The sequence below is a fragment of the Juglans microcarpa x Juglans regia genome, chromosome 4D, assembly GCF_004785595.1.
Source record: "Juglans microcarpa x Juglans regia isolate MS1-56 chromosome 4D, Jm3101_v1.0, whole genome shotgun sequence".
NCBI lineage: Eukaryota > Viridiplantae > Streptophyta > Magnoliopsida > Fagales > Juglandaceae > Juglans > Juglans microcarpa x Juglans regia.
In genome coordinates, this window is record NC_054600.1 from 2,188,604 (window position 1) to 2,259,848 (window position 71,245).

At 35.5% G+C, this 71,245-nt stretch overlaps 6 protein-coding genes, 1 long non-coding RNA gene and 1 pseudogene across 12 annotated transcripts; 3 read left to right on the top strand and 5 right to left on the bottom strand.

Annotated features, from left to right (window-relative positions):
- The first annotated feature begins 1,123 nt into the window (after positions 1-1,123).
- On the top strand, positions 1,124-23,697 carry LOC121261672 (protein ALWAYS EARLY 2). Of its 3 annotated transcripts, none has more exons than XM_041164145.1 (19): positions 1,124-1,368; positions 2,671-2,792; positions 3,186-3,284; positions 3,592-3,654; positions 4,516-4,593; positions 5,280-5,448; positions 6,365-6,630; positions 6,725-7,097; positions 8,131-8,196; positions 8,350-8,633; positions 15,052-15,366; positions 15,448-15,626; positions 15,725-16,007; positions 19,112-19,318; positions 20,250-20,402; positions 20,851-20,994; positions 21,099-21,311; positions 21,849-22,139; positions 23,333-23,697. In XM_041164145.1, the coding sequence occupies exons 2-19, from the start codon at positions 2,688-2,690 to the stop codon at positions 23,495-23,497; spliced, it is 3,453 nt and encodes a 1,150-aa protein (XP_041020079.1). In that variant the 5' UTR covers positions 1,124-1,368; positions 2,671-2,687; the 3' UTR covers positions 23,498-23,697. The 3 variants fall into 3 exon arrangements, with proteins under 3 accessions (XP_041020079.1, XP_041020081.1, XP_041020080.1); XM_041164147.1 differs by having other exon boundaries at positions 20,851-20,961; XM_041164146.1 differs by having other exon boundaries at positions 3,189-3,284.
- Positions 23,698-24,769: 1,072 nt separating this feature from the next.
- Positions 24,770-35,183, bottom strand: LOC121261673 (sucrose nonfermenting 4-like protein). 2 transcript variants are annotated; one of them, XM_041164148.1, is made up of 13 exons: positions 34,272-35,178; positions 33,967-34,054; positions 29,743-29,925; positions 29,157-29,291; positions 28,970-29,029; positions 28,798-28,881; positions 27,979-28,116; positions 26,985-27,126; positions 26,748-26,915; positions 26,347-26,410; positions 26,148-26,217; positions 25,575-25,689; positions 24,770-25,453 (listed from the first exon to the last, which is right to left on the bottom strand). In XM_041164148.1, the coding sequence occupies exons 1-13, from the start codon at positions 34,394-34,396 to the stop codon at positions 25,362-25,364; spliced, it is 1,464 nt and encodes a 487-aa protein (XP_041020082.1). In that variant the 5' UTR covers positions 34,397-35,178; the 3' UTR covers positions 24,770-25,361. The 2 variants fall into 2 exon arrangements, with proteins under 2 accessions (XP_041020082.1, XP_041020084.1); XM_041164150.1 differs by lacking the exon at positions 26,148-26,217 and having other exon boundaries at positions 34,272-35,183.
- A 5,075-nt stretch (positions 35,184-40,258) lies between these two features.
- Positions 40,259-42,038, bottom strand: LOC121261674 (non-functional pseudokinase ZED1-like). Its single transcript, XM_041164151.1, has 2 exons — positions 41,741-42,038; positions 40,259-41,565 (listed from the first exon to the last, which is right to left on the bottom strand). Exon 2 carries the CDS (start codon positions 41,539-41,541, stop codon positions 40,525-40,527), a length of 1,017 nt encoding a protein of 338 aa, XP_041020085.1. The 5' UTR covers positions 41,542-41,565; positions 41,741-42,038; the 3' UTR covers positions 40,259-40,524.
- Positions 42,039-43,166: 1,128 nt separating this feature from the next.
- LOC121261676 lies at positions 43,167-43,919 on the bottom strand. The gene is made up of 2 exons (XR_005939944.1): positions 43,654-43,919; positions 43,167-43,442 (listed from the first exon to the last, which is right to left on the bottom strand). It is a non-coding gene; the product is annotated as an uncharacterized LOC121261676 (long non-coding RNA).
- Positions 43,920-50,138: 6,219 nt separating this feature from the next.
- Positions 50,139-51,891, bottom strand: LOC121261675 (non-functional pseudokinase ZED1-like). The gene is made up of 2 exons (XM_041164152.1): positions 51,873-51,891; positions 50,139-51,300 (listed from the first exon to the last, which is right to left on the bottom strand). The coding sequence occupies exon 2, from the start codon at positions 51,274-51,276 to the stop codon at positions 50,290-50,292; it is 987 nt and encodes a 328-aa protein (XP_041020086.1). The 5' UTR covers positions 51,277-51,300; positions 51,873-51,891; the 3' UTR covers positions 50,139-50,289.
- Positions 51,892-52,771: 880 nt separating this feature from the next.
- On the top strand, positions 52,772-56,298 carry LOC121261677 (annotated as a pseudogene).
- A 2,823-nt stretch (positions 56,299-59,121) lies between these two features.
- LOC121261678 lies at positions 59,122-61,895 on the top strand. Of its 3 annotated transcripts, XM_041164153.1 has the most exons (4): positions 59,384-59,723; positions 60,495-60,555; positions 61,431-61,477; positions 61,557-61,895. In XM_041164153.1, the coding sequence occupies exons 1-4, from the start codon at positions 59,521-59,523 to the stop codon at positions 61,600-61,602; spliced, it is 357 nt and encodes a 118-aa protein (XP_041020087.1). In that variant the 5' UTR covers positions 59,384-59,520; the 3' UTR covers positions 61,603-61,895. The 3 variants fall into 3 exon arrangements, with proteins under 3 accessions (XP_041020089.1, XP_041020088.1, XP_041020087.1); XM_041164155.1 differs by lacking the exon at positions 59,384-59,723 and adding an exon at positions 59,122-59,329 and having other exon boundaries at positions 61,431-61,895; XM_041164154.1 differs by lacking the exon at positions 59,384-59,723 and adding an exon at positions 59,176-59,374 and having other exon boundaries at positions 61,431-61,895.
- Positions 61,896-68,429: 6,534 nt separating this feature from the next.
- LOC121261680 (nuclear transcription factor Y subunit B-4-like) lies at positions 68,430-68,888 on the bottom strand. Its single transcript, XM_041164156.1, has one exon. The coding sequence runs from the start codon at positions 68,886-68,888 to the stop codon at positions 68,430-68,432; it is 459 nt and encodes a 152-aa protein (XP_041020090.1).
- Between the last annotated feature and the right edge of the window lie 2,357 nt (positions 68,889-71,245).

Genomic DNA, 71,245 nt, shown 5'->3' on the forward strand with positions numbered 1-71,245 from the left:
AAGTTGTAGTGTAGTGGGGTGGCACTTTTATAGATTGCTAAGATAATACAAATGTCTCACATTACTTAAGTGTGAGACTTGTATTGTGAAGATAATTTATAAAAGGGCCACCCTACTACACTACAACTTATACAAAATATGTACTAATAAATTTAAAAACTACACAATTTTTAAATTATAGTCACATTTATAAATTTAAATTTACAATTTAAAGTTTAAAAATATATTTTTGATCACTTTTAGATTCAAAAATAGTATTTAAGACTAGTAAACTATAATCCATTATTGAAGTGGGGCACCCCGGCGCATTCGGGGCGGGTCGCCCCTACATGAAAAAGAGAAAAAAATGAAGTTGGGCCAAAAGTGTAAATAAGAAAACACTGCAGGCCAAAATGATTCCCGAAACATCTCTCTCTTTTAACATCTCTATGATATGAGATTTGTCTCCTAAGCATCCTCATTGACTTGGCCAAATGAGGAGGTTGGCTAAAATTTATATAATTGATGTCAAAAACATCCTACATTGAATTGGACAAATGTAAACTAATTTAGATTTTTGCTACAGTGGTTGACCAAATATGGAGAATCACAATTGATTCACTAAACATTAAAATACTAATTTCTCACTCCAAACAAAAATACTATTTGGTTTGTAATTAAGAAATTTAGATAGAATTTTAAATGAGTTTAATCAAATATTTTTTGTTATTAGCATTAAATGAATTTTGAAAATATGATTTTTTTAATATTAATTTAATTACAATATAATTATTATTAACATTTAATTGGTAGAGATACAAAATATGATAAAAATAAATTAAATAAAAAATTTATTAAATTAATAATATTTTATTATTATATTGAGAGTAAATAGATAATTTAATATAGGGTTAAATTTAAATAAAATAGGTAAATATAAAAAAATATGATATTGACTAAATTTTAAAGATAAATTTGATCAAATTAACGAAAATGCTCTAAGAAATTTCAAATACATAATCTCTCTCACGTGCCGAATCCACGGAACACAACTCAATCCTTACCGTACAAATCCCCGGATATAGCCACGTGTACGGTGACATTCTTCTCCAAATACAAACCCCGTCCTCTCCCTCCTTGACGTCCCTTTCAATCACCTCTCTCTCGCTCTAACCAGTCAGCCACTGCCCAAAAACCCAATTGGCTCACTCTCCGCCTCCTCTTTCTTTCCTATATATAAATATATTCAAGTTTCGCGGCAACTTTGCTCTATTATTCTCTCTCTGTCTGTCTCATCCACTTTCTGATATTCTCTCTCTCTCTCTCTCTCAAATCTCTGTCTCAGTGCCTCTCTCTCTCTCTTTATGGTTGAATTTGACTTCGTGACCGGTGAGATTACAGTCTCAGACCTTTCAATTAGGATAAAGTTGATGATTTTTATGTTTTTTCGTTTGGGGTTTCTGATTTTGCGAACTCTTGTTGAAATTTTGATTTTTTTTCGAAGTGTTTTGGCTGTTTGGTAGAAGTAGTTTCGAAAAGCTGTTTCTTTTTTTTTCTTTTTTTTTTTTTTTCGGGTTGGATAGTCTTTCGGCTATTCAGAGAGAAGTTTAATTTGGGTTTTGTTTTTGGTAGTGTATGTATGGGGACGTTCTTGTGAGATTCGGTTCATTGGGTATTGTAGAGGTCAAGTTTGCAAACGTCTATGCACGGCATTGGGTTCTTGATTTTTTGTTTGGAGCATTTCGCAAAGTTAACTTTTTGGGGGGTCTGGGAGGGGGTCAATGGCGACCATTGACTAAAAAGAAAAAAGAAGAAGAAATCCGTTTTTTTTCCTTGAAGTTTTGTCCCTATGGTTTTTAGATTACTACGAAATTTGAATTGCGATTGTCACTTCAAAGTGTTGTGGTTGTTTTCTGGAAGTGATTTTGTAAAGCAGTTCCTTTGAACTGATGTCTTTGGTATATTGCGGTGAATCAGAATATGGGGTTTTATGCGTACGGTTTGGTTCATCTGGGTGAATAGATCTTGAGTATGGGAATTCAGCCACTGTGAACTGTTGCATTAGGTTTCTTATGGAGAATTGGAACTAGGTTTTTGTGCGTGCTGTTTGATTAATTTGGGTAATTGAAGCCTCAATTTGGTTGACGATTCTGAAAGTGATTCTGGAAAGCAGTTTCTTTGAGCTGATGGGTTTACTTTCTCGTAGTGAATCTCTATCTCGCATTCAGTATTGAGAAAGAAATACAATTTTTTATTGCTACATAAACATTTACAAAAATTCAAATTTCTATGGTCTAAATTTGTCTTTTGTTAACCTTTTTTTTATTCAACTGGGGATTCAATCTGAGTTTGATTAAGAAAATACTTATTTGAAACTTGGAAGAAACACCGTATAGCACAAAAGTTTTCTATAGGATTATTAAAAGCTGTAATGTAAAGTTCTTCTACGTGTGCTCCTATTGTTGATTTTACGGGGTTTTTGCATAATAGATCATTTGGGATATTTAAAAGCATGTTGGCATGATGATATATGACTGAAGTATTATTTTGTGGAAGAATTAAATTTTGGTTTAAAAAAGTGCTCTTATTTCCGCGGTTAAATGTTCTGAAAAGTGGCATGTGCTTGTTGTTGATGTGATTTAGTAGTTAAGGATATAATGCACTAATTTTGATATTGTTTGTCTCTGATAGATAACTAAGGGTTTTTAATGGCCCCGGCAAGAAAACCTAAAAGTGTGAATAAGCGATTTTCTACTATAAATGATGTCACTCCAGAGAAAGATGGTAGGAACTTGGGCAAAAGTTCTCTGCGGGTAAGTCTTGTTTAGGTTGGGAGACCATGATCGAAATTTTCTGACACCCTAGTGCTAAAATTTTTCTTTGATCTGTATCTGATTGTCTATCTCTCTTTGTTTTGGTTACATTTCTTAACAATGAAACCTTGTTTTGAAAACTAAGATAGAGATCTATTTTACTGCTTTTTTTTTTTTTTAATGGATAAGCATATATATATATATATATATCTTCTGAGAATCGTAAAAGCTTTGAGGTAACAGAGGGGGTGATTTGGATAAGATAATGGCTGAGGGGTATACATGTGGCCAACCCGTAATTAGTGTATGAGGATATATAAATGAGTTGACTTTGAAGCTTTAAGATGTGAGTTTAATTCCTTCATTTTTGTTGTTGCTCTATCTTTTGCACAGAAGAAGAAATATTCCGATAAATTAGGGCCTCAATGGAGCAAGGAGGAGCTTGGGCATTTTTATGAAGCCTATCGGAAGTATGGGAAAGACTGGAAGAAGGTATGCCTTTGTTTTATACTGTGATTCTATTTGCTCTTTTGGAATTTTCTTAATTTTCCAAGTTGTTTGTGCTTATATCACATAAATTAACTTTACTAACCAAAAATAAAGTACTTTTTGTTTATGTCGTGAAAATTGATGCCTAACTTGGGTAAGCATTAATGGGAAAAAATCTTCTTGCCTTTTACCTCATGAGTGTTTACCATCATAATATCTGTTTTAATGAGTAAATTTATAACGTGCTCCAATTTCTTTCTTTTTTTATTTTTATTTTTATTTTTTTTCATCGTCTTCTCTGCATATACAGGTGGCTGCTGTAGTGCGTAACAGATCCATCGATATGGTAGAGGCTCTCTACACTACAAACCGGGTTGGTGGTCCAGGAATGCCAGATTAATTTCTAACTAGAATTTGTTAACATCCAGATTGGTTCTTTGTCACTCTACTGTCTTTTCCTTTCGTAAGCAGTAAATATGTTTGGTTTCATGCAAGTCACTTTTTTGGATTTAAGCTCTATTTGCAGCTTTCTTGTTCACTCGGTCTCTTATTTCTTGATGTAATTGATATGGATGAATTTTGAAATAATTATCAGGTTCTATGACCCTGTTTTGATGTTTCGTTTGTTGATTTCTTAAAAATGTCACTACTTTGTTGTTGAAAGAATTCTTACAAATTTAAATTCAAAGGAGTGTTGCATTTGCTTTAATCTGTTTAATTTATTCCTTTTGAATTCTGGTTATATAGGTTGGAGCTAGTTTTTAAATTTGGTTAATGATTAGTTTGAATTTTCAACATCAGTTCTCTTAGGTCCTTGACATTATGCTAATACATTTTTAGGAATGTTGGTCATAAATTCAGAAATGACGTTGGTTGTATATACAAGTAATTTGGCCAAAAACAGCAATTTGTGCCTAAGAAGATAAGTGACGTATTAAATTTGGTTATAAATTTGAATATTTGGAAATATTTTTCCAATTGGAAATTAATTCCGTAGGTGGTGTTTTGTCCTGTCTTGATGTTTTTAATGTCTTTCTACTGCCCCCCATCCGTTACTAAATGCCATCCAGTCGAAGAGGTTTCATGATGCAAGTTTGCAACAAAAATATGGACTACATATATGGCCTTCTGCAAGTATTTTAGTTCTAATTGTGGGAATTTACTTTATGAATTCTGATGGTACGTGTCTTTAACTTATTGGCATTATTCACTTTCTTATGCTTTTGGTTTTTAGGCGTACTTATCTTTGCCAGAGGGTACGGCTTCTGTGGTTGGTCTCGTAGCTATGATGACGGATTACTATAATATCCTGGTGAGAATGGATTTAATATATCCTCTGTTCAGATGAGTTTGGCTGCTTTAATATCAATCTGGTCCTGTGATAGGTTGTCAATGATATTGTAAAAATTGAGTTCCATTTGGCTTAATTTTGGTACCGTGGTAGATAAAAGCAAATATTTGTTATTTACAAATTAAAGGTGCTGGGTGGGCATGATAAACACTGATTTGCAGGATTGGGTTGTTGTATTAGATTAAGAATGGAATTAATTAGAAGCTAGTGTGGCATGTTGGCTCCTATACAACTTAAGCACCTTAATTATTTTGAAGAAGATAAATCTATTCTCTCCTGGTAAATGCCCTTGTGTTTTAGTGACGGTAGATTGTGACTGCAATCCTTTTATGAGGTGTTATTTTACGCAAAATAGCAGTGGATGTATATTTTATTCATTGTCTCCTGCGTTTCTGGTTATTGATTACTGAACAATTCCTAGTTTAATTGCAAAATTATTCTTCCTTTTATTGGTTTGTAGCTCCTAAAGCCATCTCCCCAACTGCCACCTTGAGATTAAACACCAGTGATAAGTTTTATGCTAGTGTTTGGCCTGGGAATCACATAGTCATGAGATGAATCATCATGTGTTTTTTGTGCTATGTTAGTGCTTCTTGCAATTTTTCACTTGGTTTGTTTGAATCTTTATTTCATGGAATAAACAACAGGAAGAGAGTGATAGTGAACGGGAGAGCAATGGCGCTTCACCATCTTGGAAACCTCTGAAACACAAGCGACAGAAAGTTCAGCTTAATGACTCAAAAGATATTTTCCAGTCTCGGTCAATTGCATCAAGTGATGGATATTTATCTCTGCTGAACAGGAGAAACTATGATGGTATCATTTAGTTACGTTACTATTGAGTAAATGTGTTGGACTCTTGCCAGTGTTTTATAGCTATGTTCATATGCTCGTCATATATTTTGGCGGTGCTTGTAATTAATTCTTATTTCTCTTATATCAAGAGGAGTTTTGCTATATGGAGAATGGGTTGTTAAAAGAATATTCACAGCACACTCTTTTAAGGAAGAGGCCAACAAAGTGGTTCTTTCTGTTTTGAATTTTATTGTGGAAAAAAGCGGAATATTTATATTGAAAATGGAACTTTATCGGATAGAAGGCAAGAGGATGAAGAGCAGAATGTTAACAGCAAATGCTTTAAAGAACAGATTGAGTATGACTAACCATATCCTGGAATTAGATTGAGAGTGGAAGGATATAAGTGTCATTTCTCCTGCAGGTTTGCAGTATCATTCTGATTAATTAGAATAAAGCTAAAAACCTTTAGGGTTTTCAAACAGCAAGTCTATCATACTTTATTTTGTTTTTTCGTTTGTTGGGTATCTTTGTTGGTTTGCATTAGCATTCCCATTAATTAGAATAAGAGTAATGCTAGATACAGTCCTAGGGTTTGCAAAGTGCGCCCACTCATTTTGAAAAAAAGTGGGGCCACTATTAAAAGAATAATTTTTTTCATATGGGTCCCAAATTTACCCACATTTTTCAAATGGAGTGCATGGGATTTGCATACCCTAGGACTGCAAATATCATTTCTCTTAGAATAAAGCAAAACTCGTTATGTGTCAAGCAGCTAGACTTCTCCTGCATTGATACTTTTTTTTTTGGGTCTTTGCTGGTTGTAATTCTGTCCATTTTGAACTCTACCTTGAAATTTTGTTTTGTACAATTCTCATGACCAGAGAGAGATTTCCTTCCGAAACATTCCGCTGTTGATAAATTCAAATTACATTAGGTACCCAGCCTCGTGCAGTGAGGAAAAGGACACCTCGGTTTCCTGTTTCATTTTCACATAAGAAAGACATTGCAGAAACTTATGCTTCACCGAGTAAAAGAGGCCGGAAGTTAGAGGTTGATACCAATGAGGACAAAGTTGCACGTGTGGCAGCATTGACATTAGCTGAGGCTTCACAGAGAGGAGGCTCTCCCCAGATTTCTCAAACATCATACAGAAGAACAGAGCATATAACATCCTCACCAGCTCAGAGCTGGGAAAGAATGGTATTCACAACTCACTTACCTGTCCTGCAAATACCTTTTGCCTTCCTTCACTTGCATGTGACTTTTTTTGTTAAAATTCTTTGATTTGATTTAGCATGCACAATCTGACATGACTCATGCCAAGCTCCATGATGCTGCCATTGATGAAAACTGGGTGGTAAGTAGTATAAGAAGCAGGGGAGCCGAAAATGGAGATAATGCAAGAGATACTAGCTCCTTGATGGATATGGAAGGTGTAGGGACTGTTGAAGTTCATAAACAGGGGAGGAAGTCTTACAGAAAGGAGAAAGTTGAAGACATTGGAAATAATCAGTATGATGATGGTTGTGAAGCCTGTAGTGGTACTGAAGAAGGAATTAACTTTGGTTCCCTTCAAGGAAAAGTTGACATAGAGGTTTCAAATACAAAATCTGAGCGATTCTCTGTACATGGTCAAAGGAAGAGAAGCAAGAAACTTTTCCTTGAAGGTACTTCGTTACTAGCAATTGCCTTGTTTGTAGGTCATGGCAAGCATTTATTATTGTTCTTTTAATTCTCTGTTATGTGGATGGGGGTCTCCGTAGTATTGTTATATATATGTATATATAAAGTTTTAGAGAAGAAAGTTGAGTTCATCCAATGTCCGCTCACAATCTTCAAAATTTCTATTGTTCCTTTACCTCCAGACAGTAGACAAATGGGAGTTATTCTTTTTCTGGTCTTTCATGCTATGACTATTTGTGCACTTAACTCCCCACTAAAGCTGCCATAATGTCTTTGGAATTTAAATTCTAACTCTTTGCTTCTGTAGTAGAGTGAAATTGATGCTTATATCCGTTTCTAGTTCCTAGATGATGATAGGTGTATTATTCATAAAAAAGAAAAGAAAAGATGATGATAGGTGTATTCTTTGTTTACTTTTTGTGTACTTTGGCTTTGCCTCTTTCCAATCAATAAAACTTTATTCTTACTTTGAAAAAAAAAATTAGAGTGAAGTTGATATCACTTTCCTTTTAAAGAATATGATTTTTCCTTGTTTCTAAAGTTTTTTTTTTTTTTTTTTACCTATCTAAAAAAAAAAAAAAAGTTTTTAGATATATATATATATATATGTGTGTGTGTGTGTGTGTGTGTGTATTCTGGAATGTGGGAATAGGTTATAACTTAGGAATAAAAAATGGAGTTGTGGCTCGACATTATGGGATATATGTGTTCAGTTTCCTGATATTTGGAAAACTCCATATCAATATATCAGGAGCTATGTATGAAAAGTATCCCCACTATGTTTAAAACCGAGGGAGAGGCATTTATCTGTAAGTTTTCAAAAGAAGGTTTGTTTGGACGCCAGAAGAATTTGGGCAAGGTTTCTGGACTCTGAATCAGGAGATCCCAGTTTCGAGCAAATTGGTCTCTGATATTCAATAAGAACCAAAATTAAAATTTTTAGGCATGGTTGAATGCTTGCTCTCAACTCAGTTAGATGTATAGATGTTCTAATGTTGTGGTTTGTTCTTCTTGTAGATGAAACTACTGGCTTCCATGCCCTGCAGACATTGGCTGATTTGTCTCTATCCACAATGGAATCTGGTAAGTGTTTTATGATTATTCTATAGTTTCTTTGGAGTGTGATGCTGTGCATGTGTAAGTGCTCCTGTCTGTCTGTAATTGTTCTTTTAAATATCTTTCTGCAAAATAAATGATTTAATCTCTTGTTTCTTGTTGTTTCCTTGTTGGACCTAGAATCATCAGTTCAGTTGAAGGAAGAAAGAATAATTTTTGATATGGATTATAAGTCCAGTGCACCAGAAGCTACATCTACAAGCCACCATGAAGACAAAAATATACTCTCAAGGGCAAAAGAGAAGGCAGTAAATGCAATCTCTAGGGTTGATGGCACAACCTCCAAGATGTCAAAACTTGTGAGGGACTCATCAGTTGATGTTATTGTTACTTCTGAAGCAAAAGAACAGCTTCAGCCTGTTGACAAAACGTTGAAACGAAAGCGCAAGCCCATGATATCAAAGGTTATTGTATTTACTTAACAAAGTTTTTTCTTTGTTTACTTCTAATGCTCTTTAAAAAAAAAAAAAAATCATTCTGGAGGTTCCCTCTGCCCTGGGGAGGGGGAGGGGGAAGGTTGGGGTTGAAGGATTTTACTTTTCTAGTGTATAATCTCTCTCTGTCTCTGTCTCTGTCTCTCTCGATCAGTAAATAAGAATTTTATTAATGAGAACTAGGCATAGCTTAGGTACACTGGACATACAAGAACAACACCTAGGCTTGATTGGCAAGGATAGAAGGAATTCATGAGCATTCTGGCCATTGAAGTCTAATACAATTGACCAATGGAGTAAAGTAATAAAAAAGAAAGCTCTAAGCTTCCATTGACTGCTTGCGATCTTCAAAGCTTCTATCATTCCTCTCCCTCTAATGATGCCACAATAGGCAAATGGGAACCATCTTCCATATGGCTTTGATATGCGAGTTACAGCACAAGCCTCTTCTAGGAAATATACTACCCTTCTCAGCATTACCCAAGCTATCTCCATTCTAGCAAATAATTCATTCCATAAAGTTGTGGCCACCTCGCAATGAAGAAGTAAATGTGGAAATGATGCAGTCTTCCCACTCTTTTTGCACATGCAACACCAACCCCCTATGATGATGATCTGGTGTCTCCGTATGCTGTCTAAGCTGAGGATTGTCCCCAAAAAAGCTGTCCATATGAAGAAAGTTGCTTTTAGGGGCGTCTTAGTCTTCCAAATACTCTTCCACGGGAATGAGATAGTATTGTTCATGATAATAGACTGACTGATTGAACGAGCGAACAGAAAACTTCCCTTTCCTTGATGGATTCGAAATGAACTTATCTGCCTCTCCCATCCTTTTTTTTTTTTTTTTATAAGTAAATCTGCCTCTCCCATTCTCACTCTAATAGAATAGAAAGGGTTGTAGAATTCCGTGAATGCCTCAACTAATCTTGTGCAGCTCTGAAGAAAGTGACATTCCATTGAGGAACATCACTGGACAGCTCTAGAAGATTAGCAACTGAAGCTTCCTGCGACCTTTGAGACCATGATGTCCCGGATAAACTTCCTTGAGAACTTGATCACCATGCCAGGGGTCATGCTAGAACTTGATTCCAGATCCATTGCCCACCTTGAACTGAGTATATCTAGAGAATATATCCCATCCTCTTCTTATGTGTTTCCAAAGCCCCACCCCATATGATCCGCTCCACTAACTTGTGCACCAACCACCCTAAGCCCCACCAAATTCGGAGTCGATGACAGCCCACCATAGAGCATCCGCTTCTAGATGGTATCTCTACAACCATTTTCTCAGTAGGGCCTTATTAAAGACTAGGAGATTCTGAATTCCCAAACCTCCTTCTAAGATTGGAGTGCATACTGTGCAGTTGACCAGATGAAATTTAAACACAATCCATTCCTCCACATAAGAATCACATTCTAGCTTCTCTATACGGTAAGCCACCTTAGTGGGTAGTGGGAATAGAGACCAAGTAGGTAGGCAAGTCAGAAAGAGTGGTTTTAATCAAAGTTACCCTTTCGTCTTTAGACAAGTACATCCGCTACAAACTAGCCAACCTTCACTCCATTTTTTCAATTATCTCATCCCATATAGCTTTTGGCTTGAAGGAAATACCTAGAGGGAGACCAAGATACTTCATAGGTAAAGACAACTTTGCGCCCGAGGATCGAAGCCAATTTCTCCACATCAAGAACATTGCCCACTGGAACCATCTCTGACTTTGCTAAATTTACTTTCAAACCAGAAACAACTTAGAAGCATAGGAAGAGAGCACTCAAAACTCGGATGTGGTCTTGGTTGGCCACACAATAATTGAGGGTGTCGTATGAAAATAAAAGATGGGATATATCAAGTGTGCCAGTGCTTGTTCCTCCCAAAATCTGAGAAGGAATCCATCCTCTAAGAGGCCTGAAATCATTTTGCTAAGAGCTTCCATGGCAAACACAGAGTAATGAAGATAGCAGGTCACCTTGCCTCAATTTGGGAAATTTTGGAAAAAGCAAGCTGGTGCACCGTTCACTAAGATAGAGAAGCAGACTGAAGAGATGCAACGCTTGACCCAATAGCACCATTTTTCCCTAAAGTAACACCTTGTAAGCATGTAAAGCAAGAAGTTCCAGTTGATTTGATCATAAGCCTTTGACATGTTCAGTTTGCACAGAAGTCCAGGGATTCCTTGTTTAATTCTGCTATCCAAACATTTATTCGCAATAAGAACCGAGTCAAGAATTTGTCTCCTTTTTACGAAAGCATTTTTAGGCTTTGATATGATTTCTCCATCACCTTGCTCAATGTGTTTGCCAAGGGCTTTAAGAGAATTTTGTACATCACGCTCACAAGGCTAATGGGGCGATAGTCTTTTACCTCTATCATGCCCCCTTTTTTGGGATGAGAGCATTAAAAGTGGCATTGATGCTTTTTTCAAATCTACCCGTTTCATGGAACTCGTGAAAGACCCCCATAACGTCATCTTTGAGCACTTCCCAGCAAGATGGAAAAAAAGCCATTGTGAAACCATCGGGCCTAGGAGCTTTGCCAAAAGCTATGCCTTTTACCACCTCCCTGAAAGACTTCTCTAACCATACTACATCCCGATGATCTAATGAATAAAATGCAAGTCCATCGAGCTCTAGCTTCCAAGTTAATAATATGTTCAAAGATCGTCGGAGAATTTGAGGTAGGCACTCCATTCACCACCATCATCTCAATGACATTGTTCATCCTCTGTGAATTAGCCACACGATCAAAGAACTTGGTGCACTTATCCCCCTCCCTCAACCATAGAGCCGATTTTTGTCTCCAAGAAATTACTTCCATTAAGGAAGTCCTTTCCAAGTCTACTGTGACTTGTGATTTGCGTGCTCTCCACTTTTTAGAGGGCCCTTACCTCCTCCAAAACATCTAAACCATGAAGTTCCTCTAGAAGGGAATTATTGTGACATTCCACATTGCCAAACACACTCATTTCACGACTTCAAATCGTTCTTCAGTGATTTGAGTTTTTGTGCCAAGCTATAACTTGGGGTACCGTGGAATTGGTAGGAAGACCACCACTGTCTAATTTTATCCACAAAGCCTTCAGATTTCGGCCACATTTTCAAATTTTAAATAGCTTCCCCTTCCATTGATGCCCCCGTAATCAATTATAATAGGGAAATGATCTTTAGCACAACTTGCCACTTGGGAAGTCATTTTTGGATTAACTTGGGATAATGTGCTTCCCAATCTAGGGACACTAGGAATATATCAATTCTTGACCAAGAAGGCCGCTTCCGATTGCTAGACCAAGTGAATGTGCCACCAAGAAGTGGAAGAGTAGATTGTGCTACGAGATGGAGTTAGAGAAGTCCACCATAGTTGAATTGAGATATTTTTGCCATAATCTTTCACTTGGAAACTAAGTGACATTAAAATCTCCACTAATACATCATGGTATGTCCCATACGTTACAGAGGCATGCCAATTCATCCCACAACAGTCTTCTCAAGGTATTTTAGTTGGGGCCACAAACGCTCGCAAAGGCCCACAAGTATCCATCTGCCACATTCTTAAATGGATAGCCATCGTGAATTCCCCCACACATTCATCCATTTTTTCCACCATTCTTTTATACCACAACCAATACCCTCCTTGATGACACATTCGACGGCAATTAAGACCAACCCACATGTTGACAACTCCACAAGCTTCTTATTGTGCTAAAAGGAATATATTCCCGCTTGATCTCTATCAAGGTCGCCATTGCTTTCTATCTTGAATCCAAGGTCGCTATTGCATTCTTCCGATACTCCACTCTTTCTATGGACACCATGATGTTATTGCTTCTTGTTGGCTCCACCACCAGTGCATTGTCGTCCACTAGTCCAGCCACCTTGTCGCTATCTCCTCTCGATGAGGTTTTGTGCAAGCCGTTACTGATGATTCAATGTTGGCGCTGCCAATATTGCAGTTCCAGAGTATGAACCCGTGGCAAAGGAAGACCCGAATCCCCCACCAACTTTGGGTCATTGGGCTAGGCTTGTCTTTGACTTTCCTTTTTGGGCCTAGGAGAGGCGCAACCCACTTTTGTTTCTCATTTTGCTCCTCCATTGTCCCACAAATACCCAGGCATAGAGCTTTCGTCTGGCCAGCTTGCTCTACATTTGGGCCCAAGCCCATGTCTATGGTTTGTAATAAACTGTTGACCACCCCCTTCACTTTCAGCAGCTCTGTTCTAATACTATCGAGGGTCACCTGCTAGTTGCTTTTCTCTTGAACAGTAGGGCAGGCCTTCGGCGTCCCTCCACAATGGTCATCTCCTTGTCCTTCGAAGTCATCTTCTCTGTGCATCCCCGATACACCTCCTTGTCTCTGTTTTTGGGTTTTCAGAACAGGGCATGGTGTCAAGACTGCCTCCGCTTATGACTTGGCACCACCTTTTGCATGAGAACCCATCGTTGGCTTTGTCAGTGTGAGGGCAAGAGCCCTTTTCAAGTCCACGCTGCAACAAGCCTCATGAGCTCCTTTACCAATCTCAGACAGCCCTTTCCCTCCACTTCTGCTGGGACAATGATAATACCTCTTCTCCCCTCACCACTGTATTCCACCAAGATCAGATATCTACCATAATCATTTGAACCACTCTGGGCTATGTAAGCTTTACTGCCAACACTAGAGGTTGTAACAAACTCCTGCCTTGCATCCAGCTGAGAACAGTCCTTCAAAGTCTGTAGAACCACGTTACTATGTAGACATTCAAAACCATCTATTTCCTTACCTTCCTGCTTCGTTCTAAAATGCGAATTGACCTGCCATAATCTCGATCACTTCTGTTTCTACAAGGACCTGTTTTGAGTAACCCATCTTAAGAAAAACCACAAACTTGCTACTACCAGACTGGAAAAAGACTCGCAATGATGACGACAATCAGCGGGAATGATCATCAGGAAAAATGGAAACTCATACGGCGAGAACTGTTTAACCCTCCATTTAAAGCAGAATTCTCTCTCACTCACTCTCTCTCTATATATATACCTGTATCTCTCTCTCTCTAAGACATCCCAGCATGTACACATTAACTCTCTCTCTCTCTATATATATACTTGTATCTATCTCTCTCTAACACACCCCTGCATGTACACATTAACTCTCTCTCTCTCTCTCTATATATATATATACTTGTATCTATCTCTCTCTAACACATCCCTGCATGTACACATTAACTCTCTCTCTCTCTCTCTCTCTATATATATATATACTTGTATCTGTCTCTCTGTAACACACCCCTGCATGTACACATTAACTAAACATTTGAATCTATGTCTCTATGCTGAACATGTGAATCTCTATTTCTCTATTAATTGATTTAGTGACAAGCGAACTCTTGTCAAAGTTGCAGATATTAAATGACAAAGTTCTTGTTGATTATCTTTTAAGTGCCCTTGAAGACACGGGCACATGAGCAAGTGTTTTTTTTTTTTTTTTTTTATTACTACAAAAATGTGTATTATCTCTGAAGTTGATATTTAATCGTGAAGTTACTAACAACTCAATTGAATTGAGCTGGTCCCAAACAGTGTGTTGTCAGCTGGCCATGAGCTGATAATTTTGCAAAGAAATTTAATATCTATCAGGTGAAAATGAGAGTTGTGTAAAGGTTGCTTACCTCTATCCCACAGCAGATTTCAATTTAATTAAGATTGTCCAGAGGTGGTATTCCTTACTAACTGTAGACTTGACCATCTAAAATAATTATGGTTGGTTTTCAAGCTAAGTTCACAAGACAAGATGACACAGTTGGTAAGCATGCTGAACATGGCGAGTTGAAGCCACTTTAGCAACAAAATAAACCAAACTTGTGGAATGTGATTGTTTTTTCATGGCATCATCAGTTTAAATGCTTGTATTCTATGTTTATTAGAGCCACAGCACTTTAAGTCGACAATGGCTTTGTTTACATAGAAAGTAAAAAGTATCAAGTTATCCCAATTCATTTGACAGTATAAGTGAGAGGTGGTTGTTAGATTTTTCATATTAGAAGCAATACTTTTTATTGATAATGGTCACTGAATTAAATGGTGTTTCTTCCTTCACAAGGGATGGAGGTTAAGGTCCCAGGTTCTATCCCATGTAAGGGCACACATTATTACCTATCTGGTTATCCCAAAGTATACTTGTTTTCAGTTAATCCTCAAACACTAAAACATAGATGCACAAAAACAGAAATGAGACAAACATCTACATGTATATATGTAATATGTCTTGCTTTTGTAATCAAGAAGTCTGGTTGTATACTGGATGTTGAGTGAGGTCTACTGGGGTATATGATTGCTAACTCTCTTTTTTCTTTCTTATTGTTCTTGTTAATTGAAATTATAGTGTTTTTTCCCCATTTTATATGCATGTTTGTAGGTCTTAGCTGAAGAAGAGAATAAATCAGCGGTCAAAGCTAAACGCTCTGGTCAGAGTTTTACCTCCTCAAAACAATGGAAATTGTCAGAAGCTTCCTTGGATATTATTGATCATCGAAGAGTGGAGGCTGATTTAGCTGTATCAGCTGAACAAATTCCTGTGGCGAACCATGTTAGTTTATCAACTAAACGACAAAGGAGGCGTAAAATGAGTCTACCGAGATCATCAACCGCTAAAGAGACGAAGTCTTATGAAATTTTTTTGAAAAATAGACTTAAATACTCCACCTCATCACATGACAAAGCCCTCCTAAAAGTAAACTTTCCCTTCCTCTTAATATTTAAATCTTTGTTGAAGCTTAGATCTACATTTGTTTTTTTGCCATTTAAATTTCAGGAAAAGCTTTCATGTTACCTTTCATCTCGTATGGTCCGTAGATGGTGCACTTTTGAATGGTTTTATAGCGCAATTGAATACCCTTGGTTTGCAAAAAGGGAGTTTGTGGAGTACTTAAATCATGTTGGACTGGGGCACATCCCAAGGCTCACTCGTGTTGAATGGGGCGTCATAAGGAGGTATTTTTTAACTGCATGTACATTTCATCAGAGCTGGCTTATGGCATGGAATTATTGAAAACACTGTTGACATGTATTGTGTTTGGTTATTAATGCAGTTCTCTTGGCAAACCTCGGAGGTTCTCTGAACATTTTCTTCATGAAGAAAGGGAGAAACTTAGGCAATATCGGGAATCTGTGAGAAAACATTATAATGAACTTCGTGCTGGTATTAGGGAAGGACTTCCAACAGATTTAGCCAGACCTCTATCAGTTGGACAACGAGTAATTGCACTTCATCCCAAAACCAGAGAACTTTACGACGGAAGTGTGCTCACAGTTGATCATGACAAATGCAGAGTTCAGTTTGACAGTCCTGAGATAGGAGTTGAATTTGTCATGGTAGGGTTTTCTTTTACACAAGTTCATTCCAGTTCTTTCCTGGTTGGTCCATATTGTCAGTTTGTGGGGTGTCTTTGATGCTGTTATTTCTATATGTCATTACATGCATGCGCACTGCATGCATGTAGGGGTGAGCACCAACAATCTGAACTCCAACTCTGACTCCGACTTGGATTTGGGCTTTTAGCTTTGGGCTTCTTTTTTCAGCTTCACATTTAGCCATTTAAAAAAGAATATTTTGTGGGCTTTCAAATATCAATTTTTTCGAAAAAACTAAAAAATAAACCTAAATTATTCACTGCTAATTTACTTCTATACTAAAATCTAACTTATTTTTATACTAAATTTATGCTATAGTGTCTAATTACATGTTATCATACTATAGTATTACATATTATTTTTAGTGTCTAATTACATGTTATTATACTATAGTATTACATGTTATTATATTATATTTAGTGTTTAAATTATTTATAACTTATTTCTATACTAGACTTATTTCTAGTGTCTAATTACATGTTATAATACTTCAGTAAATTTTTATTGTGTTATTAATTTATTATACTAGACTTATTAGTTATTTCTATACTAGTGTCTAATTTATTTCTATACAAGACTTATACTATAGTGTCTAATTACATGTTATTATACTAATGTCTAACTTATTTCTAACTTAATTATATACTAGACTTTCTAGTGTCTAATTACATGTTATTATACTTTAGTAAATTAGTATATGTGTTGTCAACTTATTATACTAGACTTATTTAAATACTAGTGTCTAACTTATTGCTATACTTGATTATATATGGTAGTAATACTATAATGTTTACATATACTAAACTATCATTAGTCTATTATAGTAGAAGTATATTATTTTATAATAATTAGCTCATACTAGTATATTATTGAATTTAATTATATAAGTTCTAGTTATATGACTATTAGTATATATGATAAATATATAGATAAATACATATTTTTATAACATATGTACAATATTGGAGTCGGTTTTAGAGTCGGAGTCAGAGGGCAAAGTCGAAGTCAGAGGATAAAGTTGGAGTCGGATCAGATCGGAGTCGGTCCAATGACACCTCCGACTCCGACTGAAAAATTAAAAAGAAATCCGACTCTGACTCCGTTTTGTTGGAGTCGGATTATTGGATTTTTGCTACACCCTACATGCATGAATATGTGCGTTTGTGTATGAGAGAGAAACATAGAGATTGAAAGTATTTGTTTTTTACTAGTAATAACAATTTTATTAAAAGGGCAAATGGTGCACCAAGTACAAAGAGCTGTGTGGAAGAAAGTTATCTAGTTAAAAAGGAGAAAAAGATTAAAAAAAAAAAAAGTTGTGGAGGTTAAGCCCATTAAAGTCTATAGAAGCTGTACAAAGGAGGAGAGTGTTGAAAAGGTCTTGAGCACCTCCATTACCTGTTCCCAATCTTTATCATTCATTTCCCTCCATACACCATATGAGGCATTTAGGAACCATTTTCCACTATTGAAATTTGTGTGTTGCCACCTAATCCTCTGCAAGAGGAAAAAGGCCCACTATGCTTTTGGGCATGACCCAAGCCAGACCCAACGCCATTTAAGAAATCCATGGTAAGAATCTTTCCTAGAGAGGTTGTTATTGACTGGTGTTGCATGTGTAGAAAAAGTTGTGAATCAGGATTACAATTCATTTCCCTAGAGCATTTGGAGGACTAAAACTCCTTTAAAGGCAGCTTTCTTTGTATGGACAACTTCCATGGGGAAGATCCTAATCACGAACAATCTACAGAAATGCCGGATCATTGTTATTCAGCATGTTGTATGTCTAGAAAACTAGAGCATTTGGAAAACTAAAACGCCTTTAAAGGCAGCTTTCTTTGTATGGAAAACTTCCATAGGGAAGATCCTAATCACGAACACCTACAGAAATGCTGGATCATTGTTATTTAACGTGTTGCATGTCAAGAAAAAGAGCAATTTGATGGATCATTTGCTACTTCATTGTGAGGTTGCTAGGGCCCTATGGGTTGAGTGTTTTTGGAAGAGTTGGGTTAGCATGGGTTGTGCCTGTGAACGTGGTTGAGCTTCTTACCAACTAGAGAAAGTCTTCACAGTATTCCACAAATTGCAGCAGTCTTGAAGATGTTCCCCATATGCCTTTTGGGGTGCATTTGGAAGGAATAAAATGATTGCAGTTTTAAAGATAGGGAACATTCGTTGGAGGAGCTTTTTTTTTTTTTTTTTTTTTTTTTTTTTATCAGTAAAGATGAACTTTATTAACGAGAAAAGTAGGTATAGCCCAAGTACATGGGACATATACAAGAGCAACACCTATGCATGATTGTCACTGCTGGAGGAGCTTAGATATCGCTTTTTCAATACGTTATTTATATGGGCATTAGCTATCGATTTTAATCGGCTTGACTTTCATGATTTTTATGTATACATTTCTTCTTCCTAGCTAGGTGTTTCCTCTTGTATATGTCCTTTTGGGCAATGTCTACTCGTCTTTTAATATTAATAAGATTTTTACGTATGAAAAAAGCATTCTCCCGTCCTTCGAAAAAGCATAATAGGGGTTTGAATTCTAAGTGATTGGAAAGGTTGTAAGTTGGTTGTCTTTTATTGTTTAAGCCTTCAAAACTTATACTGAGGGTGGTAATTGGTATTTTGAGGGGATTATGGGAAGCAGAGTTTTTAACTTTTTGTTTATGTACATTTTCTTTTTTATATTTATGTTTTGAATGAAGAACACATGGTCCATGGACTATCACTATGTTGGTCAGAACATTGTGATTTTGTTTTATCAAAGTTATATTTTTCTGTTCATTTTTTATATTTGGTGGGTTTCATATATGTCCATGTGATGGTTTGCTCTTTATTTCAATCTTCTTTTCATAGCAAAGAAATTGCAGTCCCTAGTTGTTGTTAGGTGTATTCTTTGTATACTTCCTGTGTAATTGGACTATGCCATCTTTTTATTAATAAAACTTTAATTTTACCTATCTAAAAAAAGGTAATTGCAGTCATCAGTGAACTGTTTATCTGGTATAGGATGATTCACATTCTATCCTTCTCTAATGACATGAAAACATTCATTACAGGATATTGATTGCATGCCTTTAAATCCATTGGATAATATGCCAGAAGCTCTTAAGAGGCAAAATTTTGCTACTGGAAAGTTCTCTCTTTTATCAAAGGAGCCACAAATTAATGGACATCTGAGTTTTGAAGGATCTATGATGATTGCTTCAAGTGGTCATATGGAGAGGGTTTCAAGCCCCGTGAATTCTATGCTAAAGCAGGGAAAGGTCAGATTGTTTACCAAACGCAAGTATTTATTCACTTTTATTTTGATTTTTGCACGTCAATTTTTAGATTATTTTTGTCGCTTGGATTTTAGAATATTGTGGTGAGGGTTCAACTGCCAAGTTTGGTGACTAAAGTATATGCCTCTTGACTTCAGAGACTAACGGATATATGAAAATTGTAGATTGAAATTGAAATCTAAAGTAGGTAGCAGGCAACAAGTTCTTTTTTCCCCTGCTTCTGCAGTGATACATTGCACACGGCATGCCCAAACTACCTTTTACCCCTGCATAGTACAAGGTTGCTTGAAATCCTGACCTATTACTGTAAAGTCAGTGGGGATGCTCCCAAGATACCCTTAAACAGACTTAATTGTTTATCAGGGTCTTGTACAACACTATTTCTGCAACCCAGTTTTCATTTACATTGATCAAATTAGCGTAGTTTCTTCTTTTATTCTCTGTTATACTTGTAACAAGGTTAGTCAGGACAACTAAATTGACGAACTGTTCTGGGTTGGTCCCTTTTCTTGCACAGCTTAAAAGGTATCTTAATTGGTTGCACTACAACTTTGGTTCCAATGTCCTTTTCTTTTTGCAAAATAACAGCATTACAGGTAAAACTAAATATTATCTTTACTGAAGTTAATATCTAGTTTTGAATGCTTTTGTCTGTGATTGGGCTATGCCTATTCTTCCTGTGATCCCTCATCAAAGCATTATTTTAAGCTCAGGCTATGCCTATTCTTCTAAAATAACAGCATTATATTAGTTTATTATTTTGAACTTGGGCTATGCCTATTCTTCTGTTAGTATGAATAAAATCTTTTACTTATCGAAAAATTTCATTGCTTGCGTATGCAGTGCCATAGATTAAATGCTATAGTTTGAGCTTAAATTTTTATAGATCTAATTGGCTCTAATATTTTCACAGGTGGCTGCAAACCGTGCTGTTTCTCAAGCTAAGGCAGCAGCTATTGACGTCATTCAAGTTTCCAATAGTCAACCTTGTATGCTGGCCCAGAATCAAGCTAGGGAAGCTGATATAATAGCTCTTTCAGAAATGAATCGTGCTCTAGATAGAAAGGTTATACAATTTAGTACGTGTGATTGATCATGGATGTGTAGTTCATCTAAGAAGTTAATGCTATTTGAAAGTTGAATTATTCTAATTCTCACTTATACCATACATTTGTTTCCTTCTAACGACTGTTATTTGATGAACCTATCTTTGAGATTTTCTATTTTCTTAGCCATATCAACCTGACATCTTTTGACATCTGTGAGATTGTGTTCATCTTTGTTTCTGGCGAATATGCCTAACAAACTTATAAATTTACAGAGTACTATCCTTTATTTCCTAAAAAAGTGGACTTTGTAGCCTTATATATGTTGTTCATCCACTCAAACATCAGGGCCAGCCATGCTATTATTTATAATAGCATTTGTCTTGCACTATATATAGATGTTTTTAGGAATCTGACCTGTTGTATATGATACTCATACTGTGAGGCTTTTCTGTTACTTTTGTGTAGGAAGCATTATTGATGGAGCTTAGAAGCACAAACAATGATGTAGTGGAGAAACAAAACAATGGAGACTGCTCTCTAAAGGATTCTGAACCATTCAAGAAGCATTATGCCATGGTACTTGTACAGCTGAAGGAAGCCAGTGGCCAGGCATGTGGCTTCCATGAATTTCACTAGGTTTTGGATCTTTATTTCAAGTGTACTATTCTCTGCGTTGGCATTGAAGCAAATTTGATTATTGTTCTCACGTGCAGGTTTCTTCTGCTTTGCTTGATCTAAGGCAGCGCAATACTTATCCAGGAAATACCCTACCTCCTTGGATGAAGCTTCCAACCAATTCCAATGTCCATTGTGGTCTTACAAGTTCTGATAACTCTTCTATATCTCAAGAATCAGCATCTAGCATAGTTGAAATTGTCAAAGGCTCAAGATTGAAAGCACATACAATGGTAGATGCGGCTATTCAGGTATGAAGAGCTTCAGTACTCTCTCTCTCTCTCTCTCTGTGATTGTGTACTAGTGTGTTTGTGCACTCATTGGTGTGCTTGTGCACGCATGTCGCTGTGTGGGTAAGTGGGTGGGTGGGAGAGATGAACTCATGTTATCGGGAATGGCAAAACAGACTGATTGCTTACAGAAGCTTCGGCAGAATTTACAATCTGAAAGAACTATGCGTTATCTTTTTCCTTCACTCGGTCTTTTATTTCGTGTGACTAAGCGCCTAAGATTGATGTCCTTTTATTGGAGGACCCCATATTGCTATTCGGTAACATTTATGCTCCACATTTGGTTGTTGTTGCCAAATATGATATATGATGTTGGCTTGCAGCATATATTGCCATGTCTATTTGTGGGTCACAAGTCCTGGTTTATGGCCTGGATCAACTGGTTCTAAGCATCTTGACTTCATTTGTTTGTTTACCTTACAGTCTAAGCATTTATGTTTTATTTTGAAGAGAAAGCGGTTTGCCTGATGATGCTTTATCATGTAATATTCATCTCAGGCATTCACATTGAGGAAGGAAGGGGAAGATGCTTTTGTGAGGATCGGACAAGCTTTAGATTCTATTGATAATCAACAATTAACATCCGACTCTAGGGTACCAGTGATCAGGTGTCAACAGCAGGACAATGGCAGTCTAGGTAACCACAGTCAGATGGCTTTCTACACGTCAGAGTCCCTTGTTACTAGTGATGCATCTTTTAAAAGGCTGGGTAATGATTCTGATGAAATTGAGGCACAAATCCCATCGGAGCTTATCACTTCCTGTGTTGCTGCACTGCTCATGATACAGGTAATTTGGAGATGATATTTTAACTTAATCTATTCAAGAGGCGACTTCTCTTCCTCTCACCCTGTGCCACGCATGTATTGGCGTGTGTGAATTCCGATAAAACAACATAGAGACTTTCTTTTTATAGGCTTTGATTTGCCTCCACCTCTGTCACGGAGGACAGTTCCGATGCCTGGCTAATGTTGTCACATGGTAAGTACTCAGACATAGGCCAATGCCAGGCTACTGTTATTGTACTCAAGTACTGAACGTCTCATACGTCAAAGAAACTCAACGAGCCCATTGGAACAGCTCTACCGAACGAAGTCTTGTATCTCCACCTTGTGAATTATGTTGTCTTGTATTGTTTTATTACTAGGGCACACGTTTTGAATAGTTTTTACTGCAGCTGTGAACAGCTGGTAATGGTCTAACACCTTTAGTCAAAACATATCAACTCTTATCGTCATATTGCTTGATCTTTGATGCATTTGGCCAATGCATCTACCGCTTCCTATTGTCATATTGGTTCTATTTTTCAGTCAATTAGTTTTGAACCTATCCTTTCTTGAACATTATGATTTATGTGCAATAGTTGAACATCTGTCAAACGCATCTACAGCTTTATTTCTGTTTCAACTAGTGTACTTTTTCTCAAAATTGCAATCATTCCATTTCCCTTATCTTGAATTTGATGGATAACAGATGATGTCACATACTCCTGATCTTGATCTTTAATGCAAGTGGCTGAAATCTTTAGACTATTTCCCTTGTGGATTGTAAACATTACTATTTTTTGCTTTTATTATTTTGATCTTTACTATGTTGCATTCAACAGCCATTTAATTTTTAATAATTCATTTCGTACTGTGATATCGTGAGGAATCTCTTGGTCGTGATCAGTTTATCTTGGTACTACAGTCAATAAAATTGAATTATCTTAAAGCTACAATATGCACTTTTTGGTAGACTAGTGCTGATGTACATTTTTACACCGTATGATGTACTTTTAAGTAAAAGAATTGTAATCAGCCAAGATATATATATATATATATATATATATATATATATATATGGGGCTTTGAAAAGCTTGTATAAATGTAGCTATGATCATGACTAGTTACTGTGATTTTTTTCTTTACTCACAGGTTTACGTTCTCTCTTTATTCTCATAAAAGCTTGTTATACTGAGTGTAATTTCTCGTAACATACAGACATGTACTGAAAGACAGTATCCTCCAGCTGATGTGGCTCAGATATTGGATTCTGCTCTCACAAGTTTGCACCCATGTTGTCCTCAGAACCTTCCCATTTATAGAGAGATTCAAATGTGCGTGGGACGAATCAAGACCCAAATATTGGCTCTTATACCAACTTGAATATTGCTATGCTGTCCCTAATTTGATCTCTGTTCAATTGACCTTGTAAATATTATGCTAGAATTTTGATTTCATCCTCAGTTTTGCCTTTTTCTTTTTGGAGTTTCCTTTTGTGATCAAGCTAATTGGGATTAGCACTTCCACTAGTGACAGTTATTTTGTAATTCAGCTTAATCTAATTTCTTTTTCTTTGTGCCAAAGCTAATGCATATGTTGAAAGGAAAATCATCCAAATATGAAGCTCTGATTACATGGCAACATGTAAGCCTTATTGAGCGTCATGATCATCGTCTTACCTCGGTATTGTATTACCATCACCATCTTATGTTTGCTGTGCATCGGGCAATGGTAGGGGGCGAAACCGAGGGCTGGAGCCCACCTGCCTACGGATAACCTAATCAGACATAAACCTCTATTTCTCTCTGATAATGCATATCTTAAAACATATGTAGCTGTTTTCAGCGTAGAAAAATTCTATTAAGCAGTCTTACACTATATATATGTTTTTATTTTTTATTTTTATTTTTTTTCCTCAATAGCTGTGGTGTGGGACCGCTGAGTAGAACCCTTCTAGCGTAATTGATAGTTGGATGTTCTAAGACCAAAAAATAATAATTGTAATCGTGAATGTGGAAGCGTTGTGCAATCACTTTGAAAAAAATGAATAAATATAAGATCCACATGAAAAGTAAGTAAATTTTTTAATAATAGATTTCATTCTTTCTTAAAGCGACTGCATTACTCTATTAAAATTAATTTTTTAATACAATCGTGAAGTGCGCACGATGGTTGCACACTTCATAATTGTATATAGCATTACTCTTCTAGACCGGTACTTTCAGTAGCATGGCACTACTCGAACCCCAAGATGGAAATCAGGATCAATGCCCAAATTAATATTGTACCAATTGAGGGATGAAGGCATAAATTATGTATAATTTTAAATCTAGTTGTAGAAATCAGAAATACTAGTAGCATTATCTGCGGCAAAAAGTCCTAAATTTTTTATGGGAAAAGAAGAAAAGAAAAAGCCAGCCTTGATTTTGAATGAAACCAGAAAGTTCCTTTGGAAAGTAGAAATTGATGTCTTTTGACAATTGAAAGTGAATGATCACAGACGTGTGATGTTATAACTAAGAGAATAATATAATTAGGCTGATAAAATAGTAAAAGATTAAGGTGATCAGGGAATGAGCGGCTCTGTGAGAGATTATCTCTAGATCATGGAAGACCCACTTTAAAATTAACCCCCAAAAGGATCAAGATTGAAGATTGAAAAAGAAAAGTCCTCTTAAATTTATACAAAATTAAAACCTGTGACCTAAAATTGTCACAGCCACCCCCAAACGCCAATGTTACAATAAAAATGACAAGCAAAGACCTTTTTCTTTGCTGGATACAAACAAGCAAAGATCAGAAATTCAAAACTTAAAAAAAGTAACCATCTTTTTACCTACAAGCCCACCAAATGGCAAAGACGAATCCCACAGACATCTTTTCTTTTTTTTTTTTTTTTTTTTTTGGGTGCCTGCCTCATTTTCTGTTAGCACTAGTCAGAGGCATGGCAGCTGTGCCAGCTACAAGGATAACAATTTAGGGCTTTGTGTCTAAAAGTGAAAAATGAAATCCTCACAATTTACAGATTTCTTTTCTCTTTTAAAATTTTCTATCCTAAAAAGGGTGGGGTGGGGGCTCATAAGCACGAGGCTTGTAAATCAAGACTCGGGGAGAAACAAATTAGACATTTCACAATGGGAAGGAAGAGAGTAAGCTCAAAGATACATGATGTCGAAAAAACAATGTGACTTCCACAACGGCACCATAATCGGCCCCCTCATGCGAAATGATGGCCAACAAATTCCAGCTAGCGCAGCAAGAAGTTGAAAACATCACTCAATGATATTACACCTTCCACACGATTGCTGCCAGCCTCTACAATGACAAGTCTCCTAACCCCTGAAAGGATTTGAGCAAACAAGCCATGTCATGACAAGGGAAGAGGGTGGGTTGGGGGGGAGAGCAACATTAAAACAAAAAAAAAAAAAAAAAAATCTTAATGAAAGCTATTGCAAATTACCAGGAATTGTCAACCGTTTCATCACTTCATGCAGTGGGTCAGATCGTAAACACATCTGAAATCTCTGTCCATTAAAGCCATAAGAAGAATTTGCATTCTGCCCCAGTCGTAATGCCTATAAGCATTAAACAACACACTCAGAAACAAGTAAAACAAAGAGTGCGTGTGTGTGTACACATTCATACATTCAGATATACATGCACACGTGCACACATACATCAATGCAAATCATTTGTGAGAATGCATATTACTGACTGGCTCAAAATTAGCACAACAATAAAATTTTATTATTATTTTCACTAGTGTTCATTTGGAGCATTGTATAAATATGAGCATACAACTGTAATTTTTTTTTTAATCCACAACTCATATACTCAAAATTTGGGGAAAATACACTTTGAACCCTTTTGAACCCTCTAAGTACTGGACATTAAACTGAGAAATGATAATCTGGAATGAGATTTACCATATATTATTTTGCAACCAAGGATATATCTATGTACAAAGCGGCTAACTATCATTCAGCCTACATGCCTAATTGAGTCTGATGCGTGGGTAACATTGAGAAATTACCTGGTGAATAGTCATTTCATCGAGACGAATCTGTGCATATGCTTTATCTTTAGCCAAAGAGGTGATATCACTATGAAGGAAATAGCAAGTGCATCTCAAGATGGTTATGTAATATGGATAATTCAAATAATACCTTCATACCATACTGAGAAAGCAAAGGGAAGGGTGTAATAACTTCAGCTGAAAGAAAGCAGATTACCTTCGTGAATAAATATCCAGCAATGAGCCATTATCATCCACTATTGGTATTGAACTAACTTCAGCTGCAAAAGGAAGGTGTAATAACATAAGACAAGAAGATGATGGAATAATTGAAATGGAACTGCTTATTGAGTCAAATGCAGATGGAAAATAATGAACAACAAATAATGCTCAGACTGCAATACTAATAAAAAGGATGCCTTCTCAATCTAATAAGCATTATAATTAGCATTGTCCTAGACAGAATTCAGAAAGCCAGAAACAGTGCGCAGGAAGAAAAGAAGAACAAAGTTCAGGTATATAATGCAGAGACTTTAAGGTTAAGACAAATATGCCAATTTCTACAAGATAAAATTGACTTCTACCTTATGCAATAGTTTGAGATGAGAAGGAAATCACCTTGAACTAACAAAGTTAAAGCAGCACTAAGAGATGCATTTGGCCTTAACATTGCAAATGGCCTTGACTCTCCAATTTTCGGAACCCACGTACCCAAAGGAATTGAACAAATAGGTTGCTCAAGAATGGGCAAGGAGCTTAAAGAATGTCTAAAATACCTGTAGATACCTGAAAATTAGGTCCATTAATTAGTTTCAATTCATGGACCCTTAAGTGACAATCATGGAAGAAGCTTACATTTTAGTATTCCAGACAGCGAAGCAAGATGTAAAAGCTGTGGAATAGACCCATCCTGTGAATGATGGATTATGGGAACTGTGGCCACCTTGTTTTGTAAAATTTTCAAAGCAACATCTTTCATACAATCATAAGGCCCAGCCTGTGCATTTCAGAACTAAATATATCAGACTACCAGTAATCATATTCCAACATCAAAATACAATGCACTCCTGAGTTTAAAAAGTCCAAGTTCTCCCAGCAATCAGCAAAAAACAATATTTAATCATTAAATTCATACTAAACTAATCAACAGCACACCACTAAATGTATATATACATACTAGAAAAAAACACGCATAAAGGTAACAACCCATAAGATGGGGTGGACTTTGCACAGGGGTGATAGGGTACAAGTATATAGGGTTCTTGCAATATATCAAGATCCATCAAAAAGGCCAAATAGTCTAATTAATCAGATGAAAATCTGACAAACTTGCACAACATGCCACCAGCTTGCCAAAATATTAATCAGACTCATTCGTGCCATATGATACAAGGCTTCTTGATGTATACCTCCAAAAGGGCAGTCTAACCCTAAGATCAATAATCATCATCTTCTGCAAGTTTATTTGGTACGGAACACCTGTTGTCCCGGCCAGTTAACCCAATCATCTCTCTCCAAATCCCATCAACTACAAATAGGGTTCTTACAGAAGTTTGAAAATAAAGGAGTCACAATATAACATGCAATTTTTTTTTTTTTTTTTTTTTATCAGTAACACAATAAAACATGCAAATTATGGCACCCTTAAGACACATTTCAAATTTTGATATCTATATCTTTACATGTGAGCATTTGACAATTTTACCAGTAGAGAATGCAAGTCAGAATGAAGCTTGAGTACCACCCTTACCAAATTCTTTGATAAGGGACAGTCATACCAAAAGTGCAGAGGTGTGCAAGTCTTCTGCATGCTAGATCCTCTTGGCACAATATCTCAAGAAGCACTTACATGGATAAGGTGTTGACGAGGAAATGATCCCCCATCGCCATCCATTGTTCTGGTAAGATGTAATTTCCCCTCTTTCCAAGCTGCTATTGTATGTGTCTCAAGCTGTTCCTCTGTCATGTTTGATCCATGATTCCCAAGCTAAAATTTAAAGGGTCACACATGTTAAATGGGTTTATTCTCATCCACGCATATGTGAGCTTATTTGTGTCAGGAAAAAAATGGACAAGGAAAACGGCATTCAGAAGACAAATGGACATAGAACTGCATTCCACTAAATAAATAAAAGTTAAATTAGAAAGAGAACAAAGGGCAGACAAAAAAAAAAACCATGTCAGTTTAAAACTTCTGTCCTGTAGGGTTGTAGTAGGAAGTTGGCTATGGATCATAAACAGGGATCAGTAGCCATGGAATCTCATGAACAAAGGAGGAAAATTGTGAAGAGTGCAAGAAACCCTAAGCACACTAGGTCATCAGAAGAAACGAAACAGAAGAAGATAAATCGATGACCTTATGGCTTATTTTGGTTAAAGCAGGTGCTAATTTTAATTTGGCAGCTTTTGTTAGACTGAGCATCATGTTGTACCTTGTACATCCTTAGGCTCTAGAAAGAATGTAAACCTAAATAAAGTTCCTAGTTTTCCACCATTTTCTAGCAATAAGCTAAAAATGACAGTTTAATCTAAAAGATACCAGAGCGTAGAAACTCTTTCAGATACTTCCGATATCAACCCTTGTACATTTCATTTCTAAATACCAAGAACTATTATTCTTCATAGCTACAACATTTCAATATAAGACAGATGTTTATCGCAGAGATACCTCTCTCAAAATTAAAATGAAGTCCAATGCACTGAGAACTCCAACAAACTGGCCACAATCCCAGAGAGGAGCCACAGAGATTCCCTGGAAGTAATTTAAATCAGCAAAGATGAAAATCTAAGCTAATGCTCAGCAATGTATTACCAGAGAGGTATTCATTTGGGTATGTCACCTGTTCGTGTAGGATATGAAATGCTTGCTTCACTGGTAAATTAATATCCAGGGTAATGATCTGCAATGCTAGACAATACAAAGAATTAGATAATGATCTTGACAGTGACGAATTTACCTAGTTAGAGTGGTCAAACCCCAGTAAATAAAACCATATATAGCTCCTCAAAAGGGTAAAGCATCCAAACCTTGCCCGAGTCAGGAAGCAACTCATAAGCAGTATGTGTAGACAAGAATACAGATATATGGTGGCGAGAAACCTCTAAATCGGCAGATGATATCCTTGGAATGGCTTCTTGTGAAGTACCATGTGACAATGAGACCTATTTTGTATTACAACATAACATCCACAAGGCGTTAAGACAAAATAAATAACAATAACATAAGCCCCCACAGCGCCCCCCCCCCCCCCCCCCCCCCCCCCCCCCCCCCCTTCTGGGGGTGCACCTTTTTATTTAACAGCAGTATAGGAAATTGAACAGCTAAAAACATTACCATCCAACAATGATTATCAACAATGTATTGGAGTCCTTTGAGTTTTTCTGTTGGAAAACTTCTTAGAAACATAATTGATAACAGATTCTTTTGCTGAGAAGGTGCTGGCAACCTAAAATGACTTTCACATTTCCCATGACTTTTTCATTTTTTATGATGGGGAAAGTTGTGTCACATTCTTAATAGTTATTCTGATGCCACACCAATTAAAAGAAAAAACACTAACAAAATTCTAGCAGGATTTTGGAAAAAATTACTCTAGAGTTGAAATTCCCTTACTGCAGGCATAATGTCATCATGATCCACATCCATGTTGGATCTGCCAGGTGTCTGAGAACCAAAAGTAGAATTAATCATATCTGGCTCCCTACCAACAAAGATGGTATTTACTAAACCATAATCCCCCCTTGAAAATGGCTGGCTCTCGTCATGCCGCAACACTCCATCAACACAAAACTTGTACTGCAAATGAATGGAAACAACAAATTTGAACATCAACAAAAGATTTGAATAACTATCAGCATTATATCTTTTGATAGGTAAACCATCAGCATTATGTATCAATGTGTAAGCATATTTATCCCAAGGGTAGACAGGTCCCATGCCCATGATGACTCGGTTGCGACATATAAATATACAAATAGAATTTCTTAAGTGCATCCACTAACATGAATGAACGCAAGGAATCTCAGTCCTCTATGCACATCATATTATGTTAAAAATTCACCTCAACATTGTGTTGGAAATATGGGAAAACAAAAAGAAAAAAAAAAGGTTTCAAAGCATATTTAGTCTAAGCAACAACCAAGGTACAATATTTTGATTTTGCTGGAGCAGAAAATTCATTAGCTGAAAATTTGTGACATTATTTATTTGTCATAACAATGAGCACATGTTTATTTTAATTTATGTTTTACTAAGAGAGAATCTTTAAAACAATTAAAGTACCATCCGCGACCTTGAGAATAGGTAGCAAGACCTTTTTTTTCAATGGGTAAAAAGAAATTTATTAAACCAAGTAATTAGGCATAGCCCAAGTACACAAGGAGTAAGAGAGAACACCTAATTACAAGCGAGGAAGTAGAAAAGGCAACAATGAAATCATGAAAACAAGCCCCATCAAGTACACTAGCAGATGCCCAAAGTGATAATGCATAGAAGAAAAAATCTCTAATCTCTCCCAGTGAGCGTTCTCTATCTTCAAAACTACGGCCATTCCTCGCAAGCCATATACACCAGATAAGACATAGGGGAGCCATCTTCCCAGCGGCAGCAATTTGATGATTACCCTGGATACCTCTCCAACAAGCTAGAAGACCCACCACCCTCCTAGGCATCACCTAGGCAATACCAATCCCATCAAAGATATCATCCCATATTTGCCACTTCACAATTAAGAAGTAGGTGATCCAGGTATTCTCCATTCCTTTTACACACATGCACCAATTGATAGTGATGAAACCACGCTTTCTCAAATTATCCGTTGTCAAGATTTTCTCAAGACCTTTTTCTATGAGTAATAAAGCTTCAATAACACTGCAAAAGGTGCATCCAGGTATACAGTGTATACAAGAGATTCAACTATCTAGAAATAGAAAAAGATATGAAAGTCATAGTAAGCTGGCCAATAAAAGTCAATTGATGTTGTACAAAGGAAAAGATTAATAAAAAATAAAGTTTTGAGTTCCTCTCCATCTGCTCATGTTTCTCAAAATTCTAGTCATTTCTTTCCCTCCAAATACACCATACCGGGCAAGTAGAGCCATCTTCCACTGCTACAATTTGTGAGCTTCTTTCTAACCCTCGGTCACAGTTTAAAAAAAAAAATCTAGTAATGGCCCAAATCCAACCAATCTGTCTAAAAAAGGTCACTACACAGCACTAGCCATCTCGAAAAGAATAAAAGATGGGCAACAAACTCCCCACTCCTTTTACGCATTAAACATTAATCATTCACCACAACGTGTCTTCTCCTCCACACTAATCAGTCATTATGCTCCTTAATGCACTTCTCACAATTCTCTAAGCTTCAATCATTCTGCTCCCTCCAAATGCACACATTAGGCAAATCAGAATCATTTTTTTAAATTCTCACTATGCTTTCTGTTGAACTGACCTTTCTTACAGTTCAAAAAGATCCACAGCGTCGAGATACGACCTAATCTGACCCAAGACAAACCTAATCTGACCCAAGAAAAACAGGTGAAGTCCTGATTTTGCCCCTGCCTTTCAGAGACCTGATTTCCAGACAATGAAGGCCTAGAGTTCTGACTTTGAGCATCTTCCTTCACCCCTTAACCCCTCCCTGCCTGGCAGTGATTTTTGTACCAAAAATGCCAAGATGTTCTGCCATCACCATATAGAGACCAGATTGGATCAGGTCGGTGTTATCTTATGTAACTATTTTAAAATTTTTTTTTTTTTTTTTTTTTTATTTATCAGTAAAAGATAGATATTATATATATGGATGAAAAAGGTATAGCCCGTGTACACAGGAAGTATACATAAGGGATCCTAAATACATTCTAAGAACGATAAATTAAAGACAAGAAATCCTAAATATTGTCCCCATGCAAAACAATAGTGGAAAACCAACACATTAGAGTGTGGAGAAAAAAATTCTTCAACTCGGTCATTGTGCGTTCCTTATCTTCAAAGCACCTCGCATTCCTTTCCATCCAAGTACACCACATAATGCACAACGGAATCATCTTCCACACTGCTACCACTTGTTGACAACCTTGCAACTTTGTCTAACAACCCAACAAATCCACCACCCTCAAAGGCATAACCCAAGCAACATCAACCCTTTGAAAGATCTCATCTCACAACACCCTTGTTACCTCGTAGTGTAATAAGAGATGGTCCACGGATTCTCTATTCTTTTTACACATGTAGCACCAATCCACCAATACACAACCTCTCTTCCTCAAATTGTCCGTGGTCAATATCTTCCCAAGAGCAGCATTTCAAACGAAAAAAGCTACTTTAGAAAGCACACGAGCTCTCCAAATATTCTTCCATGGGAACGGAATATTGTCAAGATGTGTAGTTAAGATGCTATAATATGCCTTGATTGTACATATCTTGTGATTATTAGACCTCCACTTCAAGCTATCTCGTTGTGCCATAGGAATCTCCGTAGAATATAATAAGCTGAAAAAAACTGAGATGCTAGGTAATTCCCAATCATGGAAATCCCTATTAAACAGAATATTCCATTGGTGCGTACCATGAGAAAATAACCGCACATCCGCCACTGAAGCCTCCCTATTAGCTGCAATACGGTATAGAGCCGGAAAAACCCTTTCCAATGCCCATTCTCCACACCACACATCTCACCAAAATCTGATTCGATTGCCCTCACCAACTACAAAACGAATTTGATTTGCAAAGCATGGCCACCCCTTCCTTATATACTTCCATAATCCCACACCATACCCCCCTCTCACTTCATTAGAGCACTAACCACCCAACCCAATACCATATCTAGCATCAATAATATCCTTCCACAATGATCCCCCTCCAAATGATATCTCCAAAGCCATTTTCCTAGTAAAGTTTTATTAAAGGTTCTCAAGTTACACACTCAACCCACCATTCACAACTGAGCCACATACAGTCTTCCAACTCACCAAATGAAATTTTTTCTCTCCCCCATGCCTCCCCATAAGAACACCCTAAAGAGTTTCTCCATTCTGTTCACCACCCCTACAGGCATAGGAAACAAAGATAAAAAATAAGTGGGAAGGTTAGTGAGAGTACTCTTGATAAGAGTGAGACGGCCCCCTTTTGATAAATACACTCGTTTCCAGCCAGCCAACCTATTCTCTATCTTCTCCACTTATCTGGGAAATATCCGGGCCTTCCGTTGGGAGCAACTTTCAAAAATAGAACTATTTTAATCTGTGCAAGAACTCATTTGTTGGTGAGGTTTCAGACTGTATTAGTGAAATGACAAGCCTTGAGATTTTAGACCTTTTGGCCAATGAATTTACTGGTCAAGTTTTAAGTTCTTTAGGAAAGAAACCTCCAGAAGCTTGCCGGAGTCTATGGTTGATTGTGCAAACCTTGTGGCGTCAGATCTCAGCCATAATTTTTCTTTTTGATTGATGGAAGATCTTTCGGCATGGATTTACAAATCTGAATACAATAAGTTTTGATTTCAAAGGATGAACTAGGTGGGAGCATGAATAGTCTTTTTATCTTCATCATTTGGGAGCTCACGTGGACAACTTGAAATCTTGGATTTGTCCCACATGCCCTTTTGCTCGCTTTACAATGAAAGGATAACATTTTGCATTATATGTCAACTTCTAATAAAAAAAATTCAGCAATCCACAACGGCTTTGATGGCTAAATTGGCTGTGAACTGTCTGAATGCACTTGCTTGTGATTGTATTTTGATTTTATTTTACAGCAAATGACAACAATGATAGGCATAAGAAAAGTTAACATTAAGGCTATCTAGTTGACCCATATCAATCAGGCAAGTTAATTAACCTGGTGACTTCCTGGTGTCAAGTTGCAAACAACTTGAAATACATCATCGCGTCCCTCCACCGGAGACATAGGTATACTTCCTGACCACCTGTTTAGATGATAAATCCAATAAAAACCCCTATCACAGATCCAATCTATCTACTAAAAAAACTACAAACAGAAAAAAGAAGATATACTAGTCACCAAGGAAAAGAAAAATTTGTTAGTTTTTTATGAAGCAAAAAGAATGTTAGATATCGTCACACGAATAATTCAGATCTGGGTAGTAACATCAAGATCAAAATATGATAATCTTAGCGTCCCACCTGTTGAAAGAACCGCAAAGTGACACGCTTCTTCCCCCATAACGCCACACGAATAACCAGGGAATCAAAACTGGTACCGAAACTGCACTGTTATCATGCCCCCTGTCCGGAACAGGACCGAACATTTCCACCAAAATCTGTATAAAACCGCACGAAACCAGGCCACGAAATGCAAGGTCCAACACCTCCCACTTGATTATCCACCCAATTCGACCACCATAACCATATATCACAAAATTTACGAACCCTCCGATAATCACACCTCAAGTTTAAATCTTTTCTTTTTCAACAGGGATCCTCCACAACTGAGCAGAGGACCCCTTAAGACTTACACATTCAGAGCCTACCAAATCAAAACCAAGCCATGCAAAACCCTATTTCAACAACCAAACCACCAATCCCCAATCACAGCCTTCAACCCAAAAGTACTGAAAATCCCACCACCAGCTCCGCAAGTTCTACATGCAGCAACCACAAAATCCAACACCTGATAATCCCAGCATTTCTCAACCAGTCATAAAGCTCCACGAGTAAAAAAAAAAACCCAAATTTCCACACAAAATAAGCCAAAAAAAAGATTCGAATCTCGGTTGAGCTATGATCTTGACCCAAAACGAATAATTCCCCACCAAATGAATTCGGGAACCCCCAAATTTGAATCTTGGAGGAGAATTAAAAACGCAAGGAAGTTGTTTCTTGTGTAATTGAAAGGAACTCGAGAGGGCTCAAAAAGTGTGACCCAGAGGAAGAAAACCTCAAGGGGTCAGAAAAACAGAGAGGGTGTGTGACATTGTTGGATCCTCGATGGTCTTGTAGGCTCTGAGCAAAGAATCTCTGTGTGCGCGCGTGAGGAGGAGGGGGAGAGTGAGCAAATGATGATAATAATTAATAATTACAGTAAAATCGTGAGGGTGAAGTGAGAAGAGAAGAGAGGCGTCGTCGTTTTGGGCTCCCCAGAATCCAGGAAAGCTCCTTACCTTTCTGAAAAGTAATTATAGCGACAATTCCACAGCTGAAGCGACCTGACTCGACGTCATATTCTTTGCGGTAACGCTGGTGGGAAGAATCGTACCAAAGAGACTTTTAACGTCGGTTTTTAAGTTGTTGCTCAACTTCGTCATTGCATATATAATTTTTGAGATCTATGAAAAATGAATATCCAAAAAAAAACTTTAAACATTTTTTATAAGAAAATAAAATAAACATATGTAATATAAGCAAAGAGATGCTTAAAATTACGGATGCATTTGCTTAGCATTGATTTTTCTTTCAAGCTATTTCGCTTCGATTTTTAGATAAGATGAGATGAAAAATTTATAAATAATAATAAAATAATTAAAATTAAAATATTTTATAAATTTTTAATAAATGTGATAGAAAAACTTAAATGAAAATATTATAAAATGAATATAATTTTTTAACATAATTTTTATTTCAAAATTTAAAAAAATTGAATTATTTTTTATATTTCATTGAAAAATCTAAGAAAATTATAATGATTAATTAATAATTGAATAAAAATTTAAATTTAAATTTAAATAACATTTAAATTTAAATAATATTAGAGTTATTTAGATTCAGAGATGAGTTGAGATGGTTTGTGAATAGTACAATAAAAGTTAAATTATTTATTATATTTTATATGAGAATTTAAAAAAATTATTTTGGGATTTGAAAAATATTGAATTGTTTATTATATTTTGTGTGAAAATTTAAAAAAATTATAATGATGAGATAAGATGAGTTGAGATGAGTTGATGTGAATTTTAAATTTAAATAAAATTTTAAATATTGAAATGAAATAAAATGTTATAAAATGAGTTGAGATAAAATGAGATAAAAAGAGAACAGCCCACGTTTGTTTGGCCTAAGTTACGTTCTGTGACAAAGAAAAATTAAGAAAATAATAATAATAATAATAATAATAATCGGGGAGATGGGTAAAAAGGGAAGGCTAAGCAAGAACCTAATCATAGACGTAGAAGCTAGACCTGATGTGTAAGATGATGTGTAAGAGTTAATTAGGAAGGACGGTGATGATGTGATGCGCTGGGGGTCCCTGGAATCATGGCCATTTAATGGTGGACCCCGGGGTAAATCGTGATTCCCGGCAGCTCCATCACGATAGGAAGAGAGAGAGAGAGAAAAATAGGTGATGACGATATTGGGGTTTATTTTTTGGACAATGCTGAGGGCTCCGCTGGAACTCTAGTATTTTCATATATTTTTTTAAAGTTATTTTTTATATAGATTTTTTTAATATTTTTAAATAATTTAAAAAAATAAAATAAATTTAAAATATCATTAAAAACACTTTCTTAATTAGAAAGTAAAAAAAATTATTAAAAAATACTTCCTTATTGTAAATTTTTTTTATTTTTTTAAAATATTTAAAAGTATTAAAAAAATCTATATAAAAAATAATTTAAAAAAAAACACATAAAAACAAGAGCTCCAACAACAGACCCTAGTGGGAGCTCTAACATTATTCTTATTTTTTCTGTCTATTTTTTAACTACAAGCAAAAGGGTTTCAGCTTTTTACAAAAATAATAATAATAATTAGAAACAAAGGAAGTAAAACTAGAAGGACAAAAATATTCTCAATTTTCATTTGCTAAGGTTAAGTTTGGATATTGAGGTCATCTCAAATTATTTAAGTTGATTTATAAATAATAATATTTAGATGATTTTAACTTTTTTTGAAAATTTGAAAAAGTAGTGAATCCTATCAATAATTAGTTTGAGATAAATTGAAGTAATCTTGATATCCAATCGTAACTTTCAATGGTTAATAATCTTAGACTTCGTTTGGATATTACTCTTAGAGGAAGATTTGGATAGTGAGTCGAAATGAGATGAGTTGAGATGAAAGTTGAATAAAATATTGTTATAATATTATTTTTTTAATATTAAAATTATTTTGAGATTTGAAAAAATTAAATTATTTAGTATACTTTGTATGAGAATTTAAAAAAATTGTAATGATTAGATGAAATGAATTGATATAAGTTAAAAAACTTTTGTATCCAAATTTCTCTTTCATATCCAAACGGAGTCTAAGATGCATGTTGCCAACTTATTTAGTGATTAATATTTCTTATAAAAAATATTTAAAGTTTTTCCTGGGTATTCATAGATCTGAAAATTATATATGCAATGATGAAGTTGATGCTATCACAAGATCACCTCAACTCTAGTTCTGCCCGGGGTCACAGACTGAAAATTTTGGTCCATCATTTTTTCAAATCGGACCAAACTGATTACCCCTAAAGACCAAACCGAACCGTTAGCTATAGGTCCAGTTGGTCCAATTCGGTTCATATGAACTAGGAATATATTTTTTCTTATTTTTTTTTTGGTAGATAAATTAATATAAAAAATTAATTAAATTAGTAAAATCAAAACTAAGTGAGCTCTTTAATGTTACCTAACTAACTAGTTAAAAAAATAATTAATTAAAATTATATTTATGATATTAATAGTTACCAACTTAGTACTATAGTAGAATATGTATCTACATAAAATAAAATATATTATTATATGATTTATTGTATGATATATTCATTAATTGATAGCATATACTATTTTAAATTTTATATGGTCCATGGTGATAGATTAGAAAAAATTACATAATTAATTTATACAATTATTATATAAATAATATATTATATATTTAAAATAATTTAAAAACTTATATATAAGTTATTCGGTTGATTTCGGTACGATCTAATTCAAAAAAGTCACACTCCGGAATTGGACAGAAATTCAAATTTTGGAAATACTATAGACCGAGATTGAGTAGGAATGAATTGGTCCGGTTCAACTGAAAATTTTTTACCCCTAATTAAGAGTATTCCAAATCATTTGTGAATAATAATAAAATAATTTATAAATAGTAATGAAATAATATTAAAATAATAATGAATTACTTGTGAATAATAAAAAATTGTTTATAAATAATAATAAAGTAATTGAGAAGATGACAATTATATTTACAAACACAACCTTAAAAAATATATAAAAAAAATTAATTAATTAATAATTAAAATAAGTTGGCAACATGCATCCGAGTGTGTGAAAATGTCTCATCACAAGCAATGATTTGATATATAAAAATATATTGGTGTAAAATGTCACTATGTATTGGAAGGATTTTCAAGCAATTTGGTCGGGTTGTTAGTGAACAAGAAAAGACTCCTGATTAATGCCCCTTTGTACGAAATTCTAATCTCATGATTAGATACCAAAAATAAATATATATATATTTTTTTAGCCTCAAAGTCTTGTCTATTCCACAATCATTAGTGAAAACAAGGGTGGGCTTTGTATGGCATTCACCATTTTTTATTCACCAGCAAGCGTCTTTGTGACTAGCAATGGGACATTTTCTTAGAATCTTGTAAAAATAAAAAAATAAAAAAAAAATCTTAATAAATAATTATTTTAATTTTATTATCAAGCCATGTACAACAATTTTTTTCCTTTCATTTTATAACAAAAAGGTACACATAATATAGGAGCCACTTTCCCTTTTATTTTCTGCACACCCAAACAAGATGATAGTGCCTTTGGATTTTGCAAGTATGCACATACACACCCCCGCTTAAAAGAAAAAAAAAAAAAATCATGACTTTTCATGGGAAAACTCAGAAGTCTTGTTGCTTTCTTCAACTTGGGAACACTATAATCAATGGTACAATGAAAATGTTTATATATACATCTTTAATTTCTTCCCCAAGTACCATGTAAAGTTCTTGTCTAATTCATTGTTTTTCCTGTGCATAGACCTTTTCTTTCCACTCATTTCCTTTATCAAAAGCTCTGTACTCAATTACAACCACGATTATTTGTGACAAACCAGCAGAGAATAACGATTAATAGGAATTACAGTCCCACTAAGAGAGAGAGAGAGAGAGAGAGAGAGAGAGAGAGAGTTGACTTCATTTGTATGCAGCAGCACGATATTATTTCAGTTTTTCCTCAGAAAATCATATGCAATGGCAATATATCTCTCTCATTCCCTTGCACAGGTCCGGAAACTAGATTAGGTATCTGGTACTTCAATTCTTCTGAATTCAAGGACCCTTTTAATGGAAAAGATACCCTCTTCGTTGCCTGTTTCTGCAAGTAGTAGTTCAGCAACTGCGAGGCTTCCTTTCATTGCAGTAAAATTTACTTCTTGAGCCTGCAAGAATTTTCATTTAAGGACCAATGGCCTGTTTGGATTAAGAGATGGTTTCATCTCATTTCATTTCATCTTATCATTATAACTTTCTCAAATTTCCACACAAAATATGATAAACAATTCAACTTTTTTAAATCTCAAAATAATAATAATATTAAAAAATAATATTCTAACAATATTTTATTCAACTCATCTAAAATCATCTCATCTCCTCTCATCTCATCTAACAATAATAATATTATGTCATCCAAATGTCACACAATTTTATGGAAAACTGATCTTCTAGCATGCCCTGAATTAGCAGTCATTGATCCTTCGGTTGCAACTTTCAATCATTGCATGGTTATTTAAGTTATCTACATCAGAGGCAGATGATGATGGAGATTCTGGATTCAGCTGAAGACGACAAAAGCATACAAAAGCAGATGAAATATCAATAGAAATTCATTTGAATGATTGAAATCATAAGCATTACATACCCCACAAGTTTTGAAATAAGAAAAACTCAAAACACTCAATTCCTTAACAAATGACTGCACTTTTATGATTGAAAAAATATGGGATAACTTCAACACTTTAAAAGGGTTTTCTCTCTACAACTGTGAGGTTGAGAGAGTGAAGCAGAAAACAGAATAGGAATGAAAGTGGCATCGAAAACAGAGGAAGAAATTTGGATAAAACTGATTTGCTCGGATTACACTCAATAATCACACTACAAATAGACTACTCCAACCAAGAAATAAACTCATACGCTTTAGAAACCACTTACCCACAACCAATAAACAATGTGGACAACAAAGTAACTAAAAACTCCAAATTAATAGGATCCCACACTCATACATCTTTGTGTCTTTTTAGCTGCAATAATGGGGAGTCAACACCATACCCAGCTTTGCCCTCTGCATATATATAAAGAGTAACATGGCTGCATGTATGCCTTTTTATTCAACTGAGTACATTCTTGATGACAGATTTGTGCCTTCAAATGCTGCATGTACTATACAGCATAGAAGACCCTGAATATACATATTAATCAATCTGTAAGGTAGCTAATCTAAGGTGGTGATCAGAGACACTGATCATAAATCCGCCTGAGTTGTTTAGCCACATCAGTGATTGTTGGTCTATCTTCGCGTTTGTTGGAGAGGCAACTCAGGGCAAGGTTTGCAAAAGTTAGAAACTGCTGCTGATCAACACTTTCTTCCAACAATTCCGGATCTACAATTTCAATTAACCGTTCATGTTCATATTCGGCCTTCACGCAGCGTAGTATATGGCCTTCATTGTACCTGGTATTTTCTGTATTCAACATCCATCCTGCCAAAAGCACAAGTAGAATTCTACCAAAATAATACACATCATCCTTCTGAGTAAAGTTGCCTGTAAGAGAATAGTCAGGTGCAATAAAACCAATTCTCGAGCGTACAACACTATCGGTTGCATGCAATTGACCTTCAGGAATAGGTAAAGAGAGCGAGAAATCAATCAACTTGGGAACATTATTCTCATCCAACATAATGTGGGACGACTGAATATCCCTGTGTACAAAGGGCATGGATAATGCAGTATGGAGATATGCAACTGCATTTGCTATTCCCATTGCAATCCTTAACCTACCCTTCCATGGTATCGGTTGATAAGGCTCGACTCGATCACAAATGCACGCTTTGAGACTCTTGTGCCCTACATATTCATACACTAGAGTCGGCCATTGGGTTTCTAGGCAGCATCCTAGGAGCTTTAGAACATTTTTGTGAATACTCATATTTGATCCAATTACAACGTCTTTAAAAATGTCCTCATATCTAGTAAACGGCCAGTGATCGTCATCAAATTTTTTAACTGAAACTAAGCGGCCTTCCAGGCAACCCTTGTAATATTCAAAACCACCTGCACGCAGAAAAACCTGACGCTGGTCATAGTTTTTTGTTGCTATGCTGAGCTCCATGGCAGAGAAGAAACGGATAGGATTGCATTTCCCATTGAAAAGGGCGATACGCTCCTCTAACAACATTTTTCCATTCTTCATAAATGGCGTCTCCTCTGTGTCTTTCCTGATCTTCAGCTTCAAACATGCATTCATCTTGCTTGTCCGCCAAACCCCGGCCTTAGAATACAGATGGGAAAGAATTTGCACACATATTATGGGGAGATAAAAATTATATGGAGATGCTTAATCTGTCTTTAAATGAAGATATTGCAGAATTTAGAGTTTGGAACTAGTAATTTGCAACCATGTAAAATAAGCATGACTCACAAGAACTTGAAACATATTAACTTACCTACGAATCCAGAGACATGAGAGAGATGGAGATAGCCGTAGCTAGAACCGGTGAAGCTGAAGCATAACAAACTTAAACGATAATGGCGAAGCAGTACTAGGCAATTTTCGAGTTTTATTATCATATTTAATACTAACCAAACCTTTAAATTATAATGACCAAGCTGGAAACTGCGAAGATTCATAGCAATTACTTGGATATTCTCTTCAACTTCGCCCTTTTAATATGTTGACCCAAATCCAATGCACCTGCCTGCTTATGGACCTCACCTGCCTGAGAATTAAACCAAAACATAACAAGTGTGCAAACAGGTCAAAATTTGTGGTCCAACTTCAGTGTAACTTTTCTTCTTTGGTAGTGAATTTTTCTCTGTCGGTCCCTGCTGACGGCTCAATGGATAGGCAATCTAGACCCCACCTTGAGTAGGCCTCGTAATAAAAAAGATATATTATCACTCTCAAAATAGATTTAAAAAAAAAATTGATTAGCATAAAAGATGGAGAAAATACCTTAAATGATAAAATTTTATTTAAAAAACTAGTAAATGTAGAAGTTTGACTAAAAAAAAAAAAATAGTTTTGTTAAATACAAGAGGTTTGACGCACTAAATCGCGTAACGATACTGACATGATTTTTTTATTAAAAATAAAAATAAAAGAAGAAAAATTTTGAGAAAAGAAGATGGTCTTATGTCTCACGAAAATCATTTCTGTCTCAATTTACACTATTTCATTAAATATATGCTTTACATGTCAGCATCGGTGTGCAGTTTGGCCGCGAACTTGCTTATAAGAAGACTTTTCTAAAAAAATATTACCCAAAATGTATAAAATTTTCAAACAACGATGAGATTTGAATAAAAGTGACAAAATAATGCTGTAATATTACTCTCCAATATTTTCTAAGATATAATGTGTAAGTTGATATTGATGGCCTTGAATTGTTTTCAAAATTAAGTATTAAAAGAAGTATTGTGAATAGGAGATAATATTCCAATTACATAAAAATTAGATTCTCCTTCTGTTTATAGATATTATTAAGCAAATCAATAATAGTTGTTTTGCATCTAAAAAAAATTAAGTCCAATTTTTAATAAAATTTAATCATTTTAAATCTAAATATTATTATTATTATTTTTAAATTAAATTAAAGTCTCGTATTAATTGCTATATTGAGCCGCCCTGGTCTCATTTGATCTCTTATGTGCCCCAATAATGACTTCACATGCTCTTTCGTCATGGCGTGCAAATGCGGGCAATTTTTGCCACTAGATCTTCTGTATTTTGTCCGTGTGCAAGAGACGAATAAAACCCAAGTTGGCACAATGTATTGTCAATGTCCGTGGATCTCTCCAATGGAAATCAATCATTGGAGTTTGATGCCAATTAGCTTTCCGCAATAAAATTTCAATCGACACTGTGAAAAGAGAGAGAAGAGTGATCATGAAGTTTGTTGGTCTTGTCTGATGAAAAATCAACACTTCCACATGATAAGTTAGACGTCCCAAAGGTGAATGAATTGCGTAGATTAAAAAGATAGTAGCGAGTGAATCTGTAGTTTTGTCTTATGCTTCGGGCTGTTTATAATTGTCAAGGATAGTCGACACTCTGCCATAGAATTGAGAGCAAATGAAGAAGGAGCTTGCAGCAGGCCGATCAAAGGAGAACTAGGCAGTACACCTACAGAAGACTCTAGAACAGTTCTGCAGAAAGGAAAGAGTGAGGTGTTATGAGAATATTCTTGTAAACAGAATTATATTCTATGAAAAACGTGTCATATATGTGGAGAGTATTCTGTTGTGAAAATCATCTATATAAACATTGAAAAAAGGCATGATTGTGCAGAGAAGAAATATATGAATTATGAAAGTGGCCCTTTGAGGCATTTCATCAAACACCTTGTCTATCACTTACGTTTTCATTTCAACATGGTATCCAGAGCCCAGTAAGACTCACGTTGTCCTTTACAGAAAATGGACTCGTCCATTTCGTCCGAAAATTCAACCCATAACCCATCCCTCATTGTCAACACATCTATCATCAACACTGCCAACCATTTCGTTACCATTAAACTTACCATAGACAATTATTTGCTGTGGAAAGTTCAAATGGTTCCTTTTCTCAAAGGAAACCAGCTATTCAGTCATGTGCACGGCTCTTCTGTTATGCCTTCTCCCATGATCGACAGCAACCACAACCCAAAATACACAAAATGGAGTTTGCTAGATCAACTTATTATTTATGCTATTAATTCTTCTTTGTCGGAACATGTGTTGGCATAGGTACTAGTACATGTCAAAACCCTAAGAAAAGTGGCCTATGGCCAAGCTGCCCATGTCCTGGCCATGTCATTGACATGGCCAGGACAGCCTCCTGACAGGCCCACATGCGCACCATGGCCCATGCCGAGACACGCATAGGAGGCCCAGCGAGGTTAGTGGTCGCGTGCAGCCCAGCATGCGCATGCCCAGCGAGGTCAGCGAGGTTAGTGACCACAACTACACTCCAAAATCTTGGACTTTAATCTATAAGGCTAAATCAATAGGTGGTTTAGGAATCAGATTAACTGCCAACTTTAATAAAGCTCTTTTGAGCAAGCTGGTCTGGCACCTGATCTGTGGTGAAAAAAGCATCTGGAAAGAAACTTTGACCGAAAAATATTTGAACAACTCTAATTGGCAAGCTATCACAGCAAAACAAACCGACTCCAGATTCTAGAAAGGCTTGATCAAACAAAAAGATTTCATAATTTCAAGTAAACAATGGGGTGGCTACTAAAGCATGGTCTGATCCATGGATTCCTACTTTAAACCCTTTAGTTCCAACACCACAGTCTCCTAGTATAATGCAAGATCCTCAGCCGAGAGTTGCAAAACTTATTTTAAAAGAACCTAGGAGATGGAACACAATTCTTCTCCATGCTCTCTTCTCCCACAATTCTATTTCAGAAATCCAAAAATTCCACCTTACACAATATTAGTTTCATAACCAGCAACACATTCCAAGATGGAAACACCATTCCCCGGGCAAATTCTCAGTCAAGTCAGCTTATGCTGCAATCACTCTGCAATCAAATGCTAATAATGCTAACCATCCTTCCCCTGTTTGGAAAAAGCTATGGTCCTTGAAAATGCAAGATAGTCTCAAGTTATTTCTCTGGAAAGTACTGAATGATATCCTGCCTACTAAGTCCTCACTTAGTAAATGTATATCACTCATAGATGATAAAAATATTTGCACTCTTTGCCAGTTGGAACTAGAAAACATTGAGCACCTCTTTCTAAATTGTCTTTTTTCAAGAATCTTATAGAGACAATCCCCTTGGCCTTTGGACACCTCTATCTTTCTGCAACAAGGCATCAAAAACAGGATTAATATAATTATGAATCCAACTTGTCATCTGATATCTCAGACTGTGAAACATAAAAAATTTAAATTTTTGCAATATTGGCAATGGACAGCATCTGGTTCATTGGGAACCAAGTAATCCACAACAATAACAGTCTAATAATAAATCAGTTTGTCAAAAAGTCCGTTGTCACTTACAAAGAGCATTGCAAAGCATGAGAATGTAAATCAGCAGAATCTACCCCCATGTGGATCCCACCTGAATCAGAAGATACTTTCTCTATTACTTTTGATGTAGCAGTCAGAAAGGAAGGCAGCAGCACTTCAGCTGCAATTTGAAGATCCAGTAGTGGATCTATACAATTCATGATAACCAGATTTATATGGAATACTGATCCCAATCAATGGGAGGCAATGTTAGCTTACATTAGAGTCCAAGAAGCACATTCATAAGAGATAAAAAATAAATAAATATAAATAAAAAAAAATATCATAGAAGGCGACTTCTCAAATGCCATCAAAAGTATCACACATCCTCAAAAGACGAGCAATTTTGAAGAATGGAGAGTAGTAAAGATACACCAATGTACGCATTCCATTACGCAATGGGCACATTCCAACAATGAGTTTGGAAAAATCCCTCTTATTAAAATCCCATCTTGTCTATTAGAGTTCCATAGTGGAAAGGACTCTCCTCCAATAAGTATATGATTAGTATGATATTGTATTTGGATAGCTTACTTATTCCTGTACTGAACTTTTGCTTTTAATAATGAAGTATATCTGTTGAGAAAAGAAGACAAAAACAAGTCTCCACAAAGTCGTAAAACCATGTATGGGTTTGATAGCTTCCTGGTGTCTGAAGGTCAAAGTGTTGGTGACCTAATAGCAGGGGAGCCGACAACTGAAGCCCCATTGAACGACGATCGTAACTATAATAGTCCTAAGGTAGCAAAATTCTTTGTCAGATAAAGTTCTGACCCGTATGAAAGGCCTAGCGATATGAGCGTTGTTTCAGAGAGAGGTTGGGTGAAATAGACATATCTATAAAGATGTGGACTATCTAAACTTGGATATAAAAATCTTATGAAGCTTCACCGTTTCCTGGGATTGGCTTTAGGCATTTCCTGCTCAGCTTAGGTGGAGGAAGAAGAAAGAGGAATCTTATGTGAATACAATGTAATAAGGTTTGATCATATTCATTAGATTTCCGTAAATATTCCATTCTAAAAATAGAAACTTTGAAATAATTGATATTATTTTAGATCAGATAAAGTCATGAATTCTACGAAGATTTTTATGAAAGTCTTTCGTTTGCTTCTCTTCAATAGAAGTTTTATTTTCCCATAATGTATCCTAATTTTTGGCCTAATTTTTCTTCTACTGATCGATTCAACATCTGATAAAAAAGTATATACATTAGTTATATTTCATCTCTTCAACAAGTTTAAATAATAAGCATAATGACAAGAGGAGCATGAAAAAGTAAAAGCAGTCCCAGGAAAAATCTCTGAAGCTGAAAAGTTTCTTCAGTAATCAATTGGTTCATCGGTACAAAAAAAATGGTTCATAATGAATTAAAAAATTTTGATACCAAAAAGTGGTCATGATTTATAATTTTCTCAAAGCATGAGTTAGGGTTTCCGAGTCGCCATGGCATATTTCCAGACCTCCACTCATCGCGCCAAGTGGATCTTCACTCCTCAAGAGCTGGTACGTTACTTTGTTACTTCTCCATTGCTACCATTACCACCATTTGTTTCCCGTTCGGTTGCCGAGAGACTGTAGAAAAAGAAAATCATTTAATCATATCGAGACGGAAAATAGCATTTTAGACGCGTACAGCTATCTTTATGTTAAGGGTAGTTTACTACTCATAATTCATTTCAAATTTTTTTATTTTTTTATCATTTTTTTTAAGTAATTTTTTAACATCTTTAGTCAAAAATATATATATATATATATATATAATTTTACTAGTAGTCATTTGTTTAACCATTAAGTAAAATAAAAAAAAAAAAATTAAATATAAAATGAGTAGTAACCCTATCATTTTCCTTATGTTAAAACACTCTTGTTAGATGATTAAAAGAGAATGTTTTATTCATTTTGGAAAAATATTGGGAGCGATCACTATTGTAAGCAACCATTTTTGCTCACCCTACATGATATCATCTAAAACACACATCTCTTAAATTTGAAATTAGAGAGAGAGAGATCGAGATGAAAGAGAGAGTGACGACAAGAGAGAGATGATGAGAGAGAGATAGAGATGAGAGAGAGAGAGTGACGACGAGAGAGCGGAGATGAGAGAGATTTGATGAGAGAGGGTCGAGGAGAGAGAGAGACGATGAGAGAGAGATCTGATGAGAGAGAGAGTCGAGGAGAGAGAGAGACGATGAGAGAGACAATGGAGAGAGAGAGGGGTAGAAGCCGTCTAGTGCGTTTTGCACAAAAAAAAATTAAATAAAAAGATGAGAAGCAGCCACTTAATGTGTGCAATGTGTGCACAGCTACAGTAGCTGCTCTGTAGCACTCCTCATTTATTTTGTTATGTGTCAGACCCATCCACATCTCAGATTTCATCTCTCTCCTCAATCTCTTTTACCGAACCCCATCTCTCTCGCACCGACCTTTCTATCTTCAAGCTTTCTCTCATCCAACCCCCCTCTCTCATCAGACTCTCTCTCCTCAAGTTCTCTCTCACCGAACCCCCTCTCTATCATCGAGTTCTCTCTCATCAAGCTCTCTCTCTCACCAAATCCTCTCTCTCTCTCTCTCTAAATTGGTTGGTTTGATTCTCACTTTGTGTTTTCCATCAAATTTTCTACGCAAACTACACGCAAAGGCAAAAAAATAAAGAATCTTGAGCCGGCTTTTGTGTTTTTATATTTAATTGATGAATCCAGTTTGGTGTGGAATTTGTAAACAGGCTAATGAGAAGATTTTCTCAAAAAAAAAAAAAAAAAAAAAAACATGTTAGATCACTAGCATTGGATTAGCTATCCAAAAGATAAAATTTAGCTAATACATCACTTTTTAATTTTTAGCTAATTACTCAAAACTTGAACTCATTTTTTATAATGATAAAATATTATTATTATTATTATCATTTTTAATGCAATTTTTTTTATTGATTTAAATACTTTTTTTATTTTCATTTTGATAATCTCCAACAATCATTTTTATTTTCACAATCCACCCAAAATTATCACAAAACACATTTTACCCATATATAACAGTAGCATATAGTTACTGCCAACATGGTTGCTGCTCACATATTATCACAAAATATACACGAGCATATAGTTACTACCCAAAATGTCCAAACAAAAACAGCTACACATATATCTCAAAGAAAACCAGCAACCTAATTCAACCAGTAAAAGTAAACAAACAAAACCAGCAGCCTAGCTGGAAACAGTGGGACCAAAGTTCACATGCATATTCACCTAAAACAACAGAGCAGAAAACATGCACTTATGACATGTTAACCATCAAACTCAAATACTGCCAACAAATTTCAACAAATTTCACTCACAAATTACCAACATGTCGGTGTTATCTTATGTAACTATTTTAATCTGTGCAAGAACTCATTTTTTTGGGAGGTTTCAGACCATATTAGTGAAATGAAAAATCTTGTGATTTTAGACTTTTTTTTTTTTTTTTTTAAAGAAGAAGATGGTACCCTAAGTTTATTGATAGCCCTCACTTGTGACGGAAGAAAACTGTGGTTACAAGCAAATATCTAGGGGGTATAAATAATCATAAAGGATCAAAACTCAAGCATCTAAAAGACCTAAAATAACGCAACAACAGACAACTATCTAAAGGTTACAGGTTAATCAACAACAAAACACACCTTAGAAAACTAAAAGGAAAATACAATCCTACAGATAAAAGTCAACTAACACTGATAAGAATAAAAAGAAAGAGGAAAACAGGTGCAATATAACAAAACCTCACTACAAAATTCGCAAATAAGGAATACCCATTTTGTTCATGCGAAGAAGACCCCTCAACTTACTGGGCAAATGATCTCTGTCTTCAATCCAGTCCGTGTTAACACCCTCAGCTCCCTGCTTAGCTAAGAAATCAGCCACAACATTTCCTTCACGAAACACATGACTCACTCTATAAACCATGCCTTTTAGACAGGTCTGAAGCTCTTCCCAAAAATCCTTAAGATGCCAAATGTTACATTCTCCCCTAGTAAGCCATCTAACAAGAATTTGAGAGTCTGTCTCAATGTGAACTTGATGAAACCCAAGTTGATAGAACCTTCTAACACCTTTCAACAAACTTTTCATTTCAGCAAAATTATTAGAACCATGGCCTAAGCATACTGCAAAAGCCGTTCGAAATTTTCCACCATCATCACAAATAACACCCCCAGCTTCAGTCGATCCTGAGTTATCCAAACTACTACCATCCATATTAAGTTTCACCAAATTCTGCTGTGGTCGAAGCCATTTCACCATTGATAGCTTCTTGGATTTAGGTAAAAGAGCCGGGATATCCAACCTCTCTAAAATAACCATGTCGGTAGTATGGAGTTTCCCAATTTTTGTTAGTCAACTGCATAATTCTTCGGATCCATAATTTAATAGCATGCCAAACCGAATTCATTGTATCTCATTTTCCTTCATACCTTTACATCGCCAGTCCCAAAGTTTCCATGAGATTTTAGACCTTTTGGGCAATGGATTTACTGGCCAAGTTCCAAGTTCTATATGAAAGAAACCTCCAGAAGCTTGCTGAAGTCTATGGTTGATTGTGCAAACCTTGTAGCGTCAAATCTCAGCCATAATTCATTGATGGATTATCTTCCCGCATGGATTTACAAATCTGAGTTTTGATTTCAAAGGATGAACTAGGTGGGAGCACGAATAGTCCTTTATCTTCATCATTTGGGACTCCCGTGGACAACTTGAAATCTTGGATTTGTCCCACATGCCTTTTTGCTTTCTTTACAATGGAAGGATAGATCTTTTTTAGCTGCAATAATGGGGAATCGACACCCAGCTTTGCCTTCTGCATATATAATGAGTAACATGGCTGCATGTATGCCTTTTTATTCAATTGAGTACATTCTTGATGACAGATTTGTGCCTTCAAATGATGCATGTATTATAGAGCATAGAAGACGCTGAATATACATATTAATCAATCTGTAACCTCGCTAATCTAAGGTGGTGATCAAAGACACTGATCATAAATCTGCCTGAGTTGTTTAGCCACATCAGTGATTGTTGGTCTATCTTCTCGTTTGTTTGAGATGCAACTCAGGGCAAGTTTTCCAAAAGTTAGAAACTGCTGCTGATCAACACTTTCTTTCAACAATTCCGGATCTACAATTTCAATCAACCGCTGTTCATCATATTCGGCCTTCTCGAAGAATAGTATATGGGCTTCATTGTACAAAAGCACAAGTAGAATTTTACCAAAAGAATACACATCATCCTTCTGAGTAAAGTTGCTTGTAAGAAAATAGTCAGGTGCAACAAAACCAATTCTCGAGCGTACAACACCATCGGTTGCATGCAATTGACCTTCAGGAATAGGTAAAGAAAGCGAGAAATCAATCAACTTGGGAACATTATTCTCATCCAGCATGATGTGGGACAACTGAATATCCCTGTGTACAAAGGGCATGGATAATGCAGTATGGAGATATGCAACTGCATTTGCTATTCCCATTGCAATCCTTAGCCTACCCATCCATGGTATCGGTTGATAAGGCTCGATTCGATAACGAATGCACGCTTTGAGATTCTTGTGCCCTACATATTCATACACTAGAGCCGGCCATTGGGTTTCTAGGCAGCATCCTAGGAGCTTTAGAACATTTTTGTGAATACTCATTTTTGATCCAATTACAACGTCTTTAAAAATGTCCTCATATCTAGTAACTAAAGGCCTGTGTCGACGGTCATCAAATTTTTTAACTGAAACTAAGCGGCCTTCCAGACAACCCTTGTAAAATTCAAAACTACCATCATGCAGAAAAAGTTGACTTTCGTCATAGTTGTTTGTTGCTGTGCTGAGCTCCTTGGCCGAAAAGAAACGGATAGGATTGCATTTCCCATTGAACAGGGCGATACGTTCCTCTAATAACAGTCTTCCATTCTTCATAAATGGCGTCTCGTCTCTGTCTTTTCTCTTCAGCTTCAAACATGCATTCATCTTGCTTTGTCTACCAATTAAACACTTAGAATACAGATAGACAAGATCAATATACACACATATCATGGTGAGATAAAAATATGGAGAATCTGGCTTTAAATGAAGATATTGCACAATTTAGAGTTTGGAACCAGTAATCTGCAACCATGTAAAGCATGATCATGACTCACAAGAACTTGAAACATATTAACTTGTACTTCATGAAATTACAGGGCTTTTATTGATAGATCAGGCTAATCGTTCTCGTATCTCATGATTTGCATATTATTTGAGGAATTCTGTACAGATCTTATTGACAACTACCTCATATTCAAAGATATTACAAGTAATCTAGAAATAAATCAGAACATCCAATACTACTAAAACTAACTCAGGGGAGAAGAGAGAATATATATATATATATATATATATTTTACATATGGATCCAGAGACAGAGATATTGGAGATAGCTGTAGCTAGAACCGGTGAAGCAGAACAAACTTAAACAATAATGGCGAATTAAAGCACTAGGCAATTTTCGAGTTTTATTATCATATTTAATACTAACCAAATGATGGCCATTCAAGCAGGAAACTGGGAAATTTCATTGCAATTACCTGAATATTCTCTTCAACTTCGACCGACTACACCTACCTCACCTGCTTATGGTCCTCACCAAACCAAAGCATAGCAAGTCTGCAAAGAGATCAAAATTTGTGGACCAACTTCACCCTCACTTATTATTTGTTAGAAAAGTTTTCTTGCAAATGAGTATTCACACCAAACCGCGTATTAATATTGACATGTAAGGATTGACATATAAGACATCTATTTAATAAAATAATATAAATTAAAGATGCGTTATTTTCTATCAAAATACTTGTTTTTTTTATAGTATTCTTTGGTGGTGAATTTTTCTTGGTCGGTCCCATTTCTCTTATACGCCCCAGTATCCATTGGTAGGGTTATGACTTGACATGCTCTTTCGTCGTGGCGTATTGAAATTATCTCATTTTATTTTATTATTATAATTTTTATATAAAATATAATAAATAATTAAATTTTTTTAAATTTTAAAATAATAATAATAATAAATTATACTTTAATTATATTTTATTTAATTTTTATCTAAAATATCTCGTCTAATATCTCCTGTATCTTGGTCGGTTTCCAAGAGACAAATAAACCCAACCGGGCTCAATGTATTGCCAATGTCCGAATCAATATTTGGAATTTTGGAGTTTGATGCCAAATTATTTATAGATACAACTCGTAAAATTTATTTTGGATATTTATAAATAAAGAAGATTACTCAACAAAGTACTTATAAAACAAATATAAAATTATAACAAATTATTAAATTATACAATAGTTATAAAAGAACATTAAATTTCTATTCTCTAAAAATTAATTCTTTCCCGAATAATTCTTTCCATTTCACTTGGCTTAAAATACGGCGGAAAAAAAAAAAAAAAAAAAAAAAAAAGCACGAGGCGTGTGAAAAAGTAAAGCAGTTCCTGGAAAAATCTCTGATGCTGAAAAGTTTCTTCAGTAATCAATCGGTTCAAAATGAATTAACAAATTTTGATAAAAATAACATGTCATGATTTATAATTTCTCAAAGCATCTGAGTTAGATTTTCCAAGTCGCTATGGCAAATTTCCAGACCTCGACTCATCGCGTCAAGTGGATCTTCACTCCTCAAGAGTTGGTACGTTCCTTTCTTACTAGTGCCTTGCTACCATTACCACCATTTGTTTCCCGTTCGGTTGCCGAGAAACTGTAGGAAAAGAAAATCATTTAAACAAATTGAGACGGAAAATATTACTTTAGACGCGTAGAGTTATTTTTATGTTAAAACACTCCTGTTAAGATTATTTGAGTGAGGAATTTGCTTGCCTTACAACTCTGTTCGATCTACCGGAGAGAAAGAAATCAATCCATTGGCAAGAAAATAAAACCTTGTGTGTGTTTTTATGTGTGTAAACCAATGTGAGTAGGTTTGTAAGTTTTAGTTTTTTCCCCTTTTAAAGCGTGTATTTTTTTTATATTGCTTCTGTTTTGGTCTATGACATAGGTTCAAAAATCCTAAGCTGCTAATCAAAGAGCAATACAAGCACTAGAGAAGGTATCGTGCAAAAACTGCCCCAATTTTTTTCCTTCCGAATTTGGGGCTCATGATTGTTGCATTAAGATAAATTATTCTGTTGTTTCTGATTGATTTATTAATTTGTATTAAAGCATGGGGCAACGCTTATGGAAGTAGATATCGATGGGTCTTTGTCATATCCCACACCTCCAATTAACTCGAAAGATACTGGTAAACACTCATTTTAAGAATCACATTTTTTGTCATGTGCTCGTTGAATTGAGTGTCTGACTGATGTGTGTGCGTGTGTGTGTGTGTGTTTTCCATTTATATTTCTAACCTATCTTTTCGATGGTTCCATTCTTTTCATGTTAGCTGACAAGCATTCTCGTTTGAAACCCCTTAATATTGAGGAAGAGCAATATATGAGAGTGTTCTATGAGAATAAACTTCAAGAAGTTTGTAACAACTTCCACTTTCCTCATAAAATTCAGGTATTGTTTCTTTTTTCTCCCCCACAAAATCAGTGCGAAAATATAGGTAATGACGGGCTTATCAAATTTCTGGGATCTGCTAATGTTTTGCATGCAACTGCTCTTATATATTTCCAAAGATTTTATCTTCAATGGTCAGTTGCGGAACATCATCCCAAAAACATCATGTAAGATTATTTTCGATGTTCATTGTAGCTTTTTGTTGGCCACATGATGTCCTTGAAGACGCATCGCTTCAAAGTATGGCTGTAATCGTGATCAATTATAAAAAGAAATTTGCACATGGTTGGAAATTGTGCACTCTAGAATTGCTTGGCTTGGTAAATTGTTTGTGGATAGCTCTCAATTGTGACAAAAATTTATGAAGTTACTTTTTCATGCACAGGTTAACATGCATTTATGCAACTTGTAAGATAGAAGAAAATCATGCTTCAGCCGAGCTAGGTAAGGGGTTCTCGTAGGATCATCAATTGATTCTCAATAATGAGATGATAGTTTATCAGGCATGAATGTGCCGTGCATATTAGTGTTTATTCTTTATTGTTTTTCCTTTTCTTTGGCTGACGCACATGCGTCGTTTCCTTTGCAGAAGTTTAGACCTTGATCTTAATCCTTAATTTCTCCAGAGTTTAGAATTTGATCTTATTGTGTATGCGCCGTATCGCTCAATTGATGGTTTTGTCAATGACATGGAGGTAAGTTAATTAATCCATTCATAATGCTGATTTATTGTTTTGGTGATTGTACAAGAAAGCTCATTTGTGGGTGTGCGTGTGTTTGTTTAATAAAATTTTAGCTTTTATTGTTGTCACAGTTCCTTATTTTTGTTTCTGGTTTCTGTTCTCACTGTGATATTACATTTATTTATCTATCTTTTCTTTTTCTTTTTCTTTTCTTTTCTTTTCTTTTTTTTTGTTTTCTTTTTTAATGTCTGGGAAACTCTCTAAGGTAGGGCCCTTCAGACTCTGACCAACCTCATATGCTGAAGGTGAATTGCTTATATGCTATTTAATCTTTATAACTGTCTATCCATCTTGGTTGCTCTCTGATCCTTGTACTCTTGATCATATGAGTCCTATGGCATTTATGCTCAAACTGAAACTTGGAAAAAAATCTTCATAAAGATGACGAGTAATTTTAATGTCTTTAAGATAGCTAGTTGTGCACGTGCCACATCGTAGTACATGATTATGATTCCTAGCAGATGTTATTTGGCACTATAGTTCCTGTTGATAATGGTTATGATTCACTTAGATTTGTTCACATGGAGGTTCAACTACCTTTTCCTGCATCAATTTATCCATCTGCAGCTCTGCTGCTTTAATGTTTCGTAGGCATTACATGAAACTGCAAGGATGGAAGTTGACAAAATCATGCTTACTGATGCACCTCTTCTATTCCCTCCCGGGCAGGTACCAATAACATGATTTATAGAACTTTACGAATCTGTAAAAAATCCGTGATAACTTTAATCCTTTCAGGTTACTTATTTTGTTGAGCATCTCTCACACCTTTGGTTCCCCTCGCTAATTAACATCCCACTAAATTCAGATCCCCTCCCCCCTCTGTCTTTAATTACCTTGGTTGACTCTCCTATACTCTGCTGGGCTAGGTTTCAGGTTGATCTTGTAATCTGTTTTTTAGTTAGAATACTGACAGTGTTTATTATTTATATGATGCAGCTGGCATTGGCTGCTTTGCGTAGTTCAAATGAGGTGCACCAAGTTGTTGACTTTGAGAGGTCTAAACCTACGTTGGTCTTGCCTTAATATTATGACTAATGTTTTTGCATTACTTCTTTTGTATTTGGTAGGAGAACCATGGTTGTATTTGTTTGCCAAACAAATCTACTGTGTGTGGAAGGGAGGGATCTGGGGGTTAAATCTCTAGTTGTTGGCCAGGAAAGGAAATTCACATATATTGCCTACAATAATGATTCAGTCTTCTTCAACTTGCATGCTTCTTTGCAGATACCTAAGGAACATTCTCTCTCGCCAGAGTTCTGCACATACCATTTTAGAGCTCATTGAATCACTAAATGCACTAGATACTTGGGTAAAAGTTTGTTTACTTCTTGCAATCTGAATATGACTGGGATGATTTCTTGAACATACTTTGCTGGTTGCCTGCTCGAGGGCATGGGAAGATAAGATTCTGTGCAAGGGATATGTAATTCTAAACTAATGGATGTAATTCAATAGGAAAATGCTACTATGCCCCCTAATTTATACCACTCATTTTGCCTCTGCAAAGTGAGTGGTATAAATTAAGGGGCATAGTAGCATTGTCCAATTCAATATTAGATGGGGAAATGTGGTTGTTTCCGTTATGCTTACTGGTCTACTCTTCTCGTGGCTATGTATACGGGTAAGGAGGTACAAGTTCCCGTCAGAAAAAGATTTGAAGCACATTAACTGGAAACTGAAATCTTGTTGGGGTATTGGCTCACACGACGAGTAGTTTCTAACACACTTTATTTTACAAAGAAATAAAATTGTTACTCTAATTCCCTGGTTTATTATTTTCGTACCAAAATCCCTATGTGACTGCTTGGCAGGAGTAAGAAACGAGAGAAGAAATCAAAGCAAAAATCAAAGAAGAGTTCAAATGAAACTCAACATGTTGCTTCTCTTGCTGAATCGTATGCTCTGCCCTGTTTGATTGAGTTGCTCTTTTGGGTTTTGCTCCACTTTAGTTTTGTTCGGACTGAATTTATTTTCTGATTTCAGGTAATGTTTATTGGTTTCTCCACTGGAAGTCGGTTCCTTTCAGAGTCAAGCTATATATCAGACATTTGTGAAGTGCAATTAATTTCTATCCTCTAATCAGTGTTGTCTTTATGTATCTTTTTTGTTTTGTTCTCATACCACTTAAAATTTCGTATGGCATCCTAAGTTGCTGATTTTTTTGCAATGATTTTCAAACGTATTAAGAAGAAGAATCTATCAGCAAAATTATGGAATCAGTTTCTGATACAGCTTCCTAAAACTCACGCCATTGAGGCAATTTCAACGTCGGCCATGTATGACCATATGTGAATTTTTTTCAATATGTTATTTTTGTCCGTGTGATGATTCTTTTATTTTTTTCGATATATTATCTCATTTCATCTATGTTACCAAACAAGGTTGCTTAATTATTTTTAAGATCATTTCTAATCGCCACTAGTTCTTGAGAGAGGTGATCGGAATTATCACTGCTAGTCCGGTCGCTAGGGTTGGCCCTCGGCTGCTGGAGGCCACTGGAATTTGGTTGGTGGTTGGGCAGCTTTTTTTTATGAAAAAAGCTAAATACAGTCGCCCAACCATGGTGCAATCGTGGCCCACCTCTCCCCGTATATGCCCCCTCCCCCTTCTCCTTCAACCCCTATCTCTATCCCTCTTCATCTCGGTCAACGTAAACTCTATGCTCCGACTATCCCACTTCTCCTTTTTTTTTTTTTTTTTTTTTTTTTTTTAAAGTTGATAATCTATCAAATACTGATTAAACACTATCGTACATAGTTTGCAGTTCATGATTAGAAGATACAATCACATAATCTTTGAACCTATAGCAGCTTGAAGACATCTGATCTTACCTTCGCTCATTCATGTCACCCTCACAGGTAAAAGGAAAGAAAATTATATACTATATTACAGAAAGACTAATAGATTGTGAGCCGAACTTAAATGCTTTGGTTAACCATGAGAAAAGCTAGCCTTCAGGAGTGCAACCACACACGATCATGCAACCGCTCTTCTCCAGCACCAAACATCTCATCTACCTTTTCACGATCCCGGTAAAAATGAAATATAGGTGTAGAATTTGCTGAGTTGTTTGTGGGCATTCATTTATATCTGTGTATATGTTGGGAGGATCTGACTATTACTCAGTTGGGAGAATGTTGGGAGGATTTGACTACAAACACGGCACCAAGATGCACCGTAGTTGATAACTGCTGGGGTTTTGGAAGACTTGATTTCTTGAAGAATGGTCATGAGTATTTGATCGCTGTAGGCAGTTCACTTCCCCTTGATTTATGTAATGTTTCTATAAAAAAAAATGTGAACCAAATTGGAAGAAAGCCTGGATTTGGGATAATTGGAATCGGTTTTTTTTTGCCTGAAGTGCATCTGATTGTGGTTCTTCTTCAACCTTCTTCTTGTTCTTTTTTTTTTTTAATTTCTCATTAATACTGATGTGACGCCTGTGTCAGATGATTGCAAGCCGACTCCCATTCAAGACTGGACGTAGCGGAGCTGTTTTTTTTTTTTTTCCTTCTTTATAAATTTGTTTGTTAATTCTTAATTTTATAAAATTGTGTTTTGAGTGTGTGTGGCTTAGTTTATTCAACTTGTCATGAAAACTTGAAAAGACTTGTGTGACACCTTTTGGTTAGAATGCATACAATTGTTTTTACGGTATATCTTATGAGAAAGTCTATTTTATCTCTTTAATTTGATATTTTTATTTGATCTCTAATTAAAATTTATTTTTTTATTTTATTTTTTTTACTTAATAGTTAAGGAAGTGATTTTAAATGTATTGGTGTATTTTTTTTATTTTTTAAATATATTTAAATATGTTAAAAAAATGTGAAAAAAAAAAAAAAAAAAAAAAAAAATTTACGCTGGGCGGTATGCCCAGCGGTCAAAATGGGGCGGCATAGTAGCCGCCCCCATATCTTATCTTAAGATTAGGGTTAATTTGGGAATATAAGTATTTTCGGGTATTTTCACATTTTTCCTTTTAAAATATCATTCAAGTACAAAATATTTTTTTAATTTAAATTTTTTAATTTTTTCATCTAATCATTATTTAGTCATTACAATTTTTTCAAACTCCTAGATATAATACAAAATATAATACAATTTTTCAAATGTTAAAATAAAAATTATATTAAAAACTTATATTCAATTTTTTTTTCTCATTTTCTAAATCTTAATAAAATATATTAATTTAAACCATTTCATTATTATTCATAAATTACTCCACCACTCTATTTACAAATAATAAGAGAAATTGTAAATATCCGTACGGAAATATGAATAAGAAAGTATCCTGCATCCTTTTTTGCTATTTTAAAAAGTATTAATTAAATACATTTCTTTTTGTTTTGTTTTCTCATGAACAGTCTCATTTCACAATTTGATAAACTGAAGCCGATGTTGGTATTATTAATATATAGCTAAAAATTGTCTAAAATAGAATAATACCTTGGTCTAAAAACTCACTGGATTAAATATTCAAAAATTCTATTTACAGTAAAAAAATTTCTATTTAAGAGTGACGTAACATTACTCTTAAATATTAATTCAGTAATTTTGTAACAGAAGTGAAACGTTTTTACTTGGCCGGCTAAAAAGGAAAAAGAAAAGAAACCTATGAGCATAAATACAGCGGTGCAGAACAGCTTAGAACGGCGTCGTCCAATCTTCTTCTAAAACCCAAGAGGCACCTAAGAAGAACTTCGAAGAAGTGAAAAGCTTCGTCAATGGCGTACTTCCTCTCCGTAAGCTTCTCTACGCCTCTCTGTAATCCACGAATCCAACTTCAGGTAAAAAAAGTTAATAATACCCTTTGGTACCGAAGCACTCTTTCTAAAGTTCCTCTCTCAGACCCCTTTTTGGTTATTGAGAAAATGTCAGGAAAGAAATCTTTCGAGTCTTCAAGGAAAAAAGAAAAGAAAGGACAAACTTTTCAATGTATTCGAGTGGTAAAAGGCTTGCTTGCCAAAAAAAAGAATTTACCCAAGTTACAGCTACATTACTTTGCTGGGTTGGGTTTTTTTTTCCCTTGAAACCGATGTCAAACAAACATACTCGGAATTTTGCCTTTTTATTTTCTTCACATTTTCTCGGGAACCGAATGGGTGGAAAGAATGAGAACCGACTCATTCGGATGGTGTATTTATTTCTGGGCTCTTTTCTAATGCTTATTATAGTTATAGATATCAATCTCTCTGCCTCCTTCCCCAAATGTATCAAAAAAAAGAAGAAGATATCAATCTCTCTGTAATTTTTCTTCATTAGACTACGTAGTTGACGCGGCAGAATTTTGCTTTCGGGAGTTTCATGTTTGATTAGACTACGGAAAACTTTCTAATTCACGAAAAGTCTAAATGATTTACTCAAGTATGTGTTTTACGATTCAGGTTCTATATCCACATGCTTCGGCTCCTTTCTGCTAGATTTGTGCCGTGGGTTTCTTTTTTTCCTTTTTAGCATATCCTCTGAGAAAATATGTAAGAGTGAGCCATGGATTTATCACATTTAAATCTTAAACGTGAATACCATTGAGTCCTGCATAAGAAAATTTTCGTGTTATTTGTTTTCTGTTTTATGAAGTTGGTGGTGGATCCAGTAAATCACACTGGATCACAAAATGTCAAATACCAAGAGTGGCGTTTTGTATCACCAGTTATGATTCGTCCCATTTGTGGGGTTTTTTTTTTTGGGGGGGGGGGGGCGTTCGGGGTGTGGTTGGGGGTGGGCGCGGTTCTCTTTAGGCTGTCCTGCAAGTTGTCAAGATTAAAGTATAGAACTATGTTGTGTCACATTTTGTTTTCAGAAAGTTCTTAATATTGCTGCTTAGACACATTGTTGCTTGATGTTTTCTTAGTGGCATAATGTTTATTTGGTATTGTATGCTTATTGTTTGTTGGGACTTGCCTCCAGGAAGTACATCCAAGGAGATTATCTCCTGGTAGACTCTCAAGGCAAGCAAATGCCAGAACAGGTTTGCTTTCCCTTTCTTCTTGCGTACAGTATATTGAAGCCATTAAAGAATGATTGTTACTTGGTTTTAGTTTTCATCATGTTCAAACCATAGCCGGTGACTGTTAAGATATAAAATAATAAAATTTACCTCTTCCCATCAGCTTAAGCTTTTGAGACAAGTGGTGATTTCACAGTGACTCATGTTTAGTATTGGATGTAGTCAACCCAACCCCAGGTTAGGATGAATCGGTTGGACATGTGTTGAAAGCACAATTTGTTTGCATAAAATCTGCGTGCACACGTGTGTTGGTTGATAATAGTTTCCCTTACTAAGACATGCACATTTCTCAGTAATGGAACGTGTGTTGGTTGATAAAAGTTTCCATTACAAAGACTGCACATTTCTTAGTAATGGAATGAGGTTACTATTTTGAACAAAAATATTAAGATCCAACTTAGGTTGGATTACAACATCTAAAAGCTGAAGCGTCTAAACCATAAATTGTGACAGGATTTTGTTTTCCCAGTGCAAGCCCTACATTAAGTCTAGAAACTTCAGCCCAAGTTTGCCCGCTTGTTGAGGAAGTAAAAATTCTTTCTAGTTAATTGCAAACCCAAGTCCATATCTTGATTGAATGAGTTCTTGTGAATAAAAAAAAGAAACATGCAATGCAATTGAAATCAATGACAGAAAGTGTATGGTTTTCTATTTTGTTAAATCCTAAAATTGATGACTTATTATTGGTAGGGGAACCAATTTTGAGTTGCAAAGATATTAAAATTGGATATATTTAGATGCTATAAGCCATAATGTGTAGGATATTTAAATAGAACATTTGAACAACCTTCTCTGTGCTTGTACTTTTGAGCTGAGAGTATCAATCACATTTGCAGCTCCAAAGCTTCTTGCCACCTGCAATGCAAATAGCGGCATTTTGTCTGTGAGTTGGAGTCATCGCCATCATTTAGTGACACCCTCAAGATATGTCTCTGAAATTACTTCCTATCATTGTAATGTAGGTTATTGTACCCATATGGTGATGGCTGGTTATTGGGTTGGACCTGATCCTGATGATGGTTGGGGCTTTGTTGAAGCTTTTGTCAATCAAACCTTTTGATTTTTGGTTTATTTTGCTTACCTTACTAGATGAATGTCAAATGTGGAATGTTAGGTCATGATGCATGCTACTCTACTCTGGTACACGAAGCACCGCACTGTTACACCATTAAAGAAAATTGTGGTCAAAGCTGTAGTAGAACTAACATAGTTTTAGCTATTTAAGTACCTTCAACTGTAACTCACCAGCTTGCAATTATCAGCAAGAGGTATTAGGAGGTGCACTCACAAATTGACCAAAGGATTGGCACCTTCTTATTTAATCTGCTTGATTTAGGCATGCATCCAAGTAATGTATAGGAATATCTACTATTGCAAATTAAGAGTATCTGCCATTTCACCGTGGAGTTCATGTGAATCACGACGAGCATGTACCTACACTTGCCACGATTAGGTTACTGTGAGCTGCCCTTTTCCATTTCTGCTTTCTCGTTTGCTATGAACCTCAATCAAGTGAGCTAATTTTAGGTATTATTTCCTAACAATGATTGGAAGCTTGTTAGGATCATAGAATCCAGAACATGTACTGTTTAGGTCAAAGTCGTGCCCGGTGCTACTAATGATGGTAATTTCCGAATTATCTTTTGTATCTTTTTGTAGGAGCAAAGTACTAGCCAAGCTTTTTCTTGACAGCCCTCATGTGGCTCATCGGAGCTGCTCAGTAGGGGCACAGTAAATGGACAGATTAATGTTACTAATAGACAGAATTTCAGAGTTTCAAGAAAAACAAATTTCAAAATCATTATTATTTCCTCCCCCCCAGAAAGGAAAACTGCATGTGGATGAATATATGTTGGCATTCAAGGCAACTACGATGGAGCTATTACTATTCATCCATGATCAGGAGGATGGAAGTAGAGCCAGAGCATATCTCATTCAATGAGTTCGTCCCAAGCAAATCCTGAAATCTATAATAGAAAATGTAAGGTATTTTGTATTTTTTCAGTTTATCAAATTTCAACGAATTTAAAGGCCATGGAGAAACATGTGAAGGTAGAGAGGAGGTTTAGATTGTTAGGGGAAATTACCAAATTATCTTAGGCAACGATGTTCGATGAGTATTTAGCCCCCTGGGCTTTGACTTGGGCCGTACAGGAATGGCCGATCGAGGTTGGGGTAGGTTTTGGGTTTGAATTTCTGTTATAAAGAAAGGAAAGAGTGAGGTTGATAGCAAAAACAAGACTGAAGTCGTCTTCTTCCTATGCATGAGATCATATATGCTCTGTGAGACTTGGAATGCTCGGGTGCAAAAGGGCAATTTAAGCAAAAATTGGGCGTTCCCTCTCTCCTGCAAACGCACACCCAATTTTCTCAAGTTATATTCATTTCCATCTGGTCAAGGTTTAGCTCATGATACTTATTTGCAAATTGCAAGCATTGAGTTAAAGCTCATGTACTAACTGATCATAAAAAGGTAATGAATGATATCTCATATTATTATATATATTGAGAAGTTATTTTTCTATAAATGATTCTTAAAGGCTCTAATTGTAACATTAACTAGTCTGGTGCCCTCGGCCTAATTTTCAGCTAGGTACTTTTGAAAGCCTATTCTATAATCTCACCGATACCATAGCTAATTAGATGTACAATTCACCACCAACTGAAAGTAATTGGGATTAGGGGTGAACCAAAAAAAGGGGAAAATTGATTGAACTAGACCGAATCGGTGGGTTCCATCTGGTTTGTAACTGGTTCGGTATCGATTTTTATATTTTGAACCGAATTGGACCGGTGTATATTCTTATATATATATTTAATTTTTTATATTATGTTATATATATATTATATGTTAAATTGTTAATTAATATAACATTAAATTATAATGTTATTACTCAATTATATTAATTTTTTTATAAGTATTCAAGTATCCTAATCTTATATCATAAAATTAATTTAACATTTGATGTAAGTTAGACACTATTTATACTAGCATAATTAGACACTAACTATACTATTTTAATCTTATTATTCAAGTTTATTAATCTCACTAATAAGTTATACACTACTTATACCATACTAGTATAATAACATTAATGAATTAGTAATTGTTAATAATAAATACTAAAATCTAATAATTAAGTTTAGTATTGAAATAATTATAATATTAAACTTATATAGTGCCACATGTATAAATAGTAAACCGGAAAACCGGACAAAAATTGAAAAAATCTAAAATTTTAGTTTTGGTGATGAATCGGTCTGTATTGATCCTTAAATTTTCAAAATAGGTGTATACTGGTTCGACTTCAAAATTTTTCTAAAACTAAACTAAGCCGAACCAATTACACCACTAATTGAGACATTTTTTTGGAGTGAGATTGCAACTCTCTCTCATTTGTTCGAAGGTTCTAACTCGTTTGTAATAATACCCTTAATTTAGGCTCTTTACTTGCTAGGTCGATCCAGAACTCTCAAGTGGTGGATCAAACCCTTGGGCCTTACAAGCTCTCGATCTGCTTGCTAAAGCCAATCGAATAAAAGCCACTGATATTTATGTCATAATGATCGATCCAAAATTTTAAAAAAATCATTATTGATCTTGAAGATACGTACCCTTGATGTAGCTCAATGAAACTAGCTAGTAATATATAATATAACCTCAACATCATTATTCAACCAATATTTATAATAGACGTCAACATACAAATGATTTTAACATAATCATAAGTTGAACCTTGATTAAGCCAGGCTGTTACAAAAAATGGATAATTGTTATCTAGTTTCACATTCACTACAAGAAAATTACTTATTTACGACTAGTTATTTCCAACGAAATGATTATTTTAAGCAAAAATGAGTGTTTTTATCGTAACTAGTCATTTTCGTCTAAAAAAAAGTCACAAATATCCGTTTTTATTATAGTGATTGTCATATCCAAGTAATTTCCAAGCCAAGAACTCAGTCATGATAATAGATAGGCTGCAAGCTGTTTAATTGATGCTTTCCTTTTGGCTGACAGGGGAAGAAAGAGGAGAAGAAAAGATTAATATTATTTTTGAATTCTTCGTCATCTTTGCAATCAATTATCATATTCAGAAGTGGGATGTTATCACCAATCCTCCCACCAAATCATCGATTATACCTTTTATCTGATTAAGTAGTCGTCTTCTTGTCCAGTTTATCACATGAGTAGCGATGGTATATATATTAATGTTCAAGCGTACAATTAAAAATGTTCAGCTTGAAATTGCAATTATCATGAATTAAGGAAGTAACTGCGCGCATGGTGGTGATTATGGAATTAAGCTTTGCACGCATCAGTTTCATGCTAATTGTTTACAACCTAGTGCTTTTACCTGCTTGGTCTATATTTATATTTTAGCTAGATTAGTTCCTGAACCATTTAGGGTTTATAGATGAACGATCATTAGGGTCTTAATCGAAAGATTTGATGATTTAGAAGATCAATGAAGCCTTTTTAATTTCGTAGGGTATCATGGTATATATATAATATATATATAGATCGAAAGCGCACGTTAGCCTACTTTATAGACCATATCCATCCATCTAGTAAACATTAATGACTGATCTAAGACTTATATCCATGCAACTCTATATATCACAGGTGATTTAATAGCAAATATAAGATATCACAATCCTCTCACTCAAATCTCTGATGTTCTAGCTTGCATGTGCAGATATATTAATAGGTTAGCTCCGATGCTAGGCTATTTGTTATGACCCTAGCTACGAATACATGACTAGTCACATCACATTGATCTATATCAAAAAAATCATTTATATAAGCCAGCTTCACTAAGTAAACAACTATATATTTCATGTTATGATCATATATACAGGGGTACCTAGCTAGCTAATTCTTGCAATTTGCAACAAACTTGCATTTTTCTTACAAATGGCTGCACTCATATATATGACAACCCATGAGCCATTTGCCCCCCTCCCTGGAAAATGAGTGCAATATATAATTGTAATGCAACACCGATTTATCATAGTTTAATGAGATTCACTGTTGCCGAAGTGCCAATTTGCACTCGATAATTAGCCATCTGTGTGAGCAGGTTATGAAGTTCGATACCGCAAATCCATGGTCGGAGTCCATGGAAGCAACGCCTATCCGAAATCATTCAATCAAGGAAATCGTTGAATAGTACTGCCAGCTTATTGTAGCTTGTCCCAATATCTTTGAGGTTTTCGAAATTATTCTATCAAGAAAACCATCAGATTGTACCGCATGCATTGGTATAATTAGTCCTAAATTTTGAACTTTTCAAAATTGTCCTAGTTGAACACACCATGAAACAATCCTAGCTAGCTGCCTTGGTTTAAATGGCGGGACATGACTAGCAACACCATAAAACAAGACTAGTGACTTAATTTGTGCATATATATATATATATATATATATATATGTATATATATAGTTGGTCCAAAAGTACTATATATATTGAGGTTTCTGGAGTACTTATTCTATCAAGAAAAGCATCAATATCACATGATGCTGCATGCAGTACTACTGATATAGTTGGTTTCGAGGTAATTTTCAGCTTTTGTATAACATATAGTATCATATATGCACTCTCCCTTTAATCTTTCATGCTCATTTTTGAGACAAATTCTCTCTATATTGGGAAACATAAGTAGTGGGAGATCCTTGATCCATACCTTTCGTACCAAACATAATTAGTGGAGGTTTTCAAACCTATTGAATTAAGCGCGTCTTTGAGTTAGTCTTTTGAAAATGAGAGGGAAAAGAATATATATAGCAGATGATAGTTGAGAAGTGGTCCCAAGAGCATGTTGTACACAGAAACCCTAGCTAGGCTGCTGCATGTATGTCGAAACCCTAACTCTTACAAAATTTAAATCTTATTAGTAGCACTTTACAGCCAACTTTTTATGGGAAAATTACCCTAATCCATTGGCTGAGAGTAAAATATATATAAGCATGCCAAAGAACTTGTATATATCATGTTCCCGACAAATCATGTTATGTAAAGCCACGTGATGATTGTGGTCCCTGCTTCTAGGGTTACCAAAATCCGAAACCTAGTATATATATATATATATATATAGTCAATGATCTTTAGCTACATGATATTATATATATATTTGCTGTAAACATTTGTAAGGATCAATTAAAGTTTACTTCGAGCTGGTTAGTTAAAGATGGATCATGCTGATCATCAGAATTACTAATATTATTGTGATTAGATATTTGAATATCAGCTGAAAACTTTCACTTTTCATGATTCTCTTTTCCCTTCTGAAATTGGTCTTGAAGAATGCTCACACACACAGACACATATAATTATGGGAATGAAGAAGTAATAGCACGTACGTACATACAGAGAGTTTAATTTTGGTTCTTGACCTCTTTTCTGATCTGCATGCAGATAACTGCGCAGATCAGCGCTTGGATTAATTGGCATAATCTTCATTAATGAAGACTTGAGTATTGGTTTCGATGTTCGGGATATATATATATATATATATAGAATTACAAATATATAGAATGAAAAGAAAAGGGGAGAGCGGCCAATTGTACATGATGAGTACTACTACACTCATCTGCATGCTGATGTTTAATTCAATGCAGATATTAATTAATACAATAATATTTAATGCAGATTTAATTGTATGTCAGTGATTATAATTATTATATATATATATATATGGTTATTAATTTCACGGACACAGCCTAAATTTCTTGATCTTTGTCGATCATTGATCTGCAGGAATATTATTGATCAAAGTTACGTACGGAAATTAGAAGTTAAAAATCATGTATAATCGACCTGCAGTACTAGTAATGTCAGTACGTAATATGATGTAAAAATTTCAAGTACTCTTATATATACAGCGCCAGCTTGGTCCCAAATATATGTACGTCGTAATATCTCATTTACCTGCATACTGTTCTTCCTAATTTAATGATCGGCCTTAAGTACTCTAAATGAAAAAGTTTCGAGAATTAATTCCCCATCAAATAATGTAAGTAAAATTCCTCTTTAATTTTATGCTATGCTATGAACTTACTAATAATTAAGCCAAGTTTTTGTCTCATCAAGTACTCCGAAGCTGGTGTACTGATCCTTTAGAAATTGTCTTCATTAATTTACTGCATGCCCTGTAAACTATGCTAGCTCGAGCACATATGCATTCAATGACCGATCACATGAACAACAACAACAAAAAGTGTATATATATGTGTGCGCGCGCGCGCGCATTCAAAATCAAGAACTGGTTAGAACTATATATAATATATATGCGGTCAGAAATTAGGATGATGATCTGCATCTCATGCATGTATACTCCGCAATGAGCAAGCTAGCAGAACTATATATATATATATATATATATATATGCATGTATGTATGTATGTATGTATATGCACATATATATATATATATATATAGATATTGATTATGACCTTCTACAGATGTTCTAATTAAATTACCTTGCTCTTAACATTAAGATCTTGCCATATATGAACTGAAAATTAAAGTCCAAGAAAAATTACATATATTATTGTTGACCACGGCCTTCTACGGAAGTTCCCCTCCTTTACCAAAACAAAAAGGGACGAAATTATATGCAGGAAGAGGAAACATTTTAAGTGGCAGCAGAAACATTGATGCAAATTTACCTCAGACTACCCAAGTATAAATATATATGAAGTATGTATTGAAGAAAGATACAAAGCTTTCACATTTTGATCACATCCACACATGGCTTCAACCTCTCATGCCTCCATTACTGATATATCATAATATTATTCATCACCATCATAGAGCAGTAGAAACATTAGTTCAAGAGGGCGCTTCTGCTTGAGAGTGGTCACCCGTCTCATCAATAGCTCTAAACTCTAATGGAGCAGGAGCTTCATGAGTTTGCTTCCCAAGTTGGTCATTTCTATAATTTGATTCTTCAAGCTGCTTGTCTTGAGAACTGTTAATTCCTTTGTTTTGGTTAGCTTTCTGCCTTTCAGCCTCCCTATATTTATATAAGTACCGTACAATGGCCTCAGCGTAGTTATCAAACCCTAGAGTACTCAGAGCCCAACAGATGTCATCCCCATTGACAGTCTTGCGATTCTCCTTGTGACACTTGTCAGATGCCTCAGCAGTAACGAAACTTATGAATTCTGTTGCACATTCTTGCATGGTTTGTTTGCTCTCCTTGGAAATCTTCGCTGTTGCGGGAAGGATCTGCTTCATGATCCGACCCACGTTTGCAATTGGCAGCAACCTCTCTTGCTCATCATCCATTTCTGGAGTTAAATGATGAAAGATCAAACTTGATTTTCTCGAACAAAGGCACGTATATATGTTGCTCGTCGACGGCCAGCGCACAGCTCAATTTATATATATACATAGATGTTAGTATGCATCCATGTATTATATATATCTATACGTGCACAAAGCATGGTAGTACTTAATTCCATTTTGTATCCCCAAACTACCTATTTACAGTGTAATAATATCCTAAACAGAGCCGCTTTGGGACAGCCCAGTTGTTATTGGGCAAAAAACAGCCCTCCAACCAGGTGGGTCCACGTAAGAAAAATGAGAATAGCACAATACACTGGTTTGCAGGTGATTAAATCCTTCGATAGCAAAACAGCACCCCTTCGGGCCCTTCCCCTTGGAAACCACCTTTTTTCTCCACTGAAACTCTTCCCCAACCTTCCCCACTGCACAGACAACTTCACGACGATTCACTACCGAAATCGGCCATCTCCACCACCACGATTAATTAGAAATATTCAGCAGCATGAGTACATGGGATTTGAAAACATCTGCACATACGAAGCAACTTGAAAGTTCTTGTTCGACTTCCTCAATCTCAGATTTTTAGACATTTAATTCTACTTGACCTTTAAAATTCTTTTTATGCTCAAGAATCAATTGGACTTTGGTGCTGAACATTTTCAAAATTTTCAGCTCCATTCTTTTATGTTCTGTATTTTACAAATTTTCAGGATTGTTGGGAAGATGGTGCTCACTTTTCTACACCCATTGATCTAGTTCTGAAATTCGTCAAACCATAAAAACAGAAATAATTGTAAAGCGTTAACACCCTTGCACTTGGGTTTGGGCTTGAAGCACTCATTCTTTAAGAATTTGTATTTTGAAAGTCGAACCAACTATATTGCCGCAGGGTTCTGAAATCTTAATTTCGTTGAATGGATAGGCAAATTTTCAAAGCCAATCATAAGTTCTTGACACTAGCAACTTTTTGTAATTTTTCATGAGCGTTGAAGATTAGCCTCTGGATGCATGTCATGTCAAAGGAGAAATACAGAGGAATTTGTTTCGTTTTAGTTGTGTTCTATGCCGTCGAGCGTGAGCTCCTTCGAGAGGCAGTTGTCGTGTTCTCTGCCGTCGAAAATGAGTGGGGTGTCGTCGGGTTTGGGTTGGGATGGAGTGGGGTGAGGATGAATTTGGGTTCGAATAGGAAGAAAGCGAGAGACGGGTTGCTATTCGGGTGTAGCTAAATACATGGTAATGGTGATAAAAATACTTAAGTGGCAAGCTTCTATTGGAGGGCTGGTTTTTTTCTAGCAATAGAGGGGCTGGTCTCCAGGTTTTCTCAATCCTAAAATATAAAAAGTTGTGATGTGCATCCTAAACAATTAGTAAGTACTTCCACTAATCAAAGTTTTGAATTTTGTACCATATATGTCACTACTGCCAGAATATACTATTTTTGTGGTAGTCGGTATAGAGAAGGATATAATTTCTAACCAGTCAGAATTTCAGTCGTTCGGCCTGTATCTGTTGATATTTCAGCTTTTACTTTTTTTTTCCTTCATTTCTTCAAATTGCAAGTTTATTTTTTATACTTCAATTCAGATAAGACTATTTATAATTTATATATTTATATATAATTTATTTATATAAAGACTATTAAATTAACTAGTGATTATAGAAGATCTGTATACCTTCGATCTAATTGACAGAGACTAATCCATATCTGATTTTTGAATTCACCAAAAGTACACTAGAAAACCGTACCCATGATTTATAGTACGTACGAATATAATAATGGTCCCCTCCCACCACCCCAGTAAGACGGGCCCTTATAATCTCATGTAAATCTAGTTAATGGTATTAATTAGTGTATATATTAATGTCAATCTGTAGTACTTTAACACTATTCAAATGAGTGGACGACATTAATTGTGCACGTTCAAAGTTTTGTATGGTTCCAATTGAGCATTACCTAAAAATAAATTATTATAAAAGATTTTTTCTAATTAATTATGTTCGATCGTGCTTTAGGTTCATGATTATAATTTAATTACATGATCGATCATCATCTGCAAATCTTTGTGTTAAATTATAGTATACATGATTTTTTAAAGCAGGTTTCAAGCATCATCTCCATATAAAAGGATCCTGATAGATGCAAGATTCATGAAGTCTTTCCAGGATATATATATATATATATATATATATATATATATATATATAATATTTTGAGATGTATAATATATTTTGGTGTCTTCTCTCTTTCATTGCATGCCCATTTGTTCAACTTTACTGAGATTCCCTTCACTTCCTTTTATACGATTGCACAGATGGCTGGCTGGCATGTATTCTTTTCCACTTTTCATTTAAGT

Excerpts from the sequence above, each read along its gene's own strand:
- LOC121261672 (XM_041164145.1), top strand. The coding sequence starts at position 2,688 with ATGGCCCCGGCAAGAAAACCTAAAAGTGTGAATAAGCGATTTTCTACT. Across the intron at positions 4,594-5,279 it reads CGGATTACTATAATATCCTG|GAAGAGAGTGATAGTGAACG; the intron begins GTGAGAATGGAT and ends AATAAACAACAG. Across the intron at positions 15,367-15,447 it reads ATGACAAAGCCCTCCTAAAA|GAAAAGCTTTCATGTTACCT; the intron begins GTAAACTTTCCC and ends TTTAAATTTCAG.
- LOC121261673 (XM_041164148.1), bottom strand. The coding sequence starts at position 34,396 with ATGTTCGGTCCTGTTCCGGACAGGGGGCATGATAACAGTGCAGTTTCG. Across the intron at positions 26,916-26,984 it reads GCTGTCTGGAATACTAAAAT|GTATCTACAGGTATTTTAGA; the intron begins GTAAGCTTCTTC and ends CCTAATTTTCAG. Across the intron at positions 25,690-26,147 it reads ATGAAATGACTATTCACCAG|GCATTACGACTGGGGCAGAA; the intron begins GTAATTTCTCAA and ends TAATGCTTATAG.
- LOC121261674 (XM_041164151.1), bottom strand. The coding sequence starts at position 41,541 with ATGAATGCATGTTTGAAGCTGAAGATCAGGAAAGACACAGAGGAGACG.
- LOC121261675 (XM_041164152.1), bottom strand. The coding sequence starts at position 51,276 with ATGAATGCATGTTTGAAGCTGAAGAGAAAAGACAGAGACGAGACGCCA.
- LOC121261678 (XM_041164153.1), top strand. The coding sequence starts at position 59,521 with ATGTATTCGAGTGGTAAAAGGCTTGCTTGCCAAAAAAAAGAATTTACC. Across the intron at positions 59,724-60,494 it reads AACCGACTCATTCGGATGGT|GAAGTACATCCAAGGAGATT; the intron begins GTATTTATTTCT and ends ACTTGCCTCCAG. Across the intron at positions 61,478-61,556 it reads CAAATAGCGGCATTTTGTCT|GTTATTGTACCCATATGGTG; the intron begins GTGAGTTGGAGT and ends ATTGTAATGTAG.
- LOC121261680 (XM_041164156.1), bottom strand. The coding sequence starts at position 68,888 with ATGGATGATGAGCAAGAGAGGTTGCTGCCAATTGCAAACGTGGGTCGG.